Raw genomic sequence first — 70,842 nt, forward strand, 5'->3', positions numbered from 1 at the left:
TGGAGCTTCTCATCATATGTCTTATGACTTATCATCTTTTGTTTCATTAAAGCATATATATGATCTTCCAGTCCGAACTGCTGACGGCACACAAATGTCATTAGCAATAGCATGTGGTGGGGGGTGCGGGGTGTGCTCCCGCACAGGGCCCCAACCACATGCATGGGCCCCAAAAAAATTTCTTTTACTACTTTTACGGACTACTATAATACTATATAAAGAGTAGGGGTATAGCTTAGAGTCCCACATCCTACATGTTCTCAGACTTTTAACTATACAGGCTCCACGAATCCCACTTACCTTGTTTCTCTCTCTACGTACATTGGGTATTCTTCTCTAGCTAGTTACTGTATAATAACCACTAATCTATTACAACTTACTACTTTTTTTTCTATTGAAGTCATTTTTTTATTATTTATTACTGTTAGGTTTGTTTCTTCACTTCTTGTTATAAAGAAAAAGAAGAAGACCAGCAGGGATTAGTTAAATCTCAAAGATCGAATTGGACAAGTACAAATTTCTCGGTAACAAGATTGTTCAAAAAATTTCTACCATCAAGATTTTGAAATCATACTTGAGATAGACTACGTTGAAGGATAGCCTAAATGGGTTAGCTTTGCTTACTTTTGAAAGCGTATTCTTAGACAAAATTGACTATTAAAGTTTAATTGACGATTTTGCTTAGATAATGCGAGAAGAAAATTTTTTTGAACAAAGACATTAATTTGTAATTATTTAGTTCAGAATACAACATTGAGATTCAACTCGCCGATGAAATATTATTTTTATGGTTAAATCGTTTAAATTTTATGTTCATTATTTTGTGTAAAAAAAATTAGACATGTAAAAGGCCCCATTAACATTTTGGCACCGGACCCCCAATTTCTCAGCCACGCCACTGGTCATTAGGTGGTATTGGTTATGTTGTCACACCTAATCTATCTCTTCAGAATGTTCTTCACGTTCCTAAATTTACTTTAAATCTTGCTTCTATTAGTCAGCTGTGTGATTGTGGATGTTTGGTTTTATTTTCTTCCACTTGTTGTTATGTCCGAGATGTACAATCTCAGAAGCTGATTGGGACAGGTCGCAGGCATGGGGCATTATATTTTGTAGAGGAGTTGAAAGTACCTGATGTTGCAGCTTCCACTCTTGACTTGTCATCCTTCCGTTTGAGTCATTCATCTTCTAGTTTTTACTTATGACATTCTTGTCTTGGTCATGTTTCAGCATCTAGGTTAAAATATTTAGTGTCTACTGGTGCATTAGGAGATTTACAGGTTAAGAACATTTCTGATTGTAGTGGTTGCAAACTTGCAAAATTTTCTGCATTACCTTTTACTCGGAGTCTGTCTATTTCAGTTAAACCTTTTGATTTAGTTCATTCTGATGTATGGGGGTTTTCTCCTATTCCCACAAAAGGAGGTTCCCGATACTATGTTTCCTTTATTGATTGGGTTTTTCTTATGGAACATCGTTCTGAATTTTATGATATTTATCAACAGTTTTGAGCCTTAGTTAAAACACAATATTCTTCTATTGTTAAGTGTTTTAGATGTGATTTAGGTAGGAAATATACTTCAAATAGGTTTCGTGAATTGCTTGCTACGGATGGAACTGTTCATCAATCTTCGTGTATAGATACTCATGAGCAAAATGGTGTTGCTGAAAGGAAGCATCGGCACATCGCTGAAACTGTTCGTTCCTTGCTATTGTATGCCCCTGTTCCTAGTGAGTATTGGGGCGAAGCTGTTCTCACTAGGTAAATTTAACTAACAGAATTCTAACTTCCCATTGTTCAGGTTTGTCTCCGTTTCAAAAATTGACAAGGCATGCCTCTGACTACTCGTCCGTAAGAGTCTTTAGGTGTATTTGTTTTGTTCTTCTTCCTCGTGTTGAGCGCAGCAAGTTATCTTCTCGTTATGCCATGTGTTTGTTTCTTGGTTATGGTGAAGGTCAGAAGGGTTATGGAAGTTATGATCCAGTTACTCATAAATTTTATGTCCTAGTCATGTTGTATTTTTTAGAGCATATGCCTCATTATTTTATTCCTGCTAATGCTCATGATGTGACGCCCTCTAACCTAATCCATATTAATACTCCTACTGCTCATGTTGAACCTGCTGCTTTTGATGTTGCTGATGCTCATCTCACTTGTGATGTCCCTTCAATCCCTACGGCTGACCAAGCTCCTAATGATATGGCACATCCTCCTTCCCGTTATCCCCATCGTGTTCCTAAGTTCACTCAGTTACCTGATTTTGTTTTTTTTACTTTTTCTCCTTCTTTTACTTCTTTCTTAGCATCTATTCATTGTCACTCTGAGTCTTCTTCCTATAAGGAGGTCGTCGTTGATTCTCTTTGGCAAAAGGCAATGGTTTAAGAACTCTCTGCTTTGCATAAGACTGATACATGGGATTCGGTACCTTTGCCCTCTGGTAAACGTACTATTGGTTCTCGTGGGGTATACAAAATTTAAACAAAATCTGATGGGTCTATTGAGCGGTACAAAGCTAGACTAGCTACTAAGGGATTTTCGCAGGACTTTGGGATGGATTGTGAGGCGACTTTTGCTCCCGTTGCAATAATGACTACTGCTCGTATGCTTATTGCAGTTGCCTCGGTTCGTCAATGACATATCTCTCAAATGGATGTTAAAAATGCTTTCTTAAATGAAGATCTTCAGGAAGAAGTTCATATGACTCCTCCTCCTGCTGTTCCACATAAACCTGGAGAAGTTTGTAAGCTTAAGAAAGAATTATATGGTCTCAAACAAGCACCACGAGCTTGGTGATATTGACCAACAAATTATCAAAATACCTTTAGAGTTAAAGCCTATAAGAAAATAAAGTGATTTTTTTTACCAAAAAAAGTTATAGGTAATTTTGACCAAATTTTCCTGGTCAAAACTAATAAATTGTTAAGTAAGAGAAATTAGAAAACAAATATCAATTGTTACAAATATAACGTCTTTTATAATCGTCTTTTGCTGAACTGAAATACAACTCAAAAGAAATAGAGGTGTTTCATTACTTATACGTATAAAGAAGATAAAAGGACTATTTTAAGATTGATATTTCTTTAAATATTTTTTTTAGAGGAAGATATTAAAGTTATACGACGAAAAGGGTAAAAACGGTTACTATTGTTGGTTCTAAAAGAACTTTTCCTTATATATATAGTTCTTTCGCCCCATTTTTCTCTTCAGCTATAGTTTGGGTGATTTTTTCTATTGGGCACTTTCACCATACAAGTCATACCAAATCTTTTAACATGTTACAGGCCAATTTTTCTCCTGATTGCATCAATTCCAAGGCTTTTATGTTAAGTCGGAAACAAAGTATGGAGACTTTGTGAAAAAACCCTAATCCAAACTTTCTTTAGTAAAATATGATACATTAATTTTTTGTCTCTCTTCAGTTCCTTGTGGCACTCTGGTAAATATTTCTCAAAATGAAATATCAGTTCTTTTTTTTTTCTCTCTAACAAACCTTCTCCCCTTTCTCCTCCCACAAAATTCACCTAGGTAAAGAGAGCGAGATCTTAAAAATAAGAGCTCTGAAAATCTACAACAATTGTTTTATATTTTAATTTAATCTTCTATAACCAAAGTTTATCTCTTTAGAATCTCCCATTCAAATTGTTCAAGATGTACAAACGACTTGATTACTTTTTCTATGTTGTTTTGACTGACTGTTGATAGGCGGTATTGATGAGGCAGTTGAGATCCACCGTGTAGGATTGAAACTACTATTACGCAGTCTGAAGATTTTAGGATTCCTCTTTGGGATTAGTCCATATGTTTTATTGATAGAAGTGACCTTGTTCAAGGATATTTCATAGACCGTGTTTCTGCTTCATAAAAAACAGAAAAAAAAATTGTGTTTCTGATCTTTCAAATTCTTTAAGAAAAGTTTCTTTCTTGCGGGACTCTTGAAGCCCAAGTTTAATAAATATTTAAGATCCTCACCAACTAAGATCTGTTATAAGATTTTGGGATTAAGTCCTGAAAATATTAGGCACGCTTTAACCACCACCACCCCCCTCCTTCATGTTTCGGGATTGAGGTACCACCCTACTTACGCGGATCCCTTAGTCTTCTCTTAAATCACATGACAAACCTGGTTATATTTGAGTCAAGGCGAGGCTTAGGCGCCTAGGACGATTATACAGAACCCCTAGTTCTGGGCTGAAGTGGTAGACCTCCTTGCATTCAACCTCCCTGTTGACTTGATACAGGTCGACCCGTTGAGCTTTTTATCTTTCTTGACTTATTGACTATAGTCAACTGATGAACATTTTTTGGATCACCACGAGTCTTGCCAATCCTTAGTCAAAAGTAGAGAAACTAAGGAGTATAACAACTTAAGAGTTTTTCTTTGATTTTCACAGATAATTGTATGAAAGTAATTCACATGCGTAACTTACGATGATGCATGATTAATTTGAATAAATAAATCCTTAAGATTTAGAGTATACATGAACTAGATTTTGATCCTGGAGCCCGGTTATTATCCGTGTAGCGAGATGTTTTGTAACGCTTCTTCTAGAGCTGGTTTTGAAGACTTCTTACGTGTCATTGATTTTTGAAAAGTTCGAGTGCCTTTAATTTTGAAGAACTCTTAACTCCTTTTTGATCTTCTGACGTCAGGCGGTTGATCTTCTGATCACGTGTTTTCTTCATGAACAATTTTTCCTAAGTTTTTTTTCTCGCCTTAATAATTTGTCTTCGACTCTCTGATTTCTCCAAGTTTGTGATGAGGCCTTCATTTGATTTTAATCTCGGAGTTGTTGGTTTTCTGTTCCATTCAAGGAAGTTGTGCTAAATGGGAGTGTCATTGATAGAAATTTTGTTAACCTTAAGGGTTCAAGATTTTCTTCGACAAAACTGGCAAGGTGGCCGTGTTTCCTGTATCTCTCTGATGATCACACAATCGTGAGATCTAATGATACAACTTTAATTTGGATTGATTTTGTTCGAGACCTATTTTTCATGATCATGGTGATCAATTGATTGTAAAAGGTTGAAGTTTTAACTTTTGCTAAATAAATTGTCAATTACTTTGGATAATAGGAGAAACATTTTTTATTTTAGATAAACCAGAAATTACATTCATATGTAGGAAATCAATCCTGAACATTACATGGTTTTGAGAGTTTTGACTCCTTTGAGTACAACATGAGATTTACAGAAGTAAATTACATCACAGAACTTACAAAAGTAAAATTACACCATGAAGGAAATGAGTACAACATTACAATAACTTAATGAAAAGACCCTAAAGGTCACAAAATGAGAGGATCCTAAAGATCAAGAATGAAAAGACCCTAAAGGTTGAAAACTTTATTATACTAAATTATATGTAAGGAAGATGAACCAATTAGAGAAATAAATGTCACCGGAGAAGAATTATAAATGTCACCAGGGACATCGACATTTGATTTGAAAGATGAAGGTTGACTTAATTCCATAACTGTATCTTCTTATGTGGCAATCTTCCTTCCTCCATTGATAGAAACTTCTTGTCGTCTCCCATTGTGTTATTTTCTTCTTCTTCCTTGATAAGTTGTACATTCCCATTCTATTCACCGATCCCTCTTAGATTAAAACAGAATACTTACTATAAAAAAAATATTTTACTGATATTAGCACAGGTTGTGACTTCCCTCCCCTATTGGACCAACATACGTAAGCCCGACTGCCCGAGCATATATTATCAAAACCTTATTACAGTTTTACACTTTTAATTAACCAAACATTGAATTTGACCAACCTAATTTAACGGATGTTAAAAATAGACTAGTCACGTGGTTTGGAACGAAACTGACTCAGCTAAATATAAATTTAAAGATAACCCCTCACAATTAGTCTCAAATTAGGAATACCTCTTTTCAATGTCTATAATTAGGGATACTCCCTTTGGAGTTTCCACTAACAAAAATACCCCTTTTTTTCTCCCTTTTCCTTCACTCTCTTCTCTTCATGCTCATCTTTTATTTCTTCATTCTCACCACCCTCACCAACCACCATGCCGTCAACGTCTTTCTTTTAAGTCGCTTTCTACCTTCATCATCTTCCTAATCATTATCATCACCTGTCACTATCTCTCTGTCAATTATCTTCCCTTCGCCATGGGAAGTCGATTAGAAAGACCTTAACAAAGCGAAGAAGTGTGAGAAAGATCTGGTTTTCGATGAGAGAAGATGGTGACCGTGGGGATTGCTCACAGTGAAGAAAATTAATGTAGTAGTTGGTAACATTGGTAACTATGAAAAAATGAAGAGAGGCGGAGGGACATAAATTAAAGAGAAAAAACGTATTTTTCGTTACTTTCTTTGTACATATGGAATTTAATTGAACTTTAACTATTTATAGTAGTCGAAGCTTGAAAAGGGCATTTCTAATTGAACATTAGAAATGTATCTTTAATTGGACATTAGTAGTGGTAGTATCCTAAAATTCTGAATATGCTTAATTAAAATGCGGAGACACGAAACTAATCTATTTTTAACTTATAAACCTAGAGCATTAGAAACTTTGAATAGTCTCCACCCCAATTAATCACTTCCAAATATAAAATTAATTAAAACATGATTAGAATTAATTAAAACTTAATCAAGAATTTATTCTAATTATAATTAAAATTGAGTGAGATTTTGTCTAGTTGGGATCCTATAAAACAGGGGTTTCAGTGTTTTTGTGAGCTCACCAAGACACCAAGGCAAAAGAACTCAACAATCCCCAACACCCCATCTCTCTTCTCTCTCTAAAACCCTCAATAATCCCCAAACTCTTCATTTCTATCTCTCTCTCTAAAACCCCTCTTCCCTCTAAACCCCTCTCTCTCTCTCTCTCTCAAAAGCATCTATCTACCTACCAGGCTATCACTTTCTAAATATCTCTCGGCATAAAACTCCGGCCAAGTCCTTCTTCGATAACCGGAAATAGAAATTTCTTAAACCTCACTCATCTTTCCCACTCCAATTTATTTCTATTTAAAGTTCTTCTCCAACTTCTTTCCATTAAAATCAATTTCTGAATGATTTGATTGAGGGATTTTGTATTCTGTTTTCTCACTCTTCAATAGTTTCTTGAGTTAGATGTGAGAAAGGGTTTTGATTTTTAGATATGGAAACCAGTTTTTTCTCACCAATCAAATTCACAGAGCATAAAAATGTCACTAAAAAACTAGTAAAAACTTCTATGAGATCTAATAATGGACGAAATCAAGTTGATAACAGTATTTGTTCATCATCATCTTCATCATCAGCAACAACTACAACTAGGGTTATTAGGTTTTCAGTTACAGATGCTGATGCTACTGATTCATCAAGTGATGATGAAGAAGAAAATACTAGTACTACTTTTTTCAGTCAAAGAAGAAGAAGAGTAAAGAGATATATAAATGAAGTTAATATTGAATCTTCTTGTTCGATTGATACTAATAAAAGTAGATCAGTTCGTCGGAAAAAATCAACAGAAGATCGACGGCCATTATTAAATCCTAATTCTTCAGTTAAGAAGTTTCGTGGTGTACGACAACGACCATGGGGAAAATGGGCGGCTGAGATTAGAGATCCGGTTAGACGAGTTAGGTTATGGCTTGGTACTTATAATACAGCTGAAGAAGCAGCTAAAGTTTATGATGAAGCTGCTATTAAGATTAGAGGATCAGATGCCATGACTAATTTTGCTATTCCACCACCGCAACCGGCGGCGCAACTACCGGAACAACCACCGCCACCGCCTCCACTCTCAAGTTATGACTCGTACGAAGAACAAGAAGAAGAATCTCATAATATATCATCTCCGACTTCAGTTCTTCGGTTCCGGTCAGAAGAAGAACACGTGAAACAAAACCGGATATTACCGGTTATCAAAGAAGAACAACAAGAAGAGAAGAAGAAAAAATCAAGTTGGTTACCGGAAGAAGAAGAAGAAGATTTTGGCGATTTTTTGAAGTTTGAATCGACGTTATTAACCGATTTTTCGGATTTGAATATACCGGAAGATATTTTTGGAGGTGAAACGAGTTTACCGGATACTTGTTATTTCGGTGACGATTTTGGAGATATTTTTTTGAGTTCAAATGAAGATTTTGGATCTTCTTCTTCTATATGTGAAGTTGAAGGTTATTTTGAAGAAATCGACGATTTATTTTCGTCAGATCTTCTATCTTCTCTATAAAAAGAGAAAAAAAAAACAGTTTTCCGTCGTTTGCTCGCCGGTTAATCGGCAGATTTTGAATCGACCGGAACAAAAAAATCGGCGTTTTTTGTATTTGTTAATTTATTATTTTTGTTTAGTGTTTTTGTATGAACAATTTTAGAAAGTTAGAGAGAGAGAGAAGGTTGTGTGTTTCAATGTAATCTTTGAGGGTGTTTTTGGGCCGCGAGAAAATCCAGCTGGCATCAATGTATTGTTATTGAAAATGATTTCCGATAATTTATGACTTTTAGGTGAATTATATGTGTCGTGATATTAGTCAAAGTACGTGCAAATTAGTGGCCAAATTTAAAAGAAAAGAGGAGAGAGAGAGAGAGAGAGAGAGAAACGATGCCTTCCTATGGGGAGCTATTGTTTTATTCTGAGGGCAACTAAAGGTAGTCGCCTTTTATGCACAATTGGATTTATTAACGTTCGGATTATTTTTCAAAAAATTTATAAGCAGTCGGTTTTTCTAACAAACTTCGGTTTTTGTTTATCTTAACATAAGTTGAAAGGAACTCGTGTTGAATATTCTCTAAGTTTTGCGAAGAAAAAAATAACAAAAAAAGAAAAAAGAAGAATTCGTCTATGGAGTTGGTAAGATTCTCTCCAAACCTTTGTTGGTCTCTGAGTAACTCAATCAGATTGTTTGAGTTAGACTGCATAAATATAGACACAAGTTTAACGTTTGAACTTCATTTAAGTTTAAGAAAAATATAGAAAAGTCCAATACACAAAAAAGAAGGTTATAAGACAAAATTTTGACATTTTGACATTTTGTATCGATTCTGGGTTTAAGAAAGAAGAAGGTTATAAGACAAAATTTTGGCATTTTGTATTTGCTTATTACTTTTTTTTTATGAGAGCTAGCAAAGCTACTGTGAGTTGAAAAAATGCAACTTTTTTTACATGAATTTACATGAATTCTTATACCATCATCACTCGGAAAGTGGCATCCTGGATAGCTATAGGAAAGTTGTCATTGTATCCTTTGATTTAATGGTTCTTTTTTGTTGTCCATGACTTGATGAATAGGGTGTACATGTAAAAATATTTCGACGCTCGAATCAGTTCAATGTCGAAGTTAAGAGTTAAATGAATCTTAAGGACTAAGGTTTAAATCCCTTTCTAGGACAAACCTGTAAGGTTTGTATAGGTTTGAATGTCAGTAGTTAATCACCGGCTGTGATTTTGTGGTGTTAGACACTAACTTAATGATAGCCACGTGACTTTGCATATAATCTTTCTAATCATGATCATATGATTGTATCTTCTGTTAGAGAAAGCGAATATTTGATCCTATCTAGCCATCCACTTATTTCAATTAGGTAAACCAGAGTTATAGTCGTCGACCTTTCTTTTACAGACTTCCTTAATTCAGATCTCAAGCAGTAGAGTTTACCTAGGTCCACCTCTCTGTTTGCCTTCATATAATGACATAGTTCCAGGTTCTTAGGAGACGTTGTTCTGCCTGGCCATAAACCCTGATTCTTCGAAGGTTGTTATCTTCGTCATCAGATGGAAAAATCTCTTTAAATATCAAATGAGTTCCTTCCTAAATAACCAACTTTGTGAATGATTTTTTTGTAGCTTTATTAATACCAGCAGCCAATACTGGATAAAACGAAAAGTAAAGGTGAAAAGAAAAACATATAGTCTATCTTTTGACAAAATTGTGTTACACAATTTGGGCAGGTAAAATTGTAGGTTTTAGGTTACATCTGAGAATGCACTGGGGCCTAGCCATAAAAATAAATGAAGTATTAGGCGTTTTAAAATCTATTAGGCGTTTTAAAATCTGTTACTCATCTCATTCAATTTGACTTTTTAGAAAAATCAATTTATGAAGGGGAGATTATTTATTGTTGACGACTCCAAATATTCCCAAAACTACATATATTTAATTTAGAGTATTTCATTAAATACAATATTAGTAGAAATTTAGAGTCAATTGAAACCTTTTATTTATAATGAAAATAAAAGATAAAATTGAAAATATAATTCTACTATTAGTTAAATGAGTGTTATATAAGAAAAGTATACAAAAATTTTGTGACATCCACAAAAAGAATGACCAGCGACTGGGAAACACAAATAATTTTCAACATACAACATTTTGAGTGGAAATTTTTATCTACCCCTTAGCACCACAACGATTTTTCTCCACGTCGGTAAGGGTCACCAGCAAACTTCCATTCCCGGTGATCTTTAATTTTCTTTTTCAGTTCCTTCTATCTTCTCTCTTTTCGTCTAACCACTACCTCAAACCACCACCTCCGACCACCAACACCGCCATTTCTCTCCCCTCTTTCTCTTTTCTCTCTTTATTTATTTTTTCATCTTTCTCCATCCACTCGATTTTTTCTCTCTATCCACTATATTTCTTTCGGGTAAGCATCCCCAACGGCATACTCAAGAAAAACTCTAAAATTCTAGTTGTCAAGTGTCAATCAAGATTCACTTTCCTAAGTGGCAAAGTAGAAACATTCTAAACTTTTTTTTTGTCTCCAACTGAGATTTGTAAAATAATTATGTTTGTTACACATGTCACTATGTTTAATACACATGTCTTTATTAAATTTAGTACACATGTGATATAGAACGCAGCGGAAATAAAGAAGACGATAAATAAACGAAGAACAATTAAAAGAAAGATTAAAATAACTCTAAAATTTGATAAACTTTATTAAACTCAAGGGGATTTTCTCTTCAACATGAGAATGATGGACAAACTAGATATCCTTTTATAGGATTCTGGACTTTCCTAGATAGACTTGAATTAGACTTTCCTAAATAATTAAAATACTGCAACTTCCTAAATAACTAGACTCAAATCTGGACCTTTCGAATTATTGGAAATACTAAAATAACATAATTTCCTAAGCCTAAATTCTCTAATAATCATTATTGGGACTTCCTAAAACTATTCTCCATGGCCGGTTGGCCCATGACCCGGTTTGGTCATGGAAAAAGCCTCCACGCCGGGTGCCCCTGCATCAACATGTCTCTCTTGAGAGTCTCTATAGTAAATGCTCTCATATCATCATGAGCGTCTAACAGAATGTTCCGTTGGAGAAGATTTTTTAACATAAACTCTAAAAATTAAGTGGCACTCTAAGTTTTGGAGTTTGAGTGACCCATTGTAGATTCTCTAATGTCTCACACTCTCTAGTCTCATTGTTCTGGGGAAGAGAAGGGATCCCCTCGCCGTGATTCCCTTTGTCCTAAACGAATGGATTAGTTTCAGACAAAAACATAAAAATTTTCGAGGGTTTTCATGGTTGGTCGACCACAAGACACCCCCACAAACATCTCGTGGTAGATCGATCACGACATGTGTCGTGGCTGATATTGTGCTCGACGACCATGAAACTTTCAAGGATCCACGAGGTTTTTGGGTTTCGCCTTAAACCCTTTTTTTCGCGCAGAAAGTGAAGATTGAGGAATTAAAGTTTTAGATAGAGAAAGGAGATTTAGCAGAGAAAGAGAGAGGGAAAGGGATAGAGATAGATAAAGACAAAGATATAGAGGAGAGAAATTGATGATTCAAAAAATGGTCATCAGTTGACTACTGTCAATAAGTCAAGAAACAACCAAAAGCCCAACAGATCAATCCATGACAAGTCAACATGGAGGTAAAACCTGAAAGAGCTCTGACACTTTAGCTCAGAACTAGAGGGTCACTACGAGTGTCCTAGGCGTCTAAGCTCTGGTTTGGCTCAAATATTCCCCTGAGATTTCAAAGAAGAGAAGGGGGTCTTTTGTGAATGGGGTCGATACCTCATCCTGAAATATGGGGGTAGAAGCTTGTCTAAAGATCTCAGTAAGTGAGGATGTTAAGTATTCAAATAACTTGGGATACAAGAGTCCCACAGGGGAGAAACTTTCTTCAGAAGATAAACACGATCAGAAACTCGACTATCCTAAATACCAAGTATCCTTGAATAAGAGAACTCGCATCTCGATCTATCAAATATACGTTATAATTTTAAAGATAAATCCTAGTATCTCAAGACTATGAATTAGTAGTTTTAATCCAAAACGGTGGACCCAACTGCATCATTTCAGTCACTCGACACAGTCGGCCAAACTAGTCTATCAGAACAAGGCACAATCACAACTATGGTATCAACAGTGAATACCATCAATTAAAGGTCCAATTTCTAATCTCGGGTCCCTCAATATTCATTACTTTAACTGCAAGAACATCCTAATTGGCTTGAGCGTCAGAGAGGTTTCCGAGTTCTTTGCAGGTTTCGCCCTCGCCCCCTAGTTCGTGAGAAGTAAGTTCGAGATTCAACGAAGCAGTATCTCATCCTCAATGATATCGGAAGGACAAATTTTGACGTCATCAGAAATGATGTTGGTGGTGGCTAGAGGTGGTGGTTGGAGATGAGGAGGAAAAAGAAGTTTTGTTGACCCAGAAAATTTGATAAGCCCCACAAGTTTTCCTTAAAATTTTATCTCCGGAAAATGGTTGCTTCCCTAAAGTGACGACCAAAATAATTATATTACCGTTGGACATTTTCTGAAAGGCCCCGGCTAAAAGCGGCCTTTGAGATTCAGTTCGTCCCAGAAGAAAGATTGCCCCTACTCAATCTCGTTTTACCTCCAACATCAATTGGCACCCTTTGCGGGATTGCCAAGTCCAAGATCCAAAGCAAGGTCTCGGGCTGGATAGTCTGATACTTCTCTTATTTCTTCTTTTTGTTCCCTTCTATTTTCATTAGACTTCTTGACCCAAGATCTATAGAGAATTACAAGAAGATCGATCTTGATATCTGAAGGATTAGGTCTAATCTTGACCGAAAGAGAGTGAGAATGTTGAGAGGAAGATCAATCTTGAGATCTTTTAGGGTCTCTTGAGATCTCTGAAGGGTTTGGTATAATCTTGATCGAATACTTACTTTATAAAAGAGATCAATCTTTGAAGAAAACGATTCACTTTGGGTGTAATCTTGATTGAGTGATCTTTAAATGAGTTTGATCTCTCAAGCAAATGTGAGAGGAAAAGAACGAACTTTGAAGAGAGAGAGAAAGACAAGAGAGGGGTCGCTCGTGACGCTTTTGCAGAAACGCGAGGGGCGCAAAGAGAGGGGGCGCGAATAGTAATTTTCATAGGCGCCTTTAGCGGGACCCAAATTTGGCTGTGCAATGTGAAACTATAAAATTACACACGTGCAATTAGATAGGGCAGGCGAGTGAGTCAATGGGTGTGAAACTGTGTTAAGAATAAATTTAGAAAGAATGAATTCTCCATTTAAAGTTATGGTGGGTAATGTGGTGCACGCGAGGCATACAAAGGACTCACCACCTTTTTAGTTTAACGTAAAGCGTGGTCTATAAAGCAGGATATGAGAAGGAGAAAAGGGGTTTGTTTGAGATTTGGACGTGATATTTGTGTTCCATAATATGACTCTTTTGAGAGAAGAGATATCACAGCATATTGTAGGCTAGGGACAAGACTCAATTGAATGGGTGGTTGTGGGGGGCCAAATCCATTATATGAAACAAAAATTCGCTAAATAACCAAATAGTGATGATTGTATTCGTAATTGAAAATTACATTTAACTTACACTTTTGATACATGTCATGTGAATACCTTGGTGATCTAGTCACACTATCTAACTTGAGCTATAGAGATCATAGTTTGTCCTCAAAATCTAACCACGTCAACATGGTTTTTTGTTGATAATTAAAATTCGTGTCGAATTAAACTACCAGCAAATAAAACTTTATTGTGGTTATTTCGTTGAAAACTAGAATAGAGAGTTTTGATTTGTTAGAACCCGATTATGAGATTGAGTAGAAGAAGAAGAGAGAGAAGAATCAAACATGATAAAGGGCTGAAAAGCTAAGTTGAAACGGGACTTGAACTTCGACTTTGGCTCCTCTCTAAAACGGAGGTTGAAATCCAAATCAGATTCCAGCTAGGTTTTCTTCTGGTTTTTGAGACTGTCGATTATTTCGGGAGAAGAAAAAGAGGTAAGGTAAAGCTGCAAAATAAAAAATAAAAGAAAAAGAGGAACATCCCTTAAAGTCAAGGACAGAAACACTTGGGGGCCAAATTGACGAGTTTGTTACAATTTAGGGCGCAAATTGAAATTAAACCCTTGAAGATTTGAATGAAAAGGGTTCAGGTGTGGACCGTGTGGTAGGTATAGTAGAACAGAATCAGCACTCTTCTGAGTTTGAAAAAAAAAACACTCTAGTATCTTTTATTATTGTATAATATATGAGTTTACATTGTTTTAATTTATTAGTTTTTTACATGTAGATGATTTTCAGTGAAATCAATTACATATTCTAAAATCTTCAATCATTTGGTCTGCGAATTATTATATAACTGTAAAAAGGGTGGTTGTTTCGATAATATATGTAATCAGAGATGGATAACAATTTAAAAAAAACTGATAATATTAAGAAATAAACAAAAATGTACAAGGCGGATAAAAAAAACGTGAGAATTGTGTCTCATGGGAGAAGGGATAACTAACAACCAAAAATATAATGTATAGGTTCTCTCCACTCAACGCCAATTGATTTTGAGTTGGATGACCACAAACTTAACATGGTATCAGAGCTAGACCCACGCGTGATAGACTTAAAATACGTCTCACATTGAGTTGGTTTGCTTTTATCAATTTAAAGTGTTAATGCCAGAATCGAGGTAATTTCATTGTTCATTATCTTTCATCATTGGTATTTTGATGCTTTTCCGATAGATAATTTGCAGTATAAATGAAAATGAAAGGTTTCTTCGATTTGTAAGGGTATCATGAGACGAACACTTATATCTTATAATTTCTTGTCATGTCAAAATCTTTTTTTTATGTCAAAAAGTAGAAAACGATATCGTCCTTTTGTTTCTTTTTCTAGAGAAACCCGAACCCAAAAAACCACATATCTATCATGAGTATTAAAACGTGAAAGTTTATCTAAACAAACTGAAATTATGATAATCTCAAGCACTAAACTTAAGATTTACGCAAACAAATTTAATACGCCTATATTTAATATGTGCATGTCAATAAAAGTTGGCCTTTCTAAATCTATTTAAGGAAATAATTAATATGAAATGTGAGCAATAATTATGTCTGAGAGACCTGAGAAGCTTCTGAAAACCTATAGAGAGAAAAATGAAGACAGGGGGTGAAGGTATGGTAGTTTGTAAGAAACCCATTTTGTGGTTGTCGGTTGGTAAAAGATGTTATTTTAGGAAATTCAAATCCAAGATGGTTTAATTTAGTCAAATTAAACTCATGAGTTCATATGGGTGATAGGTGAATGCTGTAGGGACAGGAATGGATGCATAGAGAATGGGTAACATTAATTATGTTTCTCATGTTATGCATGCATGGATGCATATGGATATGGTTGTACTTGTATAGGACTATCTCTGAATGGAGATTAGTTGTAGAGCTACTAGTCATAAACTAGGGCATTGGAAAACTTGACTGAAATATAACTTTGATGCAACATATAAACATACAAAGAGGAGAGGATTGGGTAGAGGGACTTTTGTGTTATAAGCGGGCGTATCTATTAGCAATCAAACTATTTTTCGAAAAATCTATAAGTATTCGGCTTTTCTAACAAGCATTCCTTGACTCTTATAAATGACGCATTCAAACATCAAATAATGGGTCAGGGAATGTTTATAAACCTCATTGAAGATTTTTCATAATTAGGTGGAAAGAATTTCATTATTTTCCAAGTTTTTGAGAAAGAAAAAAGATATAAGAGAACACTTAAAATCTAGGTGCTTGTAGAGCGCTCAGATTTCATTGAACGTAGTCAAACTAATAAGCTGTCTATTTGCAGCACAAAAATCGGATGCTTTAAGCATGATCTTTCTAGGTATTCAACTTTTAAGGATGCAACCTTTTCGACTTGTTTAATTTCATATTGACTTGTTTAATTTCATATTCACTTTTAAGGACGCAACCTTTTCGAGTGAACCTAGACCATTTCATTGTGGGCTTTATTCGGACAAAACTAAATCAAATAAATTTTCATTCTCCTTTGTACGTAGGACCACGTACCCTCTAGGTTTACGGACAAAATATATAGTATTATTTTAATCTCTTACATTCCAAGAATATAAGATGTTTTGAGTGTTAAGACTGTGTTGTTTATGTAATATAGACAAGATGTGGCATGGATTTGATTGAGTGGAGTTGGTCCAGCCAAGACATCCTAGTTATTTAGTAGTTCTAATTTGCCGAAGAGACTGCCACATTTTAGTCTCGTTTAGAAATTAAGTTTGATTTGTTCAACCGAGAAAATTAGAGTTCGAATCCGTCTAGCGTTAATTGATTTGATTTACATCTTTAGTGTCTAGATGTTAGAGAAGGGGCTAATATTTCAGTTTTGGATTTTGGTGCATTTCTAACCATTTAGAGTTGGTATCTAACATCCATTATACAAAAATGTTCACTCAAAGTGGTGGGTGAAGTGTAAAGGAGAAAAAAACATGACAGGTTGTTCATAAAAAAGAGATTAATTCATTTGAATTGCATCTCTCAAGTCATAAAACAAATTAAAAAAAACAAAAACTAAATGTAATATTTGATTATTTTTCAGATTCTTTTTCACTTATTAAGTTATTTAAGTCAAAGTCAAAGTCAAAGCTATTTTGTGGGGGCTTAAAAAGAATATCCTCTCATAAAAGTGTAGGAAAATTTCAAACCAAATATATTAATTGAGAGGTGGGAAAATATCCTTGCACAAATGTATACACTCTTTAAACACTATATATGTCGTTTTTTTTTTGTTATAGTAGTTATATTTAAGTAATACAAGAAAGAGATTGTTATAATGATTATATTTAAAAAAGAAAAAGTCACTATCTTTTCGTAATAGGTGTATTCTTTTTAGTGATATAAACACAAATATATTCATTATTTAGGCTTTTGTTTTACACTCTTGATTAAATTATACATGATATTTTAGTGTATATATATATATATTTTGTTGAAAGTAACACTCCTGCTTTAGTTATATATGATTTGAGTATACATATATATTTCATGAGGAAAGAACAGTTAAGTTAGTGGACATCCAATTCAATACATATTGGCAATTAATAGAAAAATCTTAAGTAATGGAACTTTGTTCGTTTATTAGTTTATTTATTGTCATCCGCGTACGCTCATTTACATTCTCTAACCAAATACATATTTTGTTTGTTAGCTGTTGGGACATATATCATCTATTGCTTTTGTTAGAAAAAGAGAGAAACAAAGAGAGTTTATATTTATCTAGGAAATAGTTGTTTCGGTCAAAGAAATATTCATAATAATTAAAAACTATTAACTAGAAGCTGCCAAAAATTATAGATAATGATACATAGAGTTCAAAATAATATGGGTAATGTCGGTTGTCCAAGTGGTTGATAATCTCAACATCTGGGGACTAAGGAGACCTCTATGAGTGTTTCATGGTCAGACTAGCCACGAGATGTACACTATACATCTCGTGGCCAACCGAAATAAACGTCTAAAACCCTCGAGGAACGGGAAGCCCTCCTCGAGGTCCCCTTCGTCTCAGATGAAAGGCATTTGTCGAAGGAAACACTTTGTTCATGGAAATATGGAGTGAGAGAGACCAAAGGAGGAGCCAGGATTTAAAGTTATCCCGGACTAGCCTAAAATTGTTAAGAAAGTCAAAAATATATTTCTACATAAATACACTAACAAGTAGTAGTTAGAAAAGTAATTTTTTTTCGAATATGTAAATTTGTGTTAATAGTTCAAGCATAATGTATTTGATCATTGCTAATTAGGGGATGAAGAAATAACTAAAACATAATATGGAAAAACCTAAAAAATGGTGTAAAACTTGAATTAACACAAAAAAAGGGTCAAATAAGAGTTAGATTTAGAAATAGGGGCATAAACTGGAGAGTAAAAGCGAAAATATATATATTAGAAGTGAATGATATATCCGTTCGGTCTGAAGGAGATGTCCTTCTGAAGGAGCGTCCTTCGACCAAGATGGCAATGCGATCAATTTGTCAGTTAGGATAAAGATGTATTCGTTATGAAGATCATCCAGTCCGGTCCAATTAGGGTCGTAGTGCTTTGCTAGAAGCCAACTACGATCGTCGCATCAATTCGGTGATTCGCGGCTAACATAGACCGGATCCTACAACGGGTTACACATAAGAGTGGTAACTTGATCGGAGAGAGTTGACTAGTGATAAAGTGGCTAATAAGTGGATTGGATCCATTATTGGTAAGGCCAAATAGTGTTCGGAAGAGTCCAAACACATACACACAAACCCGGGCCTGAAAGGGAGCCCGGGGTGCCTATAAAGGGGTCGACCATGTGATGGCAAACCTTAGCAAGGGGCCGGCCAGCACATGACCGACTAAGGCTTAAAGTGGGCCGGCCATAAGCCCATAAGGGGCTATAGTGGCCGGCCACACTAAACCCTAACAAGGGATTCTTTTGGGATAAGTCTAAGAGGAAATTTTTAAGGAATCCTAGTTTGGGTCAAATACCTACTCTATGTTCCCTATAAATAGACCTCCTAAGACATAAGTGTGTGGACAAGCTTTGGTGAGCCTTTGTGTGGAATTTTCTAAGAGAGAAAATTACATATACAGCTAGTGGAGAGAAATGAAGTTAGAGAGAAGATTAATTCTATCAATCTAGTCAAGAAGAAGAGCTCTTCTCAACCTTCTATTAAGTCCTAGCAGAAATTAAAGAAGGGAGATCAAGTTAACCAACTTGATGTCTCAAGTAGAGGAGCTACACATGAAGCTCTCGATCTTCACACGCGAATTGAAATGGTTCGAGGGAAAAATGCGATAAAGGTATTTATTCCTTCTTCTAGTTCATTGTTTAGTTCATGCATAAAACGATCCTGGGAATCTAGTTTTAACATATTAGATGTTGAGATTCCGCTTAGAACACTAGATAGGGTGCATTAGAGAGAAAGATAGTATTTGTTTTTGTGTGTGTGAGAGAGGGAGAGAGAGTGAGTGAGTGAGTGAATGAGTGGGTGAATGAGTGAGACAAAAAGAAAGGGAGAAGAGATGGTTGGTTGTCGGAAATTGTGGTGGTGGTGCAGGAGAGCCGAAGATGAAGATTAGGGGGCAAAATACAATCACGTAAATGTTTGATCTAAAAGTAAAGAAGCCCCTATTAGTCAATCTTGATTTACTAAGTCTTTATTCCCCAGAAATTTTTTAGGATGTCATAAAGCAACAACAAAATTGAAATATTGGAGTCCAAATGATTAAAGAAACCAGTTTTAGGCATTTCAACGAATGTACTGGTAGTATAACAAGAAAAGAAAAACCAAGAAAATACTATAGTGGTACTTTTTTTTCTCAATTGAATTTAATTCGTTTGACTTTAATTCGTTTGAATTCATCTGACTCAAACGGACCCAAAGTCAATCCAATTTAGTTAATTAGACGACCAGACACCACGAATCAAACAAGAGAAATGCTAAGTTCACAAAAAAATGTAACAAATTTTTTGCTGAAATGATGTGGTAAGTCTCTATTGAAAGTTTGACTGAATCTTGACTGTTAAAACATGAACGACTCATACAGAGAACGGTCCAGATTCAGACAAACTTTGAAAAGAATCTTGCCACGTCATTGCGGTAAAAATTTTATCAATTTTTTTTTGTGAATCTAGCATCTCCCATCAAACAATCACAAATAATTTGAACAATGATTCAAGTCGATTGATACATCTAGTCATATTTCATAGAAAAAGTCTACTCAAACCGCCAATTTAAACTGCCTTAGAAAAACAAACTGCAAGGACTAACCGGCTGCCTTTACCTATCTCAAACGGCTGTACAATAAGTAGAATTTTTAAGGTACGTAATGCATTTTGTCATACATACTTGGTACTTCTTCCCAGTCAATTACACAAATCTAGGGTTGCTTTGATGTTTGATCAGAGAAAACCAGAGCAGCCATTACTAAGAAAAGAGAGTGAGATTGAGGGTTTTAGAAAGAAGAGAGAGAGGAGAGAGAGAGAGAGAGACAGTTGAGGGTTCAGGGTCACCAGAGACAGCAAACCACTTGCAAGTTGGTGAGTTGCAAAGCCTGCAACCAAAAGTTTAAGGGAAGCAAAAACCTGGCATGGGGTCCCCCATTTCTTTTCTGATTTCGAATTTAATGAGCAGTGACAACACATACAAACACCTTCCTTTCCAATATCATTCCAACAAAATCTTCCAAATTTAGGGTTCAGTCCTCTCTCCTCTTCATGATTTTTGTATTTGTGGTATTCTTTTCTTTACCTGACCGGTATAAATCAAGAAGACTTCCAATCAATCTGAATTAGTCATTGGAACATATTAGACAAAAAAAAAATATATCAAATATAGATAAGGACTAGTAAGGCGGTCCGGTGTCATCGTTAAAAAAAAAAAAAAAAAAAAAAAAAAAAAACCATGGGATAAATGCTTAAAAACACAAATGAAAATACAGTGACAATTTTCAACATTAAAATGGTAAACCTAGCTGTTTGTGTTTACATAGGAGTGAAAAAAGTCCCGAGAGTCCGCCATGAGAATTAGACAAAACTTTCCGACATTCTAAAGAAAGTAAATTGGTCGGCCCCTACAACAATCAACATGAAAAAGTCATCCACCTCATTTCTTAATTCTTGGAGATGTGGAGTCATGGTTACCCTTTTACCATAATCACTAGAACCAAAATTGTTTATAATGGTTCCTAGTTCTCATTTTATACCGACAAATATTACCTGATTGAAACCGATAAGATTTTAATACCTAGTTAGGATACAAATATTTGATTTTGAATACGATAAATTGACGTTCCTTCAAATTTTGAGGTTTCAATTATTTATTTCATCTTAATCACATTTTAGTTATAAAAATTTGAGTTGATATATTTTATAGTACTAAGTTTTCGATGCGTCCAACGAACGCGACAGATCCCTCTTGACTAACCGACCATATCACATTTAAAAAACATGCAACTCAAAGAAAAATCTAATATGGACTTGTGTTTTTTTCCTTTCGAGTGAAGAAGAATGGGAAACTATTTAGAAAGGAGAAGAAAGTGTATCAGTTGGTTCTGGGAGATCATGACAGAAAAGCAGAGAGACAAATATTTTAAGGAGACCGTAACCGATTTGGTATATTCACAAAAATAATTAATTGTTGACATATATACCCTTATACTTCGAGTCGATTTACACGAAAATAATTTTATAACACCCGTTGCATGTGATTTTTATCAAACTCCCAATAAAAATGAAAGTCAAACTTATCCTTCCCATAACCGACTCCGCCTGCTGTGGTGATATAAAGAGAATTCATATTTCCTACCTTAGACTAGGGGTGGGAATCGGGCGGACGCAGACGGGCTCGGGCTACAAAGTGTCGGGCTCGGGCGGATCGGGCTCGGATAAACAGAGCCCGAGGTAGGGAGTCGGGCGGATCGGGCCGGACGAAACACGCAATCTAAGTGCCCGTAGCCCGTCCGAGCCCGACTGCCCGAGCGGGTTCCAACGGGCTCGGGCCGGACGGGCTCGGGTATTATTTTTAAAAAAAAAAAAAAAAAAAGAATTTGACTTAATTTCATTTATAATACTAGTAACTTTACAAAACAAAATTTACAAAAAAAAAAATAAACAAAGAAATTACATAAATAAAAAAAATAAAATGATATATTCAGATCTCAATCTCTTCATCTTCATCTTCTATGTGGGTTGTTTTAGGGTTCTTTTAATAGATCTTTAACAACCACAACCCAAGCCTCTTCGTCTACTTCATCTTCTATGTTTGGTTTTTTGTTATTCGGATTCCTGGAACACAAAAAATTGAATTAGGTTAACTTCAGACAGGATACATTGGATCAAGAGGTTGACATTTTTCTTTTGCGTAAGACTCATATTTGCCATTTCCTATTGATATTTACACAAAATAGAAATCAAATCCAATAATGATCATAGAAAAAAAAATGTGATTTTTTTTTGTTCTAAGACTGAGATAACAGTAACTTACCCACCATAGTCGAATCAGATTACCATCCCCTATCCATCTGAAGAAGATGAAATTAGGTCATTAATATTATTACAAGAAAAGGAGCAAAATGATGATGACATAGTTTCTTGAATTAGAAAAGCAGGCAAATATACCTTCATGCTTTCAAAGTGAAGTTCAGTGGTGACTAAAATGACAACAAATATGAGGAAAATGAAGAGTATAAATGAAGCCCTAGCTTCATTACTTTTCTTGGTTCCATTTCTTGTTCCACAACAAACAAACAAATCAAAAAAAAAAGGAAAAAAATTCAAGAAATAGAAATTTCGGATCCATTATACCCTTTTCTCTCTCTGATATTTTCCAATAGCACATATTTTCTAAAGCTTTTAGAAGTTCTGGGTACCCATTATAAACCTTCAAATCAATTTTTCTCAGGTAAAAAGCTCCATCCATACTTACTTTTTCATATAATCCGGCAGTATCATCCTCTGTTTTCTTCATCTGAAGACTGTTTTTCCGGTAAGAGGTAATGAGAGTTGAAAGAGGTAAAGGATTTAGGCTTAGGGTTAGCTACTTAGTTGTGGTTTATGTTTGAGAGGCAGAGTGAGAGGGGGAGAGAGGGAGGCGGAGAGGGAGGCGGAGTGAGAGGCAGAGAAAGAGATATGAGGGTTAGGGTTTCTATTTGAGTTAGGGTATATATAAGAGATGAAGGATAAGTTTAGATCCAACGGCTGGGATTCTATCGGGCAGGTAGCGGGCGGACTCAATCGGGCCGGGACTCGGACGGGCTTAACGGGCCGGGACTCGGAATTGAGAACCTGTCCGAGCCCGGCCCTATTAGCCCGTTATATCGGGCCGGGCTAGCCCGGCTCGGGGCTACTTCGGTCATCGGTCTCTCACGGTTCGGGCCGAACGGGCCGGATCGTGGGTTTCCGGACCGTTTTCCCAGCCCTACCTTAGACTGTGAGTGTAATCTCTACATGAACTTCTTCCTAGGACCATGGGTAAGGCTTGGTAAATGTGGTGGTGCCCAATAAAGTTTCTTTCCTTTTGAGGTAACTAATTTGGGCCAATGAAATAATCTAAAGAGAGAAAGAAGATGAACAGTAAAGCTCTAAAGTCTCAACAAACTTGTCTTTCAAGTAAACCTACAAAAAGTAAAGACCCATTAGATTAGACCCACTTCACATACCAAATCTTCATGACCTGAAAAATAAACCAAATCATAAAGTAAATTTAAGGCTGAATAGAGTAATCAAACTGAATAATTAAAGACATGATACAAAAGTTTTGATTGATGGGTATTGACTTCTATATCTTATGTGCTCCAAAACTCCTGTAAACTCTCAAAAAAGATAACATGGGAATGCACCCCAAAACCCTAGAAAGATGGCCTCTTTGGAGTTGTTGAGAACATGATTTTTAGTACTAGAAGGTTAGAATGTCTGTTGTTACACTCAAAATTTCCCATGTGTTCTTCACTTCTTGTATTCCTCCAACTTTTTTATGTGGGGTTTCTTGATTTTAACTAATTATTTTTGAGTTTTGATTCATACAATGAAACAGAGTAAAACTCATTTTATATACTTCTATAGCAGTTTACATGTACCAATACATATACATAAATTTCTCTAATAAGATCAATAAACATTCACTGTATAAGGTATATATTCATTTGATCGATTGCCCTAACTTCTACTTTCCTATTTCTAGATTGCAATTAACATGTAACAAGGCTACAACTTTATGTTTATCAATAGAAAATCACAAAGATGTTCTTCAAGATTCTAATAGTGGCATGACTGCATAAATGTTAAATTCGAATGAACGAAACGAAACGATTTATGTTACACTGACAACGACATATGCATATTAGGTGCAGAGATTACAGCCTAGCAGTAGATAGTTCGGCATGTGACTCTCCCCGTAGTCCCGCACATGAATCTGATAGCTCCTACTAGAACGAAGAACTAAGAGTACACGAGCATATATCCTTGATCGCCATTAGCGGTTAGATAAAACAAGACCCTCTTAATCTTCATTTGATGGGGATGATGCAGGCCCATCCTATACTTGTCCAGTCTTCCTGTATGTTTGCTCGAGCTGCCCAGGCCTTTGCTCGGACGTCCCATGCTTCGGCCCGGGCGTTCTGTGCCTTAATAGACCCTTCCTTGGGTTTGCTGGGGGGGGAAGGGGGGGGGGGGGGTTTAATGCCATCCGCATCTGATTGAGTAAGCCTAATCTATATTATGGTCGAAAAATAATAACAAGAGGTTTCGTGGTGTAGTTGGTTATCACGTCAGTCTAACACACTGAAGGTCTCCGGTTCGAACCCGGGCGAAGCCAAATTCTTTTCTACTACTTAGTCCTTTTTGCAGTGTGGGTCCCATTGTTTTGGGCTTTCACACTTTTGGGCCTTCGTTTTATTGGCAGCACATTACGAGTGTAACCCATTAAGCATATATATTTTATAAGCAGGTCGATACTCTTGGGCCCTTATTTTATTGGCAGCACATTCTGGGCCTGACCCTTTCAGCATAAAGATAAAACGAAACCCTCTCCTTCTCCATTTGGGAAATATTAGATACAACTTACTTCTACTTGCCACACTCACATCTCCTTTACTTTAACAAAAAATACCTTATACGTGAGTGTATGTAACAAAAATTGTGAGTACATTTAAAAATTTTCTTCTCCATTATAATGGTGATGATATAGACCTGTCCTATACCGGCTTTCCATATACAACCCCTCTTTTTCTTCATGAAAGAAGTAACCAAAAGAATCGAAAAAAGACATACAGAGAATGTGATCTTTGTTTGTTTCAACCAAGTTCCAGACCTGTCTCGTTCTATGGCCTATGCTCGCCTCTACTCGTCCTAGGTCACGTCATGTGCCAAGCTTGCCCTGTCATGTGCTATGCTCGTCATTTGCGTCTTGGGTTGCTTCCTATGCCAGCCTATGCCCTGGCAGAAAAGGAAAGGCCAACAGCTTGTTAAGTTTAGCCGAGGTGCTGGCCGATCTATCTCTCCTCATTTTTTTCTTTGATTAACCTTCTGAAAACCATAGTTTCGTTGATATTGGAGAAGATGGCCTTTTTGGTCGTTTTTTTTCTTTCTCATAAGAGTTATTTATCTTATGGTCCCTAGTTTATGATCGCCTTCCTGCATGGCCCCGTGATTTTAAAAAAATTCTCATGCAACATCTTTTTGAAAGTTTTCTGTCATTGAAAATCTATGGACTGTCATCTTGTTTAATGTTTTTAAAAATACCCTTATTTATTATCTTCTTTTTTGTGCCTCAAATTTTAGTTTTCTAACTAATAATAAATTAGAAAATTTAAAGTGAAAATCAGACAAGGTTGAAGACAAATGATAACAAATTATTTTTCCACTGAATATTTCTTAAAAAAATTGTTTTATTTCTCGTCACCAAAAGAAATCTCATATGGATTTTGTATCTAGGTAGCCAAAGAAAGTCAAAGTTCCAGCTCAGTTAATATACTAACTCTTTAATCAATAAAAATTTGTGTCAATCTAAATCGTCCTAATTTCAGATACTTACGATATTTGGTGTAATCCAAAGAAGATTTAAAAGTGAAAATCAAGAGATCCAAAATTCAGATGAGGGTAAACCAGAAATGGAAAATAAGTCCAGAGAGAGTTTAGAGAGAAAAAAGATACTTTAGACATGAGAGAATTTGGAGGCAAGGGAATAAAAATAACTGAAAAAAAAATTATGGCGGAGAAAGAATAGAAGAAAAAATAAAGAATAAAATTTGGACCTTAATTTGTTAAGAAAGAAGAAGATGAAGAAAGATAAAGATGAAGTGCAATCAGAGAACGGAAAAAAGCTGGTAAAAAAAGAAAATAAGAAAAGGGCATCTATGAAAATATTAGAAAAATGACAGTCAAAGGATAATCAACAAAGAAAAACTTAAAAAATGGGCCATATGAACATTTCCCATAAACTACGAGTCACACAAAAATCTGATCATAAACTAGAGAGTCATACGGGAAATAACTCTTCTTATAATGCCCTATGCTTTTGCTATTATCCCTTGTGTTCTCATTTTACTCTAATAGGTATGGGTTGACTTAGTCAAACTTAAGCCATTAACTTTCCATTTTACTATTAAGGTTATTTTCTTCTCTAATTGCTGATCTCTCTATCTTTTCTTCAAATCTCCCCCAGAGTTCTTTTATCTCCTTTGCTAAGACTGGGAGTTAAGCCCGAGAGCCCAAAACCCAGCCCAGAACGCCCCGAGTCCGACGGGAAAAACCCGTCCGAAGCCCGACATGGGCAGAACCCTTTCGACCCGCCTATAGATACTGGGCGGGGTTTGGGCTATGTCCAAAAAACCTCCTCTCGAGCTATATACCCGCCCTTAAAGACCGGTTGCAAGCGCTAAGCCCGCATGTTAGTCCCACGTGGGAAAGCATTCATCATAAATCCTTAGATGTTACGGTAAGAATTCAACCGTCCCTTGAATCTGACCGTTCAATCTAAGGTCATAATCCTATAACTAAACCTTTACCCCTCATTTATTTCCAACCCACCACCAGCAAAGCAGCGGCGTCTGCTTCCAACATCTTCTTCACCCCTCCACAACCTAGAACCACCTTAGTTCCTACCCTTCTAGCCCAACTGCCTAACCTTCATCTTCTACGTACGTTTTCTTCTTCAAAATTATGTCTCAAATTCAACGTGATGTCTATTTCGATTCTGATCTTCAACAATTTTTCCTTTATTTTGTGAGGTTAACCCTCTGAAAGAGGAACTTAGTTTATTTGAATGATGGACTTCTTTAATGTTCGTTTTAACTTTTTTTTTTTCTTTTAAATTTCTTTCTAAATTTCTCTTATAGCTCTGTGTTTTTCTCATAGATCTATATTAGTGAGCTTCAAATAAGATAAATATGCTGATTTGCTGAGTTTGCCTTCCACGATTAACCTCTATTGGTGAGCTTCAAATCAGACAAATACTTGATATTTCTTACAAAATAGATGAAAGTTTTTCATGGTTTGTTTTGGTCACCTTTTAGATTTGAGATGTCTTTGTAGTATAATATGCTGAAAACGGGTGACTTGAATCTTTTATCATATGATGTAAGACCATAGAGATCTACTGATGACAATACAATGATATCTCTCCATCTCTATCATTTTCTACGTACATCTCTCTGGTTTTTTTCTAACTTTATAGCTCTCTGTCTTCATCTAAAGGTAGAAAAAGAACTTCAAGTGCATAGGTAATGTGTGGTTTTGTGGATGTGCGTGATTATGAAAATGATCAAATTCAGAAGAATGTTGCGAAGTGTAAGATTTGTGAGGAAATAAAAGATCCTAAATCATTTAGTGGGACTATTCATTTCATTAGACACACGAAATCATGGTCGAAGAAACATAAGGTTGATACTTGATAACAACATTTTTTTTATGTTTTTGTGAAGCTCTGTGATGGAGTTTCAGGAATTTTTGAAGAATGATGAAGGAACTTGTTTCAGAGTTGGGTTCATATAGTATAGTATTTATATGACATTGCAATTGTTGTTTTTTTTTTGTGTTCATCATTTTTGTTGATGTGGTTAAAGATGGTAATGCCCAAAGTGCTCTGTAATTTTTTGTGAACGAATGGGAAAATGTGAAAGTTGTTGTTACTTAAATTTGTTATTTTCACTATTTTTTTTGTTTCATTTAAATTTGAAAATTTTGGACTGATTATGTCCGTGCGCGGCCCGCCCGATGACCGTTAGGATTTTAACGGGCTAGTACCCATGGCGGGCTTTGTGCATGAAATTTTGAAATTTACCCTGCCCGAGCCTGCTCGCTAAGGCATGTAATCCAAAAGAATAGATACCCGAAACGCCCGAACCCGATATAGTGGTACCCATTTGTTAGCTCCGTCAAGAGCTATAGCAAGTCCCTAATACACCCTCCTTCCTTGGTTTGAACTTCGTACTTGGTAACTACTATTTTGGGAAATTAGGGAATAACTTCCTTTATTCCCTTTCCTAAGTACCCACGGATACCCGAGCCCGATCCGTTTCCCACCCCTATCCTTTGCTATCTTCTTTAACCTAAAACACTAATATGCCCTTAGGACTCTCTTTTTTCTCTTTCTTAGTAGTAAGATGACAAAATTGTGTTTAAGTCTTTTTTTTTTTTTCTTTAACACAAAAAGACCAAAACACCTTTCTGTCTAGTAAGGAAGTTGTGACATATTGCTCCTTTTTTTTTTTATTCCAAAACCCATGTATGACTTCATGTATGTCATGCTACGCTAAAACAATCCAACCTAATAGGAATCGAAATAAATTCAAACTAACTTATGTAACTTAAATGACTTGAATATAGTGTGTTAGCACTACATAAAGTGTCTAATGTTTTTGTTGTAGTCATACAAATACCAGACAACATTGTTGGAATCCATAGATGTTTTACTTCTTATAACAAACCATAACCATAACAATTTCGGGTATTTTCATGTAATGTGGACAACAGAGAAAACATAAGACATAGTTACTGGTGTTGGGTTATGGTGTCTCCTAATGTTGTAAGCGGAATCTCAGACATCTAATGTCTAACACTAGTATCCCTAGGATCTCGTGCATGAGCTAAATATGAACTAAGTAAATAGAGATTGTGAACTTAATCCTTATTTTTCCCTCGAACCTTTCCGGTTGAATAAGAAGACCAAGCTCCAATTGTAGCTCCTCTACTTGAGACACCCGGGTAATCACCTTGATCTCCCACCTTTAAGTTAGCTAGAACTCCAATTGTGGTTAGATGAAGAACACCATCTTGTTTAGACTAGATAGATAGTTGGGAAGTACTCTCTATTTCAAAATTTTCCACACCTAAATCTCTTCTAATGATGGCCTTATACAGAATCCCAAAGTTAGACCGTAATTAGGTCTCCTAAAAGACCAAAATAGAAGGAGGTTTAGGATTTTCAGAAATACAAATTAGTTTATGTTTACTTTATACAACTATGTGGTCGGTCAAGACATCCCCTAAAAGGGCAGATTTGGCCGACCATATTAGTGTAGCCGACCAAGGCATGGTCGGCCCACTAATGGGGCTTTAAGTGCCCTTAAGTTGCCCGACCTAAAACCCTTTTGTTCCAGCCTTCGTGCTATCTCTGCATTGACTTTCTTTAGGCCTTTTAGATATATTTTCGAATCTAATCCGTGTGTATATGTCTCATCTCTCTAGTCATATATTTCGATCAAGTAGAGACTCTTTGGTGTAACCCGATGTAGGATCCAGACAAAGTTAGCCGCGAATTACCCCGTAATCCGACGATCGTAGCTGGTTTCTAGCTAAACACTACGATCCCTAAATCTTCCGGACTTAATGATCTTCTTCATCAATTGGCATATCCGACAAATTGCTCGCGTTGCTTCTTTGGTCGAAGGATATCTCCTTTAACTAGAGCTTTTAGAGAAATATATTGAAATAATTTGGGATTTCAGGAAAACACATGTCGTGTAACTACTTCCTATGTCTCAGTTATGGTGAATGGTCAACCAAAAGGCAGATTCCGCGGTGAACAAGGCCTTAAACATGGTTGGTCCCTGAGGTAGTATTTATTTATCATGCATTCAGAAACATTCCACTAATTGGTAGAAAAATCTGAATGAGGACTATGTAATGGTTCAAAGTATACAAACCTATTATATGTTGGGTTTTTGGTGTCACCTAGTGTCGTAAGCAGAATCTCAAACATCTATATGTTTAACACTAGCTACCAGGATCACATGCAATAACTAAAGATGAACTAGAAACAGAAAGAAGATTACCTTAATTTCTTTCCCTCGAACTAGATTCCAATGCCTTTTTCCCGAAGATGGGAGCTTCAATCGTAGCTCCTCTACTTGAGACACCCGAACAAGTTGACTTGATCTCCCTTCTTTAATGTCAGCTAGGACCTATTGAAGGTTGAGAAGAACTATTCTTGTTTTGACTAGATAGATAGGCTAGGAGCTTTTTCTCTAAAACCTTTCTCTCTCTTAGTTGTCTGAGAGAGATAGATTTTCTCTTCAAAAAATTACACACATTTTCTGTTCTATAATGGTCCTTATATAGAGAAACCCTAATTAGAATCTTATTCAGATTAGGATTTAATCTGGACCACAGAAAAGATAAGTCATAACTCTTTCTGACTGGGAATCCTAGATGGGAGGAATTCCCATCTAGGGTTTCCCTTTAGTGTGGCCGACCAGAGTAGCCCATTAATGGGCTTGGCCTGGCCGGCCCACTCCCTTTATATGGCCGGCTAAATCAACCCAGTATTGGGATTGATCTGGCCGACCCAATAATGGGGTTTAAGCCTTTTTGGGCTTTCCTTTGGAGCCCGGATCTTTCTATCTTTTGGCACTATCAGACTGGATCATATCCATCTACAGGCAAGCTCCCACTAGTCAACTCTCTTCCGTCAAACCACCCCTCATTGGTGTAACCTGTTGTATGATTCGATCTATGTTAGCCGCGAATTACCGAAGTGACCCGACGGTCGTAAGCGGCTTCTACCTAAGCATTACGATCCCTAATTCGACCAGACTAGATGATCTTCCAGATAAGGTCATCGTTATCCTAACTGACAAATTGAGTGCATTGTTACCTTGGTCGAAGGACACTCCTTTGGAAGGGCATCTCCTTCAGACTGAACGGATATATCCTTCAGTCTCCCACTTGTCCTTAGAACAAGTGCAATGCTTGATTTCCATGTTACTTCACATCTCATCTGATACGTCATATCTTTTCAGACTTTCTTGTACTGGAGAACAACTTTTAAAACAAGTGATTAACTATTAATCCATTTGAGTGCGGCGGCACATTTTTCAGTCGCTTCTCCTCAAGTGGCCCGGAGATACTTATCCTAACAGAGTCAGGAGGACATAATCCAGTCTTGTACTCCCACTTAACTTCATGTCTATCGTGTCTCATGCAGTAACCGCTTCTATAACCTCCTTTCACGGCGCGGCGTTTGGCAGTACCAAAGTTTGACATTCCTTACATAAGATGAGTGGAGTACTCATGTTTAAGGAATCTCTCCAATCGTGCCTACGAGAGTTCATGACGTTTTTCATCACCTGAAGAATTCTCATGTTGGGTTATCTAGTGTACCATACACCCATGTAATTGACTCGAATACCATATTCCTCGGCTAAGTGACTTTTTCAGTGTGGTATGCCGACCACTATATAATATAATAGGCATTCTGGGGAATGCCGACTACAAGACGGAGGCGTTCTGGTGGTAAGGCCGACGACTACACGGAGAGATCTCTATACCAAGTCATGAGCGATAGCGAAGCCAAGCCGCCGCCTATAGGCGAAGGGACGAAAGCCCGGCGAAGGTTAGACCTGAGAAAGTACGAAAATAAGTACGTTAAGGTGACGAAGTCACTTAGCCGAGCCGAGGCTAAGGTTATGGAATAACTTAGTCGAAGAAAGTGAGATTTTGGTTATGAAATAGCTTAGTTGGTTGAAGGTAAGTGAAAGAGTTCAACTAAGGAACTGGCTTAGCTCTTCTACAAAGGGGAAGGCGTCGGTACGGAGTCACGTCAGCTGTGGATATAGACTAGGCTAAGGAACGGAGTCTTAAACTATGGACCGAGACTACACTAAGGAACAAGGAAGCTTGACTGAGCAAAGAAGTCAAGGAACGAAGCTGCTTCTCTAATAGCCCCGTTGAATAGGAGGGCGAAGGCTTTTTGAAAAAGTCTTTTTTGTCTTGTAAATGAATGGATTTTAAATCTTATATATATTTAGAGAGAGGGGGCTTCAAGTTCTTAGGAAGAGCCGTACGAGGCAGCTCACGTACGGTTCGGGAGCCGAGCCCCAGCGCAGGGGCTTAGGTCAACACTTATATAATAGCCAGTCATCAATTGGAAGCAGGCAAGGTGGTGATGAATTGCGATTGGTCCAAACCTTCGACCAGCGGCTTCTTGCGACCTGCCCAGAATGCCCATACATACCAAGACCTTGTTCACACAGCGAATAAAGGCCGGGTGGAAGGGGCAGTCAGCTGGCTGCTTCTTGGCCACGCCCCCCTGCAACTAGATACGATATACTTGATCGAAATTCTCAAATAGGAAATTGCATACCATTAGCCGATATACGTATAGGAACATGGGTACATGATATTGAATGTAATCCAGGTCAAGGCGCAAAGCTGGCTCGAGCCGCAGGAACTTTTGCAAAAATAATGAAGGAACCAGCACCACAATGTCTTGTGCGGCTACCTTCGGGTGTTGAAAAACTCATTGATTCCCGATGCCGAGCTACTATTGGTATAGTTTCCAATCCCAACCATGGTGCACGTAAGCTTAGAAAAGCTGGACAAAGCCGGTGGTTAGGCAGACGCCCCATTGTTCGTGGTGTTGCAATGAATCCAGTGGATCATCCTCATGGAGGAGGTGAGGGGCGCACGAAAGGAGGTAGACCTTCGGTGTCACCTTGGGGGAAGCCCACCAAAGCAGGATTTCGGGCAGGGGTGGGGAAACGCAGAAATTAGTTCATGCCACGACGATCTATATGGAAGGGCACTTTTGTTGATGCATTCCTGTTGAGAATGAAGAAGAAAAGAGATCTTCTTTTGAACAGGAAAATTTGGTCACGTAGATCTTCTATTTCGCCGGAATTCGTTGATTGCTCCGTACGAATTTACAATGGAAAAACTCCTGTTCGTTGTAAGATCACTGAAGGAAAGGTTGGTCATAAATTTGGAGAGTTTGCTTCTACACGGAAACGAAGATCTTCGAGAAGAAATATTGGCCCGGGAAGAAAAAAGGGGAAAAAGTAAAGTCTAAGCGCATATGGCACGAAAAGGAAATCCGATTTCGGTAAGACTTGATCTGAATCGTAGTTCAGATCCAAGTCGGTTCAGTGAGGGCGACCGCGAAAGTAACCGAATGGGCCATGAAACTGCGCTATGAGTCATTCTCACATGCTAGTCTTCATAAGTCATTGTTGTCCATTTCAACGACCTGGACTAAGGAAATAATAATGAATCTAGTCCAAGTTCACTTAGTAGGGTTTCATTTACCAGATCACCTATCTGATAAGCCTACTTGAAAAGCTTCATTATTTTGGACTGTCGGTTAAATACTAAACCATGATCTAACGACGAAATAATTAACTTTTTTTTTCTGATAACAAGAGTTTGTAAATTTGAGCTTTCTCGTGTAACTCCTTACCCCCTCAATTTACTAGTCTACGCTTTTCAGAAAAGTTTAATGCCTATGACTCTAGTATGACTTTCATGTTTAGTCTAAGGTGACAGTTTAGTTAATGGATCTTATCTATGTGGATTTGCTGGTTATCATCCCGACTAAATAATGATAATCTTTAGTATTAAGTCTTCAAGCTTCAACTATTTTCTTTTATTTGTAAAGTTTACCAAAGTCTTTGCCTGAAACATTTCCAGCTTACTGTTTTCTAAGTCAAGATTAATATCTTATTCTGGAAGTTTGCAACATATGATCTTTCAGTTTTATTTCCCTGCTATATTGTGAATTTATCATAAGTTCTTCTCAAGTACTTTATGATATTTCTCAAATGTGATCTAAATCATCGTATCTGGATTTGATTGGTGACGACCATAGATACTCCAAGTATTTTGAGACGTCGAGGCGAATGCTAATCATGTCCAACATGACCGATCTTATGCATTGAGCATAACCATCTTTTCTCATGCGTGCTTACTCATCAGAATCCTTCGGATGCTGAATCTTGCTAAGTTGTGTGCCATAAGACTTGGGTAGAATTACTCTATTTGAGTCTTTCACATTAGACTTTCCAAGAACTTTTCTTGAACGAGTCTTATCACCTTACCGATCTATCTCCATAGATCTTTGATGCTCAAAAGCATTTCGCATTTGTGTGTGGTCCTTTTAATGAGTCCGTTCTCAACTGTTTTCAATATCAGAATGTTGTTCTTAATCTCTAGTATGTCGTCTACATCGTTTACATACCAGACCAAAGAAAACTCGGTCACTCCCACTAACCTTGTTGAATTTTCTGAATTCAAGATTTCTCTTCATTCTCAAAGAAGACAACTTTTGATTACTTTGTTGAATCGAAGATTCCAACTCCTACTTGCCCGCTTCAATCGTTCGTGGATTTCTGAAGCTTGCTTTTTTCACCAGATTTTAGAAGAGTTAACTCTTCTCCGGAATGTGTCATATACACATTTTTTTTGCTAGTGATTGATCATTATGGTCTTAAGCATCGTGACATGAGAGATGGTTTTTTCATGGTTTATAACACAAATTTTGTGACCTTTTCTAATCTTGCTCTGGGAAATACCAATGTTTCCATACTTGTCTGTTTTTTATTTTGAAAAACCTATTTGTATTTAACAGAAACTATTCCTTTAAGAAAATAGACCAAGTTCCAAACATGATTTCAGACATGGATTCCTTTTTTGATCTTATGGCTCCAAGTCATATCTCGGAGTGATTTCGTCTTAGCTTTTGTGTAGGTAACCCATTTTCTTCTTCAACAAGATTTTAGTCTCTGAGATAAATCTATGAGCCTTCAAGGCCTACGAAGGGTTTGAACAACTTTGAGACGCTCTCAACTTCTAAAGGACTCTCCTGCGAATCCAATTCGTCTTGTGCGGGAGGATCTTCAAGATTTTCCATCTCTACCTCTCTTTCCATGTCTAGTGGCTCTAAATAGATGGGAACTGCGATTTCTGACATTTGTATACCACTGTCAGTTTTTTGCTCACTTTGATATCTTATATTTCCCCACTTCTCTTCTTGAAAATAACTTTTATTTCAAAGAAGACACCATCACGAGTAACAAACTCTTATCCCATAAAGAAATACTTTGCCTGATATGCAAGCTTAGTTCCCGTAAACCTTTTACGTTAGTTTTTGTTAGAAGTGACTCGAATATGGATTGGTAACGAACTAGATTTACGGCCTCCCGAGTCTTGGACCCATTAGTGGAGCTGATTGCTGAGACAGGGCTAGTATGCGAAGCAGGGCTCCGAGGCAGAGCTGGACTTCGAGACAGAGCTGGAATGCGAAGCTAGGCTTATGTCGGTTATTAGTATTAGCGTATCCATGTATAATGTCGGTTGTAGAGAGAGAGTCGGTGAGGCGGTGGGATTAGGGTTTCGTGGCTATATAAACTAAACCCTAAGGAGATATCGGTAGCACAATCTCACGAAATCTCTTGTGTAACTTGTTTGCTTATCATAGTGGAAATTATCGCGCCGCTGTCGCCGTGGAGTAGGTCTCACCAACCGAACCACGTAAATCTCTGTGTTCTGTTCTTGATTTTTCTTTACTATTCTTATTGCTTCTGCTTGATTACCCGTATTATTCACATGAACCTCGATTGGCATAAAAACTAGTATCAGAGCATTGGTTTTGAGGTTTCTGTGATGGCGAAATACGAGATAGAGAAGTTCGATGGAAGTAACGATTTTAATCTTTGGAAGATTAAGATGCAAGCAGTATTAGTTCAACAGGGTCTGCTGAAGACGTTGAATGGGAAGGTAAACTCGTTGAATCACTTTCAGAAGCAGAGAAGGAAGATCTCATGGAAAGAGCTCATGGTCAGATTCTACTCTGTTTGAGCAATGAGGTCTTGCGGAAAGTAACGATGGAAGCTACAGTCGGTGGGCTATGGAGTAAGCTGGAGACAAGGTATATGACGAAATCTCTAACTAATCGTTTGTATCTAACGAAGAAATTATTTAATTTACAGATGTTAGAAGGGGAATCGTTGAAAGACCATATGGATGAACTCAATCGAGTATTCTTAGATTTGGCAAATATAGATGTCAAATTCGAAGAAGAAGATAAGGCAGTACTATTGCTTGCATCCCTGCCACCATCATATGAAAGCTTTGTTGATTCTTTTATGTCTGGTAAAACAACTACAACCTTTGAGGATGTTAAAGCAGCATTGAACTCGAAGGAGTTGAGACGAAGGTCAATGGAAGAAAGCAGTTCAGGTGATGATTTGGTGGTCAGGGGAAGGACGCAGCTGCTAGGCGATGGGGAAAGGTCGATTCAGGTCTAAATTGAAACCTAGGAAGTACATGTGCTTTAATTGTAAGAAGGAGGGACACTTCATGAAGAATTATCCTGAGCTTAGGAAAAAGCCAGGGGAGGCAGCAGTCATCGAAGAAGAAGATGATGGTAATGTCTTGGCAATCATTGAAGAATGTGATGAAGCTACGATCCTGGCGATCAATACCTGCTTCGCTGAAGATTGGTGGATTTTGGATACTGGTTGTAAATTCTGTTGATGTCAAAAAATGGCCTTCCTTTATATCAACATGGAAAAGGGAGTTGATGCATGACCTTTAAAGGTCTGCTGATGTCAAAAAATCGCTTCCGAAAGTCTGTTCGCAGACCTAGATCTGGTTCACCAGATCTAGAGAGAGAGAGTTTTTTAAAAGAAAAAAAATTAGAGAGAGAGAAAAAAAAAGTTTTTTTTATGTTTGAAGGTCGCCGGCTGGCGACCTTCACCGGAGAAGATGATAGAAGATGATGAGGTGGCGTAACAGATGATGTGGCAGAGAGAGAAAAAGAGATGGAGAAGAGAGAGTAAGGGAAAGTTAAAGATAACTGAAAAAGGGGGTCATATGGGTTTTTTTGCTAATCTAAGGGGTCAGGCAGGAAACTGGTCACAAAGTTGGGGGCCATTGGGAAAATAAATAACATCAAGATTATGATAAATTTTCGTAAATAGTTTTGTTGTTCAATAAATAACATATTGCTTATGTGAAGTTATTTGCAATTAAATCATTTTTTTTGTTTGCACCTTATTTTTTCTACAGGAGTTAAATCCACCAAATTGATGGTTGTTATGATTGGTAGAGAGTAAGATTATAGTTTCACGAGCTTTTAAAACTAATATGATATTCTTATTTAAATTGATACAAAATCTAATAGCTTCTTCGAATACTAAACTATTTAAAGTTTAGAGTTTTCCATTTTGTTCTTAAAATTTGTTACTTTACATTTTTTTTAGCTATTTTCGAACTATTTAACTTTAAAAAATTGTAACAGGTTAGCAGGTGCAGGCTAGCAAAATCAAAGGACAGTTTTTAACTTAACGAAAGGGGTTCAATTTCAAAGTTCGTTTTAGGCCTACCGGAATCTTGGGTCGGCCCTGACTGTGAAGTTGTGGTGGTAAAGGTGATATAGAATATGAAGATTAGGGGACAATGTTTGATCAAATGAATTTTGGGACTAAAATAAAATATGTCCCCGAGAATGTACAAAAAAACATGAATTCCTTAGAAGAATTTATTTCCCGGAGATTATTCTTTATTGCCCAAAACCACGATCACTCGATTCTGAATGATCCTTTATCCAGTCTAGTCATAGAGCGACGCTGCTTAAATACAAACTAAGTTATTTTGACTAGTAATCCACCAATCAGCCAAGCTAATGAAATTATTAAAACAAACTTGGATGATGGGGATGTAAAAAATGATGACAAGGAGTCATCATGGAGATTACAAAAGAAATTATCCCAAATAAAAATAATAATTATATAGATTAAAGTTTGCCAATTAAAAATCAAATCTGAAAGCGAAGAAATCTTCATCGAATCCAACGTGGAACTCCAATAGAGAAAACTATTAGTTGCTCAGGAGATCTGTGCTTCTCATTGATCATTCATCTCCCACCAAAGAGACCACAAGGACAACAAAGGAGAATAATCAATAAAAAATGATCTCTGAATTTCGTCTTTAACTTTTTTGACAGCAACTATCACTTCTTCTCCGCGAATAACTCTTGATTGGAATGGTAAGAGGTTTAGTCTTCCACTTAAAAGTCAAGACTTCAAGACACGCTAACAATTCAAAAAAAAAAAATATCTCCTCTTCCACTGTAACACAAGAACTAAAATTTTGTGTAAATTTTATACGTTTGTAACTCTACTTTCGGCCCAAATAACATTGGGTTTGTAACTCTCTCACTTTAAATTGTCTATGATCAATATGCACGATATTTAATATATATTTAACAGGGCAATAAAAATAATAAAAACCAAGGATAGAACATAATAAATTCAAGAAAAATCACCAATTTTATTAATTGTAAACATGTTCAGTTATTTTATTTGTACTAGAATAATAGAGTATAAAAAATACTTGCAAATAGAAAGCAATAAAAAAGAGGAATCAATAAAAAAAAGTATCAATAAAGTACTTTGTTGGTCTTGCTAGCAATTTAGTTGAACTTTACGTTAGTATGTAATTGTGCTTTAGATTCGTTTCGGCAAAGGTTTCCAATTTAGCAATTACAATGCTTATCACATCTTATTGACATAACATATCACCGTCATTGTAATACTATTCAGTTTTCCAAAAAAAAAAAATGACAAAAAAGAAAATAATTAAAAAATATGCCACCAAGGTTCACTTATATCCGCTTGGCATTCATTCGTTTCACCCAACATTATTCCATCAGAACTAGTATTTGATGAAAGTTTGAACTTGATATTCTCACACAAAACATTCACCACTTTCCTTTTGTTCCAAAACATGTAGTTATATCTTTCCGAAATCGACATCCTAAGATCGAAACTCACCACATTGTTATTAAGATCCCAGACAATTTCTCTCCCTCTTGCTTCATCAAGGTACACGGAAGAATCCATAGAGAAAGAGAAAGTAATATTGTTGTTGGTTTTCTTGTTTTGAGAGAATGGTGGAAGTAATTTTTGAGTGATAAGTTTGTCTTTGAATAAAACAGAAGCATTAATTTTTTCATAATTGAATTTTAACATATGGTTAGGATTTCGAACAAAGAGATAGAATTCCCAGTTTGATCTCAACTCTATGGAAGAAACGTTGAAGTTGGAAACTGAAGCATTGTTGACTCGAAATAAGGGAACGCTAGGAGAGGTAACCGCGAAACCAACTAGCAAGAAGATAACGAACATGGTAATGAAGATAACGAACATGGTAATGAAGAACATTGCTAAAAGTGCTGCAATACCCTCCCACGTTCGTAACGGACTCTTGGCCATTGTTTAATTCCTTCAAAACGAAAAAGATAGGGACCTTTAGATAGTGAAGAAACTGAAGAGCCTGCTGCTGGTACGTATGGAAAAAGTAATTGATGTTGCTTCTTTGATCACATATTAATATAAAGAGATAGATGGAAAGAGTTTGAAAGAGGGTGAAATTGTAGTTTCTAAATCAGAGTAGGAAACGGAATCCTAATTTAGAAGTTACTAACTGATAATACTGAATGTCCTAAAGGCGCACCCTTTTTTTTTCCCCAAAGGCCACATACTTTCTGAACATATCACAATATTTTGATTTCTCAAGAATTGCTAATTTAATTTTGTTAGTAATGTGGGGTTTGAAGCTTTAGCTCCTGTTTTGATTTCTCAAGAATTGTTAATTTCTGTTAAGTAATTTAAAAGCAATAGCCTTTACTCTCTTAAATTTCTACGAGTTAAAATGTCAAAACACAAAACATTAGAAAATTGTTTATTGTAATCAATATGATATGAATATTTTTGCTGAAGTATAAACAAATGAGGTAAAGTTTAGTAGTCTTTTAACATTTTTTTCGTTTCCAATTTGCAAAATCAATCTGTTTGGTTTGGAATGATATGGTATTATGAAATTGCAATATGTGTGCTTGTTTTGAGCCGCTTCCTTACTTTTTTGGGTACATTCTTCTAATGCTGTCACTGCCCCTTGTCTCTCGACAGGTTAGATGTTTTAATATGTTAGTAACTATTTTCGGATATATACTAGTTAGCACAGAATACGCCATTCTTTAGAGTAGCCCATAATCCTATACAACCCAGCCTCGTAGTGTACAAGTTCCTGGCCCGTCCCCTGCTTGTCTTCGCCGTACAATTTCCAGACATTTAGTATTGTGAAAGATGCTGCTTTTATGCGTTATTTTCTTATGATCGTAGAGTTTCATGATCATATCAGCCCGCTTTTGTTTCTTTGATGCTTCATTTGGTTCTTGGTTATTTCTTCCCATGTCAACGGTGCGTACTTAGTTTGTTGTTGAACTTCAGAAAATAGGTTAATGTGCAAGCGACATGGCTGCTAAGACTTGAGGTGAAGCATAAAGGAGTATCATGGCTTTCTTGGTCGCTACACCATCTGCATACTTTTGCCGTAATAGTGCTACAAATGAAACTAGAAGCTCATCTTCATCATTCAAAGAGATCAACATTCCTCGCTTCGGACCTCCTCTTTTTTGGCCATGGGAGAAGGTATATTACTGGTGCTATTCAGTAAAATTCAGTACTAGAAAGTTGAGGATCTTATCGAGATGTTTCATTGGCAGGTAAAGATGGGCCCATTGACTGTTTCTCCAATGGGGTTTGGGACTTGGGCTTGGGGAAACCAGTTACTATGGGGATATCAGGAAACCATGGATGATGATCTTCAAGCCACCTTTACTATTGCAGTCAATAATGGTATAAATCTCTTTGACACAGCCGATTCCTATGGGACTGGGAAAGTAAACAGGCAGAGTGAGAAGCTTCTCGGAAAGTTCATCCCAGAATACCAAGGTCAGAGAGAACTAGTAAATGTCGCTTACCAAGCAATTATTATCTCGAAATGAATGATGTTTAAAGCTACTCGTTCATTTCATTTTTCCACCTGAAAATCAAGGTTTACTCTTTTGTCGTCATGATCTCCATGATGACTGCATAGTCATTTATCCGTAACCTAAACTTTCTACTATATCAGAGTTTTGTCACAAGTTAGAGTGTTGGTTTCTTTGTGAACCTTTGGTAGGTTCTTAACTTTCAGAATGATGTGAATTCGCGTCATGATTATATCCATGTTCGGAAGACAATTCTTGAATAGACTAATCTAATCAATAATTGAAATTTAAGAGATGTATATCAATCAGGGAAAAGCCGGGTACGAGATGATATTGTGATTGCTACAAAATTTGCTCCATATCCTTGGCGCGTTACACCGGGACAGTTCGTAAAAGCTTGCAAGTATGCTTTCTTGACGCATATAGTTGACTTCATTATACTGTGAATGTTTGTTCTATAGATTCTGACATCTTTTATTTCTCATTTATGATCTCCAATTATTCGAACCTTTGACCAACTTCAATCAATTCGACAATTTTTCAAACATTATTCATTCACCAGCACTATTAATCTGTTCTTGTGTGTCTTTATTTTCGGGTTTTTGCTAAATCGTAGAAGAAAACTCGTGTGACAGGTCATCATTAGATAGAATGCAAATTGAACAGATTGGCGTAGGACAATTACACTGGTCAACAACAAAGTATGCTCCTTTGCAAGAAATGGCTCTCTGGGATGGTCTTGTTGCAATGTATGAGAAGGTTATTAAAGTCGACGGAGGAGGATTTTCTTTCTCAGTAAAACTAGCTTGAGAGTGCCTTTCTAAGTAACCGTTGGCTTTCAGTTTAATTTTCTACTACTCTATGAGATTAATATAGTTTTAAATCTTATGGTTTTAGTCCGAGCCGTTGGTGTGAGCAATTACCGACCGAAACAACTTGTTAAGATTCATGAATACCTTAAATTGCGAGGTGTTCCCCTATGCTCAGCTCAGGTACAATCAACCTCTTTAAAGTCAATTTCGACCTATGTTGTGAATGGTGAAAGGCTTCTTTTATATTTTGTGATAAAGATTCTGCTTTGATTTACTGCATTTTCGACCATAATAAACTTTGGTGTTTCGTTATTCAAAAAACTACGTTTAGGGTTGTACATATCTATAGCTTAACTTGTTTAATTGACTAAATTACTATTGTTGCGAACTCTTTTGACGGCAGGTGCAGTTCTCGTTGCTAAGTACTGGGAATGATCAGAAGGACATCAAGGAAATATGTGATTCTCTTGGTATTCGATTGATTTCATACAGTCCTCTTAGTCTTGGAATGCTTACTGGAAAATATACTTCGTCTAATCTTCCAAATGGACCAAGGTAGTAAACTTCTATTTTCGTCTCATTTTTCATTATGAATAGTATTCTAGAACGAAAGTCAGATTTCTTCTTTTACAGGGGTCTTCTGTTCAGACAAATTCTTCCTGGTTTGGAGCCCTTACTAAGAGCGCTAAACGAAATTTCCAAAAGGAGGGGAAAAACCATACCTCAAGTATTTCCTCAAACTCCTCTTCTTAGTAATTTACGTATTTCAAGATTTTCTACAGAACTCATAAGCCCCATATTAGTGTAGTTCGATTTTCTTATGTTTTATATCTGTAGTCTGACTCGGTGTCTATGTTTAATTGTTATGCTTCCAAATTTTAACATGGACTTGAGTCGCGAGAACGTTTGGCTCAACCATTTTTTAACCCTGGAAACTCGACCTAATTGTGTAGTTTGATTATCCCTTCAATATCTTAACCTATAGTATTTCTTTTCTCGATTAGGTTGCGATAAATTGGTGTATCTGCAAAGGCACAATCCCTATACCAGGCGTGAAGACAGTAAAACAAGAAAAAGAGAATTTAGATGCCCTTGGATGGCGATTAAGTTCGGATGAAATACTTCAATTAGAATATGCAGCTCAAGAATCTTCTAGCAAGATGATCCAAAATATATTTCAAACCCAATGAAGGTATATCCATTCAATCTAAATATATATGTATCATTAATGTAATATAGAACATATTTCAAATCAAAATCAAGCAAAACTAGTTCATCTATTTTTACCTACAAAACAAAAGAAATAGCTCGAATTTGTTGAGAGACGAAAGTTTCGAAACGAACGAGTTCGGTGACGATGATAATGAATTATATACTTTATTGTTCACGTCCTTTTCGATCATGGAGGAAGTGGGAAACCTTCTAATGGGATGATCTTCTTCGAGAGTTGGCGTCTTCTTTGTAGTAGTAGTAGTAGTAGTAGTAGTCTTCATGTTTGATGAAGAATAAGGAGGCAGAGGAATGCCAAGTTCATCACCAAAGTAATCAGCACAGATTTCATTACCCTCTTTGGAACTGAATATTGGCATTGTTGAAGATTGAATTGGATGTTTGATAAGAAAAGCTTTGAGAAATTGATGTGGAAGAGTAAAGAGAGAATATGTCTCTATATAAAGAGGTATATAGATAGAAAGAGTTTGAGAAGGGGGTGAAATTGTAGTTTCTAAATCAGATTAGGAAACGGAATCCTAATTTAGAAGTTACTAACTGATAATACTGAAAGTCCTAAAGGCCCTTTTTGTCCCCAAAGGCCACATACTTTCTGAACATATCACAATATTTGCCGATAGGATGTGCGGATAGAACTAAATTAAAGTAGGGCGTAAGTGAGACTAAAAACCTAATTTCTTAGGGTTGTTGGTGAAAAAGAGATGTCAATTTCTATTTAAGCTTGGATTCTTGTCTTCTTGGCCAGATTCCAGGAACAGAATTAAAAAAAAAAAAAAAAAAAAAAACAGATTTTTGTATCTGACATGCAAAACTAGTTTACATACTATCAGGACCGGCCCTGAGTTTTTGGTGGCCCGAAGCGAGACAAAAAAATGTGGCCCTTCAATTATAACAAAATCGTAGAACTATTATAAAATGTATTAATATCGTGAATATTTTTATTATATTTATGTAACGAAAATGTGGTGATAATTACAATCACTTGAACAACGTTCTTTTTACATTTTTAGATGCAAAAACACTGATGATTGTTGAATAATCAAGTGTATCGGTTGTATCTTTCTTAATAGACAAAATAGCCAACCCGTTTAACCTTTCTTATGACATAGTAGACCGAATGTAAGGGGGGGGGGGGGGGGGGGGGGGGGTAGTGGATAGGGATTTAGAAGGACATTCGTGGACAAAATGTCTCGTAGACATTTCGAGACATTTTAAGACATTTCGAAACATTTATCTGTAGACAAAAGGTCTTTATAGACATTTCAAGACATTTGATTCATGGACACAATGTCTTTATGGACATTTCGAGACATTTGGTTTATAGACAAAATGTTTTGGAGACATTTCAACATATTGAATCCATGGACAAAATGTGTAGTGGATATTATTATTGTTACTTTATTATTATTATTATTATTATTATTATTATTATTATTATTATTAATATTATTATTATTATTATTAATATTAATATTATTATTATTATTATTATTATTATCTCATCATGGATGACAATTGGTAACCATTTATTTATTTAATTTTATCATTATCGTTTAATCATATGAAATAATATATTTGTACCACTATTTCAAAAATATATTTTTCGGCTTTCGTAGACATTCGTAGATATCTGTAGACATTGATCAACAATTGGTAGACATATAATAAGATAATAATAATATAACATAGTAATATAATAATAAGATAATATTATAAAATATAATAATAATAATACAATAATATAATATAATAATAATAATACAATAATATAGTAATATAAGAAAATAATGTAATAATAATAGGGTAATAATAATATAATATAGTAATATGATAATAATATCATTATTACTATAATATAATAATAATATAATATAGTAATAATATAATATAATAATAATACAATAATATAGTAACATATAATAAAATAATAATAATATAGTATAATAATATAATAATAAGATAATATTATAATAATATAATAATAGTATAATATAGTAATGGTAATAATATCATTATTACTATAATAAAGTATTATAAAATAATAATAATGTAGACATTGATCAACAATTGGTAGACATATAATAAGATAATAATAATATAACATAGTAATATAATAATAAGATAATATTATAAAATATAATAATAATAATACAATAATATAATAATAATAATACAATAATATAGTAATATAAGAAAATAATGTAATAATAATAGGATAATAATAATATAATATAGTAATATGATAATAATATCATTATTACTATAATATAATAATAATAATATAATATAGTAATAATATAATATAATATAATAATAATACAATAATATAGTAACATATAATAAAATAATAATAATAATATAGTATAATAATATAATAATAAGATAATATTATAATAATATAATAATAGTATAATATAGTAATGGTAATAATATCATTATTACTATAATAAAGTATTATAATAATTAATATTTTTATATATTATTTATTATAAATTATTTAATCTAATTTGATAATAATAATTATTTTTATCTTTCTTAATGAAATGTCCACAAGTGTCTTCCATATTTTGAGAGACATTTTCTCTCCAAAAGCTCTCCAAATTTACACTAAAATGTCCTCACATGTCTCCAAAACCAATTTGTCTTGAAATGTCCTTAATTTCGTGTCTCTAACGAATACCACAGACATTTCAGGACATTTGAAATGTCTCAAACGAATAACACAGACATTTTGAGACATTTTAAATGTCTCCAACCAATAATACAGACATTTGGGGACATTTAAAATGTCCCCAACCAATAACACAGATTTTGAGGGACATTGCCATGTCCTTCAAAATCCCCAACCACTACCCCCCCTAAGACTTGATCAACTTTAGCTTTGATAAACTTCTTTCCTCAGAAGCAACGGTGAAAAGTGTGGTTAACAAATTCTGTAAGCAACTCATGCATTTGGGTAGGACCCCTCCATGATCTCATTGTGCTTGTCTTTATTGTATTTAACAACTTATCAAGTGCACCGGTTTGCGACTTCACTAATTCTTTCACTTTTTTCTTTTTTTTCGACCGAGATACATGTTTTCTAACTCTAGTTCGAAGCATAAGTGAATCTCCAAATCTAAAAATGGCGATAATATACTGTACAATTAATGCCCGGAAAATATACGACGATTGAAGAAACAAGGAAAATACAGAGAATAGCTATTTGTCTACCTTGACATCCGTCGTTAATAGTTAGAACTTAGAAACTCCAATTCTTGATCTCTAAATTGAGCCTTCCACTTTGAAGTTTGAAGACTAAATTCTAAAAATGTTGGTTACTTTGATTAACTGTTGATTGTTGATTGAGAAAAAAGATTTTGGTTTGAGTGGTTTAAATATAAAAAGAGCTCTAAGATTTGCAAAAGATCAAAGATTATCTTGTTTTCTAGATTTCTTTTTATTTCTTCGTAACACCGACCAATACTAATAGCCTCTTCATTCTTGAAGTTGAAGAAAAAAATAGGATTGTGGAAGTTGGGTTTTTGGTATAAGGTAGAATTTTTTTTTTTTTTTCTTTTGAAAGATATATGGTAGAACTCCGTAGCTATTTGAGACGGATTAAATTAGGTTACATGTGATTTAGAAAGTGGGTAAAGAGAATTGAAAAAGAAAGATTTGGAAGAGAAGTCAAACCGTGCCACTTAGGAATTGGAGTCACCGTGCTCCTGCTTCCGTCTTTTCCATTAGGTTGGTGAGTTGTGCATTGGTGGCCCATTTAGTTTTAAATATAAGTGCCTATAATTTTTTCCTTTAAGCGGAATGCAAGTTGGGGAGGCCCCTAAAATCGGTGGCCCAAAGCGAGGCTTTGGTCGCTTCGGGCCAGGGTCGGCCTTGCATACTATTCGCCAACTTCTGTAAATTTATTTCTTTTACTTGAAATAAGAGGCTAAGCTCTAAAAATAGGTGACAATTACTCGCTATGCGGACCTAAGCGGATTGAACAGAGGCCGAGCCTTTAGTCGTTTCTGGAGACCAGCTAAACCAGTGCTTAGCTAGACGGCTAGACCCGAGTTGTGTAGTCGCCTAGGCACTGATTACTCGCTAGTCCACCTGTAGTTGGTTTTGAGGGCTGACTAAATTGACGCCTAGGTAGCAGACTAACCCGAATAGCTAGGTGCTAGACGCCAACTAACTAGGCCGAATATAAATGTTAAAAACCTTATTAAGCTAGTGTTTATGAGAGACGGACCAGACTTTTCTCCTCTGTCTTTGTTTGGTTACAGGGCCGGCTACATCTCAAAGCGATAAAAGCCTCCTTTTGGGCCACCGATTTTAGGGGGCCTAAGTCATGGTTTCACTAAAGAGACTATGTAACAAAAAAAATTAAAAGCCCCAAAGATTATTCTTATTGAATCATCGGCCACAATTCCTCATTTACTTGATTTCATATATATGTCTCAAATTACTCTCAGTACATCAATTAAATCACGAGTAACTTTTTAATAAAGAGTTATTTCATTTTTTACCCCCTTTTGTTAACACCATTAGTTAACTTTCATGGTCAATTTTGTTGTTTCCATAATTGCCTTTCTTATAAAAATGATCTTTAAAATTAAAAATTGGCCCCCTTTTAAATTTGGGTTAATTCCTGTGCTCCAAAAGTCGGAAATCGGGACTAGTCGGCCGACACGGGCCTAACTACCAGTCGGGACTACAACGGACAAGTCGAATTTAATCGGTTAAACTTAAAATATAAATATATAAATATATATATATAATTACACATATAAACCTATATTATATATACATATAAGGACTTCTACATGTGTAATTTAAAGAAAAATACTAATATGATAGTTAGAATTCAAATTTCAGATAACTCAAGCAAAAGTAGTTCATAGTCATACAATCCATAGTCAAAATTTATCATAATGCCGAATGATAATGAAAGGAAAAGACAAAGATGCCAAAGGACTCAATCTAAAGTTTCAAATTGCGACCCATCCACTTCAATGTCAGCATCGCTATCCTCGTCAACAAGTTCCATCGGAGGGCGTGATGTAGGAGTAGTTGAAGAACTAGAAGCCATTTGACTTCTCGTTCTTCGCCGCTCAATACTAGTAACTCCTTGCGCCTCCCGAACATCTTCCCATCTAAGATCATCACCCCTATTGACGAAATCCTGTAGTTCTTCATCAGTTGGAATAATCCATTCATCATTCTCGTCTACCTCCCTCAAAACAATTGGATCAATTGATTAATCTCTTGTTGGTCCACACACATTGTTTCTAGCTATATTTCGAACCTGCAACTTCATATTTTATTGTATGTAGATGACATCATTCAATTTACTTTGAATCAAGCAATTCCTCTTCTTTGAATGCACCTTAAAAAATAAACGACACAAGTATTAAAGAAGGTAAGGTAGTCTCTTAAAACCCTTTGCAATCAAATGCACTCCAATTGCAACTTACATGATCAAATGCGCTCCAATTGAGCTCACATGGCGAAGCACTACATGTCTGACTTGTAACCCTTTTTGCAAATGCTTGAAGGTAAGGTAGTCCCTTCCCATATTGTGTCCACCATTTATCTACATTAAGTCACAAAATAAGATCGTCGCAAAAGTAAATCAAATGTAACATTTAGAAAAAACTTACGCGATAAATATTTGTGGATTTCATTCTTCGCAAAGTTATGTCCTAATGATCCAGTTGCACTCCTATAGTCTCACTATTCATTTCATCCAAAGCCTTCTCATCGGAAACCAATCTACTCATAGCGAGAAAAAATTGATTTGTAACCTCATCAGTCTCAACCACTTCCCAATCCTTTCCATAGTAAATCGAGGGATTCAAATAATAACCAGCTGCATGTAAAGGATGGTGAAATTGATCTGTCCATCGGATATCAATAATTTCCCAAACTTTGGCTCGGGTCATGTGGTCACTACCAAGGTTCTTCTTGATTTGGTCCTTTGCTATAACCATTGCTTCATATATGTATCCCATACTTGGTTTCTCTTCAGTGTCCACCAACCTTACCACATCAACTAATGGTGCCAACACTTGACATGCGAACTGCACATTATCCCAAAAGTTATTTTTAGTCACTATCCTTGCACATCTCATACCATCAGCCTTTTTAGCAAAATCAGATTGCGTCCATTGATCTGACACAAACAACATTTGTAAATGACCCCTGTTTTTATGAATACTCTTGATTGTGCAGAAAGCAGTAGCAAATTTAGTCACACAAGATAGGTGCAACTCTTTCCCACCAGTAAACTTCCTCATCAAGATTAAAACTCTACCATGGTTATAGATGTACGTTGTAACGACTTTAGACTTACTCAAAGCACTCTTGATCTTCGACAACTTATCACCAATATCTTGCAACATTAAGTTCACACAATGTGCGGCACAAGGAGTCCAAAACATATTAGGATGTTGGTCCATTAAGATCTTGCCTGCAGCCTTATTTGAACCGTTGTCGGTAATAAACTACATAACAAAAAACAGTAATTGGTTTAGTAATTAATTTAAGGAGAATGCAAAAATAAATGACCATTACGAGATATAACATTATATCTGAACAACATTCTCCTCACCTACATCTTCAATAACTTCATTAATCATGCCTACAATGAGATTTGCATCCTTAACATACTTCGATGCATCGATAGACTTTAGAAAAATTGTTCCTTCCGCACAGTTAACTAAGAAGTTAATCAAACATCTTCCTTTTCCATCAGTCCAAAAATCAGACATTATAGAACATCCATAAGCCTTCCAATGTGGTCGAAAAGATTCGATGAAGTCATCGGTTTCCTTTAAAAGCTCCTTAAACAAGGTTGTTCTCACATGGTAGGGAGATGGTGCTGGCAATCCTCTTCCATACTCTCCAACAGAATTTAAAAATCTTCGGAAAAGTTCACCTTCACAAGCATTGAAACGTAACCCCTTCGAGATTGTCCAACGAGCATAGTCCTTCCAAGCTCTGTGCTTTAATCCAATTTTAATGGGATTGTTCTGATCTATTGTAGTTTGCTTCATCTTTTTATAATCAGTTCTAAAGACAGTATCCAAAGGACCTCTAACGTTGCTTGATCGCTTCAGACTTCTTCCACGAGAACCACTACCAACTACCTCAGGTTGTTTAGCCCCTGTTCTTTCATTTTCAATCTCTTGACACTCAATGTCTTCTTTTTCAATATCGCCACTTACCAAACGATCATGATCTTGAATAATACTACTAACTCTAGCCTTCTCCAATTTTTTTTTTGTTGCCTCAGCCATGGCCTTTTCAACTGCTTTCTTTATCTCTTCAGTAACCTTGTCACACCCCTTCACATTCCTTTTTCTATGAGCAAGATGTTCTTTCAATCTATAAATACCTCCGGACATCTTCTTGTTACATAATTTGCACCAAACTAAATTCAAATCTTTAGCATCCCGACTTTCTCCCCATTTCCATGCCATATCTCCAGAACTTCGTTTCAGAACAGGAGCACTCGAGACACCAGAACCAATAGAAGCCATCGATGCAAACTAAAAAACTACAAAGAAAATTAACTAATTATAGAATTTAGAGAGCAAACAATCATAATTATAGCCCAATGAGAGCTAAATCAATCCATAAATCTATATTAAACATGGTTTATACATTAGAACTAAAAAACTATAAAGAAAATCAACTAATTGTACAAGTTAGAGAGCAAACAATCATAATAGTAGAACAAAGAGAGCCAAATCAATCCATAAACCTATATTATATCAATCATAAACATAATTATTGCACAATGAGAGCTAAATCAATCCATAAATCTATATTAAACATGGTTTATACATTAGAACTAAAAAACTATAAAGAAAATCAACTAATTATACAAGTTAGAGAGCAAACAATCATAATGGTAGAAGAAAGAGAGCCAAATCAATCCATAAACCTATGTTATACATGGTTTATACATTAAAAATACAAAACTATAAAGAATATCAACTAACTATATAAGTTAGAAAGCTAAATCAACCCATTTAACTATAATACATGAATTATAAACATGATTCAACCATTAGAAATACAAAACAACTAATTATATATGTTAGAGGGCAAAAACACTAGAGAAATAAACTCGTTAGGAAATTGTAGATCCAGAAGTAGATGTTCCGTTCCTTTAACTCGAGAGGAAAGTTGCAGATCCAAAAGCAGATGTTGATACAAATGTTGAAGAGAAGCAACACGTATAGATGTCATCAAAGGCATCCCACCGTTCATCATCATCATCCTTCTTCCCATTTCAATAACACTTTCTTCTCACTCTAAAACTCTTACTGATACTTCAGATCCCCTATCCAACTACAAAATTCACACCCTATATCAAAATCGGACTCCAGTGAGGGAAAGAGATGTTGTATATTCATGGTTCATCACCATCATCCTTGTTTGTGTGAATGCACTCAACAACTTGTTAATTGTTTACAAATTTGGAAAAATGTAAAAGACATAATATTTAAAATTAAGCATTATGTTAATAACACAAGATACAATGTTTTAATTGATGTGTTTGTGTCGGTATAACAACGAAATATTAAGGATTAAGATTTATGTTTAAAACACGACAAAAAATGTTCACGAAAATACATTTTGTTCCTAACAAAGAAAAATTCACAAGAATCAACACAGAATTATATGCCTACGGGAAAGACATAATGCACAAGACATTTCTGAGAATACACATAACAAATTTGTAAATGTTTACAAATGTCGAAGAATGTAAAACAGAAAATATTCGAAATTAAGCATTATGTTAACAACACTACAGAAAATATCGAAAAATATTTACAAGTGTTCAAAACATACGTAAAAGTGTTTAAAACACCAATCAATTTTTGTAAAAACAAAATCTGATTTATGATGGTAACATCTATAAAAAAAAACTAAAGCATTTTTTAGTTTGCTCGCTGCATTAACATCGTATTAACAACATATTTTAACATGTTTAATGCACGAGTCAATTTGTTATTAAAAACCAACATATGCAAAAAACAAATCGTAATTCTAGAGAGAGAACCCGAAAAATAGATCTAAAGTTGTACTTTTTGATTTCTTAGAAAAATATGTAAAGTTTTTTCATAGTATTGTTTTTGAAATTATATGGTGTGAAAGTAAAACCAAGAAACTCCATATGAAGATTGAACCTTATAAGATACAAAAACACCAAGAACAACCTCACCAATGAAGTTTCAAATAACTAGATCTGAAAATTTATATATTTATCTCTCTAAAACACTATAAAAACACCCTAAAACCAGATTTGGAATTTCTTTCAACTTCGATTAAAGAAAATAAAAGATGATGATTGAAGATAAAAGAGTAGAAGAGAGCAGATGAAGACGTACCTTCAAGAAGAAGCAGATCCGACAAAATTTTTGGTGGGATCCAACATCCGATCATCAAGTTTGGAGAGAGAACAATGAATTTTAGAAAGAGAAAGTAAGGGAGAAATGGGTTTTAGAAAGAGAGAGGGAGAATGAAAATAAGAGGTAATGATTAGTGGTTGTATGTATATAAGGGTAAAGAGGAAATATGAAACTATATGTGATGGCGGCCATCCACCTATGGGCCTCACGGCTATTCCAACTATAGGCCCAACGGCCTAGAAGTTATATTATTATAAGTTTCCTATTTTATTATTTAGGGTTTCTGTGTTTAGGAATATTAGCAATCAAGGAAAGTAATATTAGTAGTTATCTTATTTCCCACTTTGAGTCTAATTAGGAAAGCATAAATCTCTATATAAGAGAAGTCCAGTTTATCTTGTAAGACATTGAATTGAATTATAAACAAACCCCTTGATTGCATCTTCTTCTTTACAGTTATTTTAATTTATCGTTAGTTATTTCTTGTTTCTTCTTTAGTTTTAGTAATGGATTCCAATGTTATTTCGCTTCCGCAACAATCTACATCAGCTGGTAGCATGAGCCTTCAAAATCCTGAAATTTTTTTTCCAACAAATCATCCGGAAAGGAATAAAGTGTTCAAATCAAGACTTACAATAAACAAGAAAGTCTGCGATTTCATCATCGATAATGGTAGTGAAGAGAACATGATTTCTCAACGACTCGTCAATGCTCTTAAACTACCTACAACTGCGATTTCATTATCGGTAACAACCCAATGCACATTCCCGTTCTCCATTGGCTCTTATTATCGTGATTCAATTTGTTGTGACGTCGTCGATATGGATAATTGTCATCTTATATTCGGAAGACCATGGATTTTTGACGTCGACGCCACATATCATTGTCGGGCAAACATATTCGAGTTTTCTTGGTCTAACCGTACCCTTAAACTATTACCGTTAACGGAGAAACCCGATCTCTCGGTCAACACTTCCACAACGGAACCACCACGGCAGGCCAACAAACCCACCGACAACCCATCCACTACACAACACCGAGCCTACACCACCACCCCGAACCAGCTCCACCACCCCGACAGGTCACCCGTCATCGATCACCACCAACAACAACAACAACCGAAACCCACCACCACCGTAACACCACAACAGCCAAAACAGCAACCACCGACACCTACCCCTACCGAAACCGCACCACCACCAGCCCCACTTCGCGGCTTCTTGCTAGCAACCAAAGACACATCATCCACCGACCGACCACCACACCCATCTGTTAAACCCCTTCTTGACGAATTCCAAGATCTTATACCCTCCATCACACCACCTTCTCTTCCACCTTTAAGGGATATTCAACACCAAATTGATCTTATACCGGGAGTTAATTTACCGAATTTACCTCACCACAAGATGAGTCCTCAGGAACATAAGTTACTCCAGGAACAAGTAGAAGATTTATTATCTAAGGGCTTTATTCGGGAAAGCCTTAGTCCATGTGCAGTTCCAACACTTTTGGTTCCAAAGAAAGACGGTACATGGCGTATGTGTGTTGATAGTAGAGCTATCAACAAAATTACCATTAAGTATGGATTCCCAATCCCTCGTTTAGAAGACATGCTTGATCACCTAACAGGGGCTACAATTTTTTCCAAAATTGATCTAAAAGCAGGTTATCACCAAATTAGGATTCGAGAAGGAGATGAATGGAAGACAGCATTCAAAACAAAGGAAGGACTTTATGAATGGTTAGTTATGCCTTTTGGCCTCTCTAACGCCCCTAGTACTTTTATGCGTTTCATGAATCAAATTCTTAAACCTTTTTTGAACAAGTTTGTAGTCGTTTACTTCGATGATATCCTCATCTTTAGTAAATCAAAAAACGATCACTTAGATCATATTCGAGCAGTTTTTGAGGTTATGAGACAAAACTCACTATTCATGAATATTCCCAAAAGTTTTTTCTTCTTGAATGAAGTTTATTTTTTGGGATTCATTATCAGTAAAAGCGGCACGAAAGTTGATCCCGCGAAAGTCCGAGCTATTTTTGAGTGCCCTATTCCATCCTCACCTTCCGAAGTTCGTAGTTTCAATGGTTTGGCCTCTTTTTACAGACATTTTATACGGGATTTCAGTACAGTTATGGCACCACTTACTGATTGCTTAAAAAAGGGTAAGTTTTTATGGGGACCCCAACAAGATGATAGTTTCTCTACAATTAAACAACGATTATGTTCAGCACCGGTATTAGCATTCCCAGATTTCTCCAAACTTTTTGAAGTGGAGTGTGACGCTTCAGGCTTAGGTATTAGAGCAGTACTATCTCAACATAAAAGACCTATTGAATTTATGAGTGAAAAACTAGGAGACGCAAGACGAAAGTGGACGGTATGTGAGTCCGAATTTTATGCTCTCTACCGAGCACTCCGTCATTGGCAACGTTTTCTCCTCGGGGTCGAGTTTGTCCTTTATACGGACCATAAAGCTTTACAAACACTTAACGATCAAAGAACCGCAGACCCTATGCATATGAGATGGATTTCGTTTATTCAACGATTTAACTTCGTTATCAAGCATAAATCCGGGTCTTCTAATACCGTGGCCGACTCCCTTAGTCGGAGAGCTAGTCTATTAACCACTATGACCATTCACGTTCCGGGTTTTGAGATCTTACCCGACCAATATAAAGATGACCCCGATTTTGGTACAATTTGGGATTCACGCAGTCAAAATCATTCTTCAGGTGAGTTCTTTATCTCTTCCGGTTATTTATTTCGTGGTAATCAGTTATGTATTCCTATCTCCTCTCTTCGGGAACATATTATTCGAGAATTACACATCGAGGGCCACGTAGGACGTGACAAAACGTTCACGTTAGTTTCCGAAAGATTTTATTGGCCTAAACTCAAAAGAGATGTCTCCCGTATTGTGGAGCGTTATTATGTTTGTGAATCAAGTAAAGGCAAAACACAAAATTCAGGTCTTTACTTACCATTACCAACTCCGGGTACTATTTGGGAGGATTTATCTATGGATTTTGTTCTTGGTCCTCCCCGTTCACAAAAAGGACGGGACTCAATTATGGTCGTCGTTGACCGTTTTAGCAAGATGGCTCACTTTATTCCATGCAAGAAAACTGACAATGCTTCTAATATTGCTAATTTATTCTTTTGGGAGATTGTTCGTCTTCACGGGTTACCTAAAAGTATAGTCTCTGATCGAGATGTGAAATTTCAAAGTCACTTTTGGCGCTTTTTGTGGAAGAGACTTAATACTAAGCTTAATTTTAGTAGTACATGTCACCCTCAAAGTGACGGACAAACGGAAGTTGTCAACCGTTCTCTTGGTAACCTACTTCGTTGTATTATCAAAGATAGGGGTGTCAATTGGGAAACCGATATTCCTCATGCAGAGTTCGTTTATAATAGCACCGTTAACCGTACCACGAGGAAGACGCCATTCGAGATAGTGTATACATCTCGGCCGAACCATGTAGTCGATCTCGTCCCTCTTCCTTCTATTGACGAGTTCGACCCAACGACCGACACCTTTGTTTCTCATATCCTCTCTTTACATGATGAGGTTCGTAATAATATTTCTATGGCAAATTCATCGTATAAGGCTTCCGCCGACCGTCGTCGTGTTCATAAAGATTTCAAGGAAAGTAATATTAGTAGTTATCTTATTTCCCACTTTGAGTCTAATTAGGAAAGCATAAATCTCTATATAAGAGAAGTCCAGTTTATCTTGCAAGACATTGAATTGAATTATAAACAAACCCCTTGATTGCATCTTCTTCTTTACAGTTATTTTAATTTATCGTTAGTTATTTCTTGTTTCTTCTTTAGTTTTAGTAATGGATTCCAATGTTATTTCGCTTCCGCAACAATCTACATCAATATGAGGTCTTAGAGATGCGTTTTTTGGAGGGATGGTGTCTAGAGATCCGTATTTGGATTTGATTTGGATAATATTTGACTATTGAGTTTTTTGTGGGTTATTATTCCAGGCTAAATTTTATTTCTTATTTGAGCCCAAAATTTGGGGTTTTTACCAACATTTTCTTTTTAGGGCCTATAAAAATTCTCTGGATACCACCCCCAAAGTATAAGGATGTGGAAGAACCTTGTTGCAATCCTTGAAGATGGCTGCCCACCTCACAAAACCTAACAAGGACAGTCAAAATGGAATATATATATTCTATTGTATAAATAGGGTAATTCTATCACTAATCTAATATCTTGGGCTTAAATCACTCTCTAATAGATAATCGGTTGATTAGGAAACAATAAAATCTGTAATGAGAAAATAAACTCTGATTAGGAAATAATAATTCCCGTTACTTAGACCGCTTTCTAGAATTACGTTAGGGATTTTATATAGAGAGACAGAGAGTTGAATGGTTAACCAAACTCATAATTCATGGATGAGTTCTTCTGATACATCATCAACAGTAGATTTTAACTCTACCACTTCTTCTTCATCATCATCAGAAACCATGTTTGTAGAGGAAAGAGAATCTTCACCTTCCTCTTCTCCTCCTCCTCCTCAAAAGCAATCGACAACAATTTCTGATTTTGATTTAGGGTTTGCTGAACGATCTTTTTCTGCTGCTGGTGCTGCTGTTCTCTCTGCTATTCTCGTTAACCCACTTGATGTAGCTAAGGTTTGTTTTTCTTCAGCAACTGCTCAATTGGTATTTTCAATTTCTTTTATTTTTTTTTTGTAATTTTTCTTTCTTCCTATTTTTTCAATTCATTTCTAGATTATTTATCTGCCCATATTCTCATCTTCTATTGTTTTTTAATTTTTAGTAAGTTCACTTTTTGATCATCTTTATCACTTCATTTTACCCTAATTAGATTGAACTCAAAATAATTGTTTGATGGGGGTTTTGCACTCAATTGAATTTTTCATTATCTACTGTGGTTGAAAATGTAATTCTCAAAAATGCCCTAGACATTCTCTTCAATGAGAGTTTACAAAAAACCTAGAAACATGCAACCCTTTAGGTACTAACATATTCTCAATTTGAGCTAAATAATAACTAGGGGAGCTACAAAATTTTCTCATTTTAGGAGATAAAATAATGCACACCGTGGACCTTAAACCCTACTGGTTCTGTTGTTGTTCTGTAATGTTGCGAAATTGGCGGGTAGGGTTGACATGTTTAAAGGAGTCCGTTTGCAAACCAATCTCCAGTAGCATCTTTTAGCGTAGGACTTTATGAGTAATATTATTGGTTTGATTTGTAAGTCTGTACATATGTTGTAGTTTGGTTGTACTAATTTATGAACTTCAATTTTACTGTCCTAATCTCGATCATTGCCTTTTGGATTAGAATATTAGTATCTGGAAAACTGCGATATGTCCACTTTAATATGGCAAAAGTTACGTAATTAAATAGCAAATGATAGCTGGGCACCCACTCTCTTATGCCTTCATGCTCACGAATAGCGAGCGCATCCATTAACTGTGTGCAAATCCCGTTAGATTCTCAGAAGATCTTTCTTTCTCCTTAATTCATCTTATTCTTCGAAAGCTACCATAGTGTATTATAATGAGACTTTTGCCTGATTCCTGAAGCATGATGAGGCCCATTGAAGGGCTTTTTAGTACAATATATTTCACAAATGTAAAATGAGCATGATCTATCTAGTTACATTATGCTAACGTGAATCTGTTGACGTTAGATTGTTTCTCTCTATGCAGACAAGATTGCAAGCACAAGCTGCTGGAGTCCCATATTCGCATCCCCAACAGCATGTTAGTAGCCGTATGCCTTCTTTTGGACCAAGCACGGTACGGATAAGAAACTTTGGCCCGTCTAGAGGACTTTTATTGTTGATTAAAGTACTGTCTATGTTATTTTTGCTTATTGCACTTCTTCCATGAAGATTTTGTAATAGAATGACTAAGAGGTATGTTTTGGTTGATTGCCATTTAAATTGTTTCCTAATCCAAAAATCTGCCACCGTTTGAGTTTGAGCACTGATATGGTTAGTATTAGTAGATTGTAGACTCGTAATCTTTATTCGATAATAATCATGCAAGATCATCTGTACCCCCTTACATGTTGAAGCCCCATATAAAAACTCAAATGACACCACAAAGCGTTTGGCTTACTGCGGATATTAATATTAATGTAGTAAGCGCATATCCCTGCTAAGCGCATCAATATGCAAAATTTTTTTTACATCAATACCCAAATCCACGCAGCAATTAATCACTAGATCCACCTAGTTATCCAATGTTGTAATATTAATATATTATATCAAAGTACTGCTTCGGTGATTGAAAATGCTTAACAAACTGATGCACCTCTTTTAGGAACCTTTGGTTTTCATAAATGGTTCATTGGATAATACTTGACATGTAAAATGTTCCATGCCATTGGTACGGTATATCTTACATATTAATGATCAACCTATTCTCATCGTTTATAGAAAAATATATAGTCAAGATATAGAGGCATTTAAAAATAACACATCAGATGTGATTTTCTTTATTTTTTGGAAAAACTGTGCTTCTACGTAACAAATCTTAAAGTGGGAGCATCATAATTTTAGTTTCCTCCTTCACGTGAAATACTTGTTTTCATTACATTCTATGTTTTTATGCATGCATTGCTTCATTTTTTCATTTTAGCCTTGACCAAAGGCCCTCATATCGCAACTTAGAGATATCCGTGCCTTCTTTCACCCTTATTTGTAAATTAATTTTGGCTGTCGGGTATTCAGATATTTTCAGAACTAAGATGTTCTCCATCATGTACCCGTGCTGGAATTCTTGGTACTGAACTGGTTTGCCCTCCTGATTGTTTTCAGTATAAAGGAACTCTCGACGTCTTCAACAAAATTGTTCGACAGGTTGGTGCATCTAATCAGTTACTACATTTAAACTTAATCCGTGGACTGGACACGTGGCAGTTAGCAGGTATTACATACTGCCACATGGGAGCAAAATGCTGCCAGAGTTTTCCTGTTACATAACCAGATTGTACACAAATTGTACAAAGTCTAGTTATGGAAAACAAAAACTAAATAACAACTACTAACGATTAATGAAAACTATGTACTTTTGTTATGAAAAAGGAAATATACTTGTTATTGTTGTCATCATTGAGGTGTTAAAATGTAGTGGAAATGTTATTCTAGTGCTTAACTATGTGGTATGGAAATCATCTAGTTCGTTGCAGATATCTAACTGTGGATTAATGTGCAGGAAGGGTTTGGAAGGCTATGGAGAGGCACAAATGCTGCCCTAGCACTGGCTATACCAACAGTAAGCTCCATTTTTCAGTATTTCTTTTATGTTTATGTTCTCTGATTTATCTTTTACTTCCCAAGTGAAGTTCAATCTAGTGTCTTCTTTTTTTGAAACTTAACTAAAAGGTTCTCTAGGTTTGCGCACAGAGCTTGAATTAAGGCATAAATTTATCCGGCAAGTTCTTACTGATGGTTATTACATGTTTGTCCACCAGGTTGGGATATACCTACCTTGTTATGATATATTCCGGAATAGAATGGAAGAGTTCACAACTGAAAATGCTCCTTACTTGACACCATATGTACCCTCGCTCGCAGGTTCAGTGGCACGTTCATTAGCTTGCATTTCATGTTATCCTATTGAACTTGCAAGGACCCGCATGCAGGTATTTATTTTGTAGATTATACATGGACAAACAATTACTGAGTAATCAACAACTGACTGTTTCTCTAGGAGTGTTTGAAGATGTTCAATCTATGCTTTATCTCTAGATTGTTCACTCCTGACGCCAAAATCACTTTCTTCCTATCCTATATTTGATTATCTTATCCGCAGGCATTTAAAGAGTTCAAAACTGGTGGAAAGCTTCCAGGAGTTTGGAGAACTCTCATTGGGGTCCTCTCCCCTGTCAGGAGAACAGATACCTTACCTCATTGTAAGTTTTTCCTGTAGTGAGAAATAATATATAATTATTGTTATGAAATATGAGAACAAAGTTACAGTAATGATTCTTGTTACTACCATGGTTCAATATTCAACTTTCGAGTTTAGAGTAAGTTGCATGATCGAGATTCTCAATTTCTTTTTATGCACCTAAATAAATTGAGGATTTTTGTAGTTATAAACCTCGAGTTTAGAGTAACTGGTTAAAAACAACCTATGCTGGTTATAATTTGAGGATTTTTGTAGTTATACAACCTGGTTTCAAATGTATTGGTTGGATAGATTCATTATAATTTAATTTTTGATCAGAAGTTGTGGATTGTGAACTTAAATTAATTCTGTCATTATGCATAGTTTGTTTTTTTCAACCACATCCTTTAACAGGTTGTAGTTTAGTTAATTTACTATGTTGGGTCTCCTTTTTTGTGTAAGCAGTTGTTCAAGGCTACCGCGTTTTGTGGACAGGAGTTGGTGCTCAGCTTGCTCGTGATGTTCCATTCTCTGCAATTTGCTGGTCGACCCTTGAGCCTGTAAGATTTAAGCAGTTTCATGGCTATATCCTCGTTTTTTCCCTCTCCGTCCTTTTCTCTAATTTACTAATGGGACATGCTCATTTTTCTCAAACAGATAAGGAGGAGAATTCTTGGTGTGGTCGGTGAGGAACAAAATGCGATAAGTGTGATTGTCGCGAATTTTTCTGCAGGTTTCATTGCAGGAAGTCTTGCTGCTGCTGCTACCTGTCCTCTTGATGTTGCAAAAACGAGAAGACAAATAGAGGTATTTGTTCACACTTGATAATAAATGTTGATTACGTCATTGTCGAGATAAATTAATAACTGTTTTGGTCTAGGTAAAACAACTATATACTTTTATGCTTTTCTAGCTTTGTTGAAATAAGTTGAGAGCTTGCTCAATCGTCATATTCCCAATAACTTAGATTCTGTTTCACATGATAGGAGATTTCACTAATAATAAAAAGAAAAGAAACATGTCGTTCCTTCATTATGAGCCTAGAATCAAAATTTCGTAGTTGATGGTCCCATGGATTTTCATGGCAATTAGGCAATTCCCAAAACACAACATTTCAGGATGCAGCATAGTAATCATCTAGATATTATAAATTTATCTCTGTTTCCAAAATTTATCAGTATAGGGTTTCATAGTATTTGGTGTTAGGAAACAAATCAAGGTTTTTCTTTTAGTTGGTCTGTGATTGAACCATTTTTAGATTAATTTTATATAACTGATCAACAAACTGGGATTTATTTTTCAGAAGGATCCAATGAGGCAATTGAATATGACCACGAGACAAACGTTAATGGAGATTTGGAGGTTTGTTACTTCCCTTTATATGTACTCATTTACCGAAGAATTTATGTTATGGCATATTTATCGAATTCCTTCTGTTACTGCGAAAAAACGTACCTACTACATTTCTAAAGAAAAGAAAGAACATTTTTCGTATTATGTGAAATACTTAGCGTTCTTTTCGACATGGCATTTTCGCCATTGTGATTGCACTTCTACCCATCCTATATACAAAGGACCACTGCAAGACCTTTTCACCCTTGTAATCTGTTTTCCCTTTATTCCCATTGAGCTATATAGTACCTTGTTTATTATAATACTGTTGTTCTTTCTCACGACAATATTGGCCACTGTAATAGGTCAGCTCATTCACTCTCTTTTTGACAGGGATGGAGGGATGAAGGGCCTATTTATGGGTGTTAACCCACGAGTTGCCCGTGCTGGACCATCAGTAGGAATCGTAGTTTCATTTTACGAAGTAGTGAAGTATGTTCTACATCGACGACATACAAACTCACTATAATTATATACAAGATTTTCGCCTTCATGGGGGGTCATGGCCCATACAACAGCCATGAACATACAACATAATAAACTCTTGAGAACTGCAGCTATCTGCAACGAAAATCTGAAGCTCCCAAAGACAGCAGATAACAAGGTTTTCAAGTTTGAAAAACAAGATATAAGATTGGTTGTTTCGTTCAACCTCTCATCCAATTTTGGTATACCAATATCTTATTTCTCATTATATAAGAGTTGTTTATGAAAAATATTTTTTTACTAAGCAACTCATTTAAGTTATTCAATGTCAAGTTGAGTTTTTTGTGGCTTCATCTCAAAACATATTAGTGGAAACTGCATGGAATGTTAAGACTTTCACCTTTCAATAGGTCGAACGAAAGGAAAAAGTTTGATTATTTGTTAATTTATCTATATACTAAATTAGTTCTACGATTTTTTTGTTTTTCCTTTTCTGTTGAGGTAAATCCACAAAAACCAGTCGTGGTCCTTCCCATGATAAACTTTACTGACTTCCATTCGATGGTCGTTCTGAAACTTGGAAACTTGATGTGATTCAAAGTGTAAATGGCAAGTTGAATAGCATCAGCTAGCATTTGAATTCTGCTATGTACTAAAGCCAGATCCTTCTTTATCGTAGTCGACAAAGGTGGCAAATAATGACCAATATGAAGGTCTTCATAACCAGGAATATCTGTCCAAAAAACTCATAGGTTAATTGTTTGACGATACGATTATGTTGTTTGCAGACTTTAGTTTTGTAATGTTTGGGAAGGAATCGTCTAGTCAATTCTCACTTCATCTTTCACCATTTTGTTGTGTGTGCTATTCCCATCCTCTCTCCCCTTTTGTACAGAATCCCTCCCATTAACTTTCTATTCGTGTAACAGAAGCATCTCATGGAATTTTCATCAAACACACGAAGTCCAATCTGACCTAGTTCCGTTGCAGGAACCAAAATTTTTGGAAGTATTGGCCGAGGTTGTCATGGCACTCTTTGGTTCTCTATCTCTCTCTCTTGGACCTCTCTCGGATCTCTCTCAGACAACTGAAACTAATGAGATTTCAGTCATCTGAAACCTTAGGATTTCAATCCAAGGGAGGGAGAGAGATCCCAGAGAAAAAAGTCTGAGAGAGGTGGTCGGAGATAGTTGAAGGAGAGAATGATCTGAAAAAAAATATTAGAGGTTGTCAGCAATAGTAGTTTTCCGACGACTCTTAACAACGTCAAGAAAATGATGTTGTAAGGCTCGAGGGAAACAAAAGAGAACTAAAAAAGATTTGCCCAAGATTTGCCCAAAATTTTCCATATGAAACGGAGTAGGAAGATCAAAGCTAAAACTTAAAATAGAAATCTCACAGCAATACCAACCAAACTCCAGTCCTAAAACAAAAATGTGATGTATTACCCAAAGGTGGCATCTGGTTATCTCAGGTCATCTAACAGTTAACTTAAGGAGTGAACAGAGTGTCAAAACAAGAAATGAACTAGTGTCAAGATAAAAGTTGCAGCATTTCATAAAACTTGCAGCATTCATACAAAAGTTGTTTTGAGAAAATCACGAAAAGCTGATTCCATATTAGAATCAACACAACACAAGAGATGATGCTGAAAAAAACTACTTCAATAGACTCTCAAGAGGTTCCCATAATAGGGTGAAATTTCAAAAATTTGAGAAACTTACGAAAGCCGATTTGAATAAATAACCAGATTCCTTCGCTTTCCTTCCTTGGAGGGGAATCGTTTCCATTGTACACATCGTCTCCTTATCTTTTTCACCACCCCATCCACCAAACAATACAATGTTTTCAACGCCAATTTCATTTGGATAGAAGAATCGATATCCGCTCAAAAACAGCTGAACGATTTCATCGCTTTAATAGCGTATAATAACTTATACTAGGAATCTTCTGTGCGGTCTACCGAAACTTCATTAAGACTTTGAGGGAGTGTTTTCACTGTGACGGGCATATCTATGAGCTTGCTAGGTGGGGCGAAGTACATTTGTAATGACATCATGCAGATAACAATACCCAAGAAAAGCTGCACCAATAAAAGAAACTAAATCACTAAGTGGCAATTCAATATAGGAACGAATTTAAGTTTTTTCAGCACAAGTTTCGAATTATTTAATTAAGAGGTTGAACTGCATAGAATGTATTTCTTTTAGGGATTTTACCACGAATTGAGATTTTATCTGGTTGAGTCTTTGTTTGGAATTTAGGCCTTATTTTGGCTATTATACTTGCACACTTTTGTTAATTAATAGAAATTTTTTCTCTTGTTGGAAAAAAAACTAGGTTTGAGTCTGCAACTCCATGTTTCAAGAGTATGCAAAATTACCTGCAAAGTAGGTTTGAAATGGAAGAGATATACAGACAAAACCATCGTCAGTAGCATAGCCATTGATGTAGAATATACCTGAAAAGAAGCACAAGTAATTGTGATGACAATGATATTAGATTTCTTAATATATGTCAGCCAAAACAAATAAAATAATCACAGAATGATAGTTTATGTTGAATTTCGTTCCTCTGACCATAAGAACCGTTAATTTCAATCGTTTTGAATGAAAATTTTCGAACTTCGGTACACTGGTGATGACAGGTCATATTATCTGGCATTTAGTTCTCATTTGGGGTCTCATCCTTAACTCGGCAGATAAGAAGATAAAAAGGACAAAAAGGAAAGATCAGATTAGAAAAAAAAAGGCCAAAGATGGTCCAAAGGGGCATCGAAGGAAAACTAGATTGAGGATTCCCTCGATGATGCAGGCACCAAGAAGTCCTGCCATTGGTGGTCAAATGATCCGATTGCGATTTTCCCTAGACTGTAACCAGCATGATCTACAAAATCAGCAACAATAATCCAATCCAAGCACCATTAAACCTAACCCAGTATACTTCCTTTCTAGTTACACCTCCTTGTCGTCTCCCTCATTACAAGGTCTCTTTGGTTTAAGATGTCAAAAAATCTTATAATTTCTTTCTCTGTAACTAAGAGGTCTTAGTTGTTTAGTATTACTACTTAAAGTATTTAGGATTTTATTTCCTTCCTGTGAAAGAGAAATCTCCTCTGTAAGTAAAAAGGCTAGGTTACCCATTAAGGATAAGTTTTAGAGTTGATTAGTTTTGTATGAAAGAAATTGTAAGTTGTAACAATTTGAATTCCTGCAAGATATGTTGATCACTATCTTCTGTTACTCGGTTCACGTCAGACATTACTGCTTCATGATGATGTACGGTATCTCTTGCAGAAACGTTTGCTTCTAAGTTTGTTTATTAAGCAAGGGGAAAGTTCTAACTAGAAATTTCATCAAATAATTCTGTGTCTCATTCAATTGTGACTTTTACTTTCGTAAGAGTAAGGTAGGTTATAAAGGGTTATATATTGCAAGCAAATAAAATGTCGATTACTAAAAATGGAAACAAGTAAGTGCATTTTAAAATTTGACAATAGAGTATAAAACAATTCACCTTCACAATATTATCTGCATACTTCATTAACCATGACACCAACAGCCCAGTGGATCCCAGATTTAGTACCACCATCCAGGTAGTAGCATTGTATCCATTAAAAAGGCGTTGCCACCAAGGTCCATTCTCGAACCCACCTCTGAAATCATCAACAAGGAGACGTACCATGTTGAACATTGCACCAAACCTGGAAAGAGTATTTTGATCTAAACAAATCAGAAGATAACAATACAAGCTCCCAGTAACTTCAAAAAGTTTAGTCTGGTAAATTCGTTGAGTAACTCTTTCTATCATATCAAAATTCCGGCTATTTCCCGAGAATTATATAAATTGCCTGTGAAAAGTAAGTACAAATTCAAGTTTGATTCCTGTGGGTGGTTACAACTTAGAACTAGGATATCTTGAACTAGATTCCGTATATACTTTTGTTTTGCTGATCTACGTATTGATTGTATGCCTTCACTCATTCATCTAGTAATCTACAAATAAAAAAAGTAAATGAAATTCAAAGGATACCTACGTATATAATTGTACGTTTTGCCAGTAGAGACTATCATTGTTCTTCTTCATTAGAAACTCTGTGTAAACACCTGCTAATGCCGATAAACAAGCTGAGAGGATTCCCAGCGTGTATCCTTGAATTGGTGCAGAGAAAAGAGAGTCGCATGAAAGCTCTCCACAGCCTTTAACCTGCAGCAACACAAAAGAGAAGAGTGATGAAAAGCTAAAGATAATTATAATTATTAAACACAAGATTAGCATCTATCCTATTATTTAAAGGGGCAGAACCCTCTAAAGAAATTACGAGATAGAAATTATTTCCTAGGTATAATCCTACGATGTGCCTCCCCTCACTACTCCTTGCTTGGGATGATATGCATATCGTGCGTGCAGATCAAATCCGTAGTTTAGATGCAGGAAATTGTTCAGACTGTCACCTGGCTCGTAGTTGTTCCAACAGCTAATAGCACAATCGCCATCCATTGCAAATTAGAGAGTTTTCTCCTCAGGAACAGCCTAAAAAAGTCAAGAAATAGTTGCTTAAATTGTTAATCTACAAGGGAATACAGATGACCATTTGAGAAACAAAACACAAACCCGAAAAGCGTCATAAAGAGCACCTGAATAATATCCCAGTCGTGACAATCTTTAGATTACCCATTATCTGATAAGTGGATGTATCCACATAAGTAAGGGTAGCGAATTGAACGTTGTTGTGGACAAGGTAAATTATGGAAGGAATAGGGAACAAACGTATGCTTTTCCAATCAGTAGTCATCCTTGGCTGAGGTGATTTTCGACACTCCCTCCATAGAAGAACGCTTGACACAAGTAGCTGCCATTTAACAATAAGTAATTATAACAAACAGCAGTTTCCGCACAGAAATGTCAGCTATTGTAACCGAAAAATGGAAAGAAAAGCACTGACAACTAGAGTACCTTGAAAACTTCGGCAAGAAACGGAACGGTAGCATAGTCATAATTATATTTGCCATTACTTTGTGAGAGTGTTGTCAAGATTCCCTGTCATATTAAGTGCATTAATCAGTATACTTTCTATCATTACTAATCATACCAAGTAAGACAAATTTGTTTGTTCACTGATCATGCATTGACGAAACAGATATAAAAGCAACACAAACTATGACAACAATACATCCCCGTTTAGGTATTTAATAAAATAAAAAACTAACACGAATTCCCTGTGAAAATAAACCTATATAAATATATGACCATATATCCCCGAGTATAGGTTATAGATCGGGACGAATAGTATTTGCTTATAGTCCTTCTATCTTTCGACCACAACTCAATCAACACAAGACTTCCATTGATCCTGAAATAATGCAATGTGAGGATCGAAAACCAGTTCCCCAAAATCAAAACTATTACATGGGTTCTTATAAACTGTTAAAACTTACTAAGAAATAACTTAGATCTAACTATATTGTTCCACCAAATTTTAGTTTTAGGTCTAAATTAGACCCAAACCAATGAACCCCAAAATTTTGGAATTAAAATTCCCTAAATTCCTCAAACAGTAACCTTCATTTAACAATTAATGTCAACCAAGAAAACACCCATTATCTTCACAAACAGAATCAATGGTCCATTCTCTAGCTAATAAGACCAAATGACTGGTACCCACTAAAGATCCTGAATACCCAGAAGTATATTAATCCTTCAAGACCCAAATTCAAAAGAAGAAACAAATTAAAATGGGAATAAATTATAAAAGTTGCTCAGCTTCATAAGCTACAAAAAGATAACAAATTTGAACAAGATAAATGAGAAAGAAATACGTTTTAGATGGAATAGGGAAAATTCAGATAGAATTGGGTTTTAGGGTTTACGAACCTGAGAACTTGTGAGAATGGTTAGAAGAGAAGCAACGAAGTACCATTGCATCGTTAATTTCTCACTCGGAGCGAAGGAGAAGTAGAAGTTGAAGAAACCATTCAATTCAGTTTTCTAAGCAGATTTACTTTTTGTTCACTAGCTTTTAGTTTACTAAAATGCCCTCGTATTTTTCTAGATTTACTTTTTGTTCACTTTGCTTTACATCAGTTAGGTGTCACGAAGCGTTAGAGCATCTCCAACCCCAGTCTGTCTTAGGCTGAAAAAATCACTTTTTCACCCAAAATTTTTTGCCTCAGCTCAGCCTCTAAAATTCAGCTCCAGCCCCAGCCTCTCTTGAGGCCAAAAATTTGTTCATGTGGGAAACGCGTGTGTGGACTTTTAGTTGGTGTGTGAAAAACGTGTGTGATTTTATTTATATAAAACACGTGTTTGAACTATTTTCGAAATAATATTTTTTTTTCCAAGGTTGAAAAATTATTGGGGGACCGACATTTGGTGGGATGTATTTTAATTATTAATATTTAAGTTTTTCTAGAATTTTAAAAAGAATTAAAACTAAATAAAATTACAAAATTATTATTTACATTAAAAAAAATAAATGGGAGAAGATCCTAACAGTTGGATTTTATCCAACGGCTAGGATCACCCCAACATGACCGTTGGGACTCCCCAACGATCATGTTGGGGAGCCTTCAGTCGCCCCTAATGTTAGGGGCGACTGAAGGATCGGCCCCAGCCTCCGCCCGGCTGGGGCTGGAGTTGCTCTTAGGTCTGATGATTTCTAAATTGGCTTTAGGTTATCATTCAGGTTGTGAAGATTCAATGAACCGAACGTCGAACTGCTGCTTCTTGTAATTTTATGACAGAACTCGCAAAAAACTTTAAAATCTCTCTGACACTCGAGTCAATAAAAATATTCTTGTAGTTAAGAATCGAATTAAAAGTTTGAGTTCATAGATTAAACCTTTGATGTCCAGTTTAGGGTGAACATGTTGCTTTATATAGAGGCACGTTTAGCAGACTGTTGAGGAACGACTGAGATCTATGCAGTGAGGTATGTCAAATGCCCTCAATGACAAACTTCAGAGTTTATATCTTGTCCTCTGACGACCACTTCAATGCTACCACAATACCTTATTCGTCTTTAGCTTTCCACCTTCGTGTTTTACTACACTGTCTCGTCCAGTAAGTGCTCAACTACACAACCACATCGTGTAGACATCCCGCAAGACTCTTCAGCGTTATGTATTGCATCCTCCAATGTGATAGGCTAATGGCCTTCTCTACGATTCCCCTATGCTCACAACTATTGTTTAGCCTGAAAGATTTGTCTCCCCCACTAGTTTTCCACTTGGCCTCGCCTTTGCCACTCAACACGGCTTGGTACCTCACCTCCTAGTTGGCATCTTGATTTTCACCTTCACCTTTGATTCCGATCTTGACCAATCTTATCATGCGCATCACTATACAAGGACCACGACATAGCTCAGACTATTATAATCCTCAAAATTTACTTTCTTCATCCCGAGTTAGCATATCAACCCTACAACACGCTTACTACGATACATAGGCCATGAGATGATTAGATCAAGGTGGCAATGCAGTCATTTAGTCCGAAAAGAGAAATGATGAAGATCATTAAGTTTGACCGTTTGGGGATCGTAATGTTTATCTTGAAACCAACTATGATCAGGGTTTTAATCTATTGATCAACGACTAATGGCGACTGAATCCTATAACGGATTAGACACAAAAGGCATTGACATAGTCTGAAGAATAAACTAGAGGGCAGGTGTGTATGACTTGAGGCCTCGTAGAAGACTGGCCAAGATATGCACAAGGGTCTTGCAAAGAGTGTGCATATGGTGGCTCACATGGCTCTGCCAAAGGCTCGGACCCTGCCAAGGCCGACGACCTTAGTAGTCCACTTCCAATAGGACTCTGGCCGGCTAGAAATCCCAGACAGATGAGGACCTGATTTAAGTCCTTATAAAATTTCTAGTTAAATCAGGTTTGGGGAAAAGTTTTTAGATCTATCTTTTAGCTACTCTAGCAAAAGATAGAGAGGAAATCTGATTGTCCATAGTTGAAAGTCATCTAGTCAGTCAGAAGGAGTTATGATATTCAAAGAAAAAATATCACCATCAGAGAAAATCAAGAAGGCCTTTCATTGTGGTTCTAGCTGACCTCCGTTGGAGATTAAGTAAGTTTGCTCGTGTGTCTCAAGTGGAGGAACTACACTCAGAGTTTTCGATCTTCAAACAAGAAGGAGCAAATTTGGAGTTTGTTTGAAAGGGAAGCAAAAGTAGGGAATGACTTTTCTTCTAAAGCACTATTCTGCAATAAATCCAACAATGGCGTCAAAACCTCTTGCACGAACTAATTTTGATTAGTTTAATAAACCTCGACAAATTAGGATTTGTTTTGAAAGGAGTTTCAAAGGGATTGATTTTGAAAGAAAAAATGTTTTTATTTAGGTCATTTCTCGGATTGTCCGAGATGGCTCAGACCCTTATCAGAGTGGGGGCTCTTTCAAGCCAAAATTATTTTCTTCCCATTTCGGAGCTGTGTTTGAAAAAATCTTGACCCAGACCGAACCTGGGCCCAAAAATCTTAATTTCGTGTTTCTTTCTTTCCTTCTCCATTCCTTCGTGTAGGGATTCCTTTTTTCCTTCCTTTATGTAAAAGATTCTTAAATACTATTCACTTAATTAAACAAAATTGATTAAGCTTTAGGCTTTTCTTCGTTTTCTTTTTTGTTGTTGAAAGAGGCTTTTCTTCGTTCAATCAATCCAAATGTTCAAGCTTCATAAAATCTAAATGTATGCTTTAAATCTTAAGGTTTTCTATGGTCTTTTTGTCTATTTATAACTATGTTAGGATTTATAAAGAAAGGAACCGGATTTGTTTGTTTAAAAGAAGATTTTGTTATTGTGATTAATTTGGCCCTGGCCCAAAGTGAACAAAGCGTCGCTTCCGCCACCGATTTTTAGGGGCCACCAAAACATTAATTTCTCTATAAATTAT

General features: G+C 36.0%; 6 protein-coding genes, 2 long non-coding RNA genes and 1 other non-coding gene across 11 annotated transcripts; 5 read left to right on the top strand and 4 right to left on the bottom strand.

Annotated features, from left to right (window-relative positions):
- Positions 1-5,968: 5,968 nt before the first annotated feature.
- LOC147544731 (ethylene-responsive transcription factor CRF4-like) lies at positions 5,969-8,465 on the top strand. The gene has a single exon (XM_086638330.1). It carries the CDS (start codon positions 7,130-7,132, stop codon positions 8,186-8,188), a length of 1,059 nt encoding a protein of 352 aa, XP_086494456.1. The 5' UTR covers positions 5,969-7,129; the 3' UTR covers positions 8,189-8,465.
- An 11,553-nt stretch (positions 8,466-20,018) lies between these two features.
- Positions 20,019-24,470, bottom strand: LOC147544732 (uncharacterized). The gene is made up of 2 exons (XR_015224209.1): positions 23,156-24,470; positions 20,019-21,540 (listed from the first exon to the last, which is right to left on the bottom strand). It is a non-coding gene; the product is annotated as an uncharacterized LOC147544732 (long non-coding RNA).
- LOC147544733 (uncharacterized) lies at positions 21,769-22,871 on the bottom strand. Its single transcript, XR_015224208.1, has 3 exons — positions 22,353-22,871; positions 22,219-22,255; positions 21,769-22,019 (listed from the first exon to the last, which is right to left on the bottom strand). It is a non-coding gene; the product is annotated as an uncharacterized LOC147544733 (long non-coding RNA).
- A 2-nt stretch (positions 24,471-24,472) lies between the features above and the next one.
- TRNAV-AAC (transfer RNA valine (anticodon AAC)) lies at positions 24,473-24,546 on the top strand. Its single transcript has one exon. It is a non-coding gene; the product is annotated as a tRNA-Val (tRNA).
- Positions 24,547-32,050: 7,504 nt separating this feature from the next.
- LOC147544735 (Ribosomal protein L2 family) lies at positions 32,051-33,001 on the top strand. Its single transcript, XM_086636184.1, is given in 2 exon segments — positions 32,051-32,221; positions 32,224-33,001. Coding segments are annotated over 2 exon segments (606 nt in total). The 5' UTR covers positions 32,051-32,115; the 3' UTR covers positions 32,724-33,001.
- A 6,531-nt stretch (positions 33,002-39,532) lies between these two features.
- Positions 39,533-42,978, top strand: LOC147544736 (pyridoxal reductase, chloroplastic-like). The gene is made up of 9 exons (XM_086636186.1): positions 39,533-39,610; positions 39,682-40,438; positions 40,513-40,741; positions 41,089-41,182; positions 41,415-41,538; positions 41,646-41,771; positions 41,995-42,146; positions 42,225-42,318; positions 42,596-42,978. Exons 2-9 carry the CDS (start codon positions 40,301-40,303, stop codon positions 42,779-42,781), a joined length of 1,143 nt encoding a protein of 380 aa, XP_086492312.1. The 5' UTR covers positions 39,533-39,610; positions 39,682-40,300; the 3' UTR covers positions 42,782-42,978.
- Positions 42,979-47,778: 4,800 nt separating this feature from the next.
- On the bottom strand, positions 47,779-50,344 carry LOC147544737 (uncharacterized). Its single transcript, XM_086635755.1, has 4 exons — positions 49,418-50,344; positions 48,538-49,306; positions 48,278-48,396; positions 47,779-48,033 (listed from the first exon to the last, which is right to left on the bottom strand). Exons 1-4 carry the CDS (start codon positions 50,342-50,344, stop codon positions 47,779-47,781), a joined length of 2,070 nt encoding a protein of 689 aa, XP_086491881.1.
- A 5,860-nt stretch (positions 50,345-56,204) lies between these two features.
- Positions 56,205-62,410, top strand: LOC147544738 (mitochondrial carrier protein MTM1-like). 2 transcript variants are annotated; one of them, XM_086635274.1, is made up of 10 exons: positions 56,205-56,884; positions 57,931-58,020; positions 58,959-59,087; positions 59,443-59,502; positions 59,702-59,872; positions 60,043-60,142; positions 60,586-60,680; positions 60,778-60,927; positions 61,424-61,482; positions 61,846-62,410. In XM_086635274.1, exons 1-10 carry the CDS (start codon positions 56,618-56,620, stop codon positions 61,979-61,981), a joined length of 1,257 nt encoding a protein of 418 aa, XP_086491400.1. In that variant the 5' UTR covers positions 56,205-56,617; the 3' UTR covers positions 61,982-62,410. The 2 variants fall into 2 exon arrangements, with proteins under 2 accessions (XP_086491400.1, XP_086491401.1); XM_086635275.1 differs by having other exon boundaries at positions 59,046-59,087.
- A 1,056-nt stretch (positions 62,411-63,466) lies between these two features.
- Positions 63,467-68,057, bottom strand: LOC147544739 (Nucleotide-sugar transporter family protein). 2 transcript variants are annotated; one of them, XR_015223672.1, is made up of 9 exons: positions 67,813-68,057; positions 66,895-66,978; positions 66,576-66,790; positions 66,393-66,471; positions 65,975-66,144; positions 65,455-65,641; positions 64,322-64,399; positions 63,548-64,021; positions 63,467-63,501 (listed from the first exon to the last, which is right to left on the bottom strand). XR_015223672.1 is itself a non-coding variant. In XM_086636304.1 (8 exons), the coding sequence occupies exons 1-8, from the start codon at positions 67,861-67,863 to the stop codon at positions 63,878-63,880; spliced, it is 1,008 nt and encodes a 335-aa protein (XP_086492430.1). In that variant the 5' UTR covers positions 67,864-68,057; the 3' UTR covers positions 63,467-63,877. The 2 variants fall into 2 exon arrangements, 1 of the variants encoding a protein (XP_086492430.1); XM_086636304.1 differs by having other exon boundaries at positions 63,467-64,021.
- Between the last annotated feature and the right edge of the window lie 2,785 nt (positions 68,058-70,842).

The sequence above is a fragment of the Eschscholzia californica genome, unplaced genomic scaffold (genome assembly GCF_041429995.1).
Source record: "Eschscholzia californica isolate CP2 unplaced genomic scaffold, dmEscCali1.0.p SCAF_4, whole genome shotgun sequence".
Taxonomy (NCBI): domain Eukaryota; kingdom Viridiplantae; phylum Streptophyta; class Magnoliopsida; order Ranunculales; family Papaveraceae; genus Eschscholzia; species Eschscholzia californica.

Excerpts from the sequence above, each read along its gene's own strand:
- LOC147544738 (XM_086635274.1), top strand. The coding sequence starts at position 56,618 with ATGGTTAACCAAACTCATAATTCATGGATGAGTTCTTCTGATACATCA. Across the intron at positions 59,088-59,442 it reads TCAACAAAATTGTTCGACAG|GAAGGGTTTGGAAGGCTATG; the intron begins GTTGGTGCATCT and ends ATTAATGTGCAG. Across the intron at positions 61,483-61,845 it reads ACGTTAATGGAGATTTGGAG|GGATGGAGGGATGAAGGGCC; the intron begins GTTTGTTACTTC and ends TCTTTTTGACAG.
- LOC147544737 (XM_086635755.1), bottom strand. The coding sequence starts at position 50,344 with ATGGCTTCTATTGGTTCTGGTGTCTCGAGTGCTCCTGTTCTGAAACGA. Across the intron at positions 48,397-48,537 it reads GGCTTTGGATGAAATGAATA|ATAAATGGTGGACACAATAT; the intron begins GTGAGACTATAG and ends GACTTAATGTAG. Across the intron at positions 48,034-48,277 it reads ATTGGAGCGCATTTGATCAT|GTAGACGAGAATGATGAATG; the intron begins GTAAGTTGCAAT and ends GTTTTGAGGGAG.
- LOC147544731 (XM_086638330.1), top strand. The coding sequence starts at position 7,130 with ATGGAAACCAGTTTTTTCTCACCAATCAAATTCACAGAGCATAAAAAT.
- LOC147544736 (XM_086636186.1), top strand. The coding sequence starts at position 40,301 with ATGGCTTTCTTGGTCGCTACACCATCTGCATACTTTTGCCGTAATAGT. Across the intron at positions 42,147-42,224 it reads AATCTTCCAAATGGACCAAG|GGGTCTTCTGTTCAGACAAA; the intron begins GTAGTAAACTTC and ends CTTCTTTTACAG. Across the intron at positions 42,319-42,595 it reads GGGGAAAAACCATACCTCAA|GTTGCGATAAATTGGTGTAT; the intron begins GTATTTCCTCAA and ends TTTCTCGATTAG.
- LOC147544739 (XM_086636304.1), bottom strand. The coding sequence starts at position 67,863 with ATGCAATGGTACTTCGTTGCTTCTCTTCTAACCATTCTCACAAGTTCT. Across the intron at positions 66,979-67,812 it reads CCATTCTCACAAGTTCTCAG|GGAATCTTGACAACACTCTC; the intron begins GTTCGTAAACCC and ends TTAATATGACAG. Across the intron at positions 66,472-66,575 it reads ACGACTGGGATATTATTCAG|GCTGTTCCTGAGGAGAAAAC; the intron begins GTGCTCTTTATG and ends TGACTTTTTTAG.